The sequence below is a fragment of the Macaca nemestrina genome, chromosome 17 (assembly GCF_043159975.1).
Source record: "Macaca nemestrina isolate mMacNem1 chromosome 17, mMacNem.hap1, whole genome shotgun sequence".
NCBI classification, from domain to species: Eukaryota; Metazoa; Chordata; class Mammalia; order Primates; family Cercopithecidae; genus Macaca; species Macaca nemestrina.
Window position 1 is genome coordinate 67,340,301 of NC_092141.1, and position 51,666 is coordinate 67,391,966.

The 51,666-nt window shown below is 48.6% G+C and overlaps 2 protein-coding genes and 1 pseudogene across 2 annotated transcripts; 1 reads left to right on the forward strand and 2 right to left on the reverse strand.

Annotated features, from left to right (window-relative positions):
• The first annotated feature begins 8 nt into the window (after nucleotides 1–8).
• Nucleotides 9–442, forward strand: LOC105469502 (large ribosomal subunit protein eL42-like). The gene has a single exon (XM_011720576.3). It carries the CDS (start codon nucleotides 79–81, stop codon nucleotides 397–399), a length of 321 nt encoding a protein of 106 aa, XP_011718878.2. The 5' UTR covers nucleotides 9–78; the 3' UTR covers nucleotides 400–442.
• Nucleotides 443–2,090: 1,648 nt separating this feature from the next.
• LOC105469494 (histone-lysine N-methyltransferase NSD3-like) lies at nucleotides 2,091–4,377 on the reverse strand (annotated as a pseudogene).
• A 37,391-nt stretch (nucleotides 4,378–41,768) lies between these two features.
• Nucleotides 41,769–47,408, reverse strand: LOC105469492 (sclerostin). The gene is made up of 2 exons (XM_011720549.2): nucleotides 44,951–47,408; nucleotides 41,769–42,190 (listed from the first exon to the last, which is right to left on the reverse strand). The coding sequence occupies exons 1-2, from the start codon at nucleotides 45,303–45,305 to the stop codon at nucleotides 41,769–41,771; spliced, it is 777 nt and encodes a 258-aa protein (XP_011718851.1). The 5' UTR covers nucleotides 45,306–47,408.
• Nucleotides 47,409–51,666: the final 4,258 nt, after the last annotated feature.

The following is a 51,666-nucleotide window of genomic DNA, read 5'->3' on the forward strand; positions in this document are numbered from 1 at the left end:
GGTCTGGAACCTCCTATATACTTCCGTTTGCGGCGCGGCTTCTTTCTTTCTTCCCGTGCCGATATCGCTCTCGCAAGCATGGTTAACGTCCCTAAAACCCGCCGGACTTTCTGTAAGAAGTGTGGCAAGCACCAACCCCACAAAGTGACACAGTACAAGAGGGGCAAGGATTCTCTGTATGCCCAGGGAAAGCAGCGTTATGATAGGAAGCAGAGTGGCTATGGTGGGCAAACTAAGCCGATTTTCCGGAAAAAGGCTAAAACTACAAAGAAGATTGTGCTAAGGCTTGAGTGCGTTGAGCCCAACTGCAGATCTAAGAGAATGCTAGCTATTAAAAGATGTAAGCATTTTGAACTGGGAGGAGATAAGAAGAGAAAGGGCCAAGTGATCCAGTTCTAAGTGTCATCTTTTATTATGAAGACAATAAAATCTTGAGTTTATGTTCTAATAATAATAATAATAATAATAATAATAATGGAGTCTGGAAAACCACCCTGAGAAGGGCCAGTGGAGCTCTGCCCAGCCTGTGGTATCCTTCCTCAGGCAGGGGACTATACCCCCAGCTTACAAGCCTTTTCAAGGCACCTTCAGGGTTTGAGCCCAAAATGCACTGCACATTAAGTGTTATTGATGGGTTTGTGGAAATCTGCTCTGTCAGGATCTGATGAAACTTTTCTAACAGGAGACTGAACTCAGGACTGGGCATGGCTCCCTGCACATAGCAAGTCACAGCAAATGTGTGTGGGGTGAATACTGTCTTCTTTATCCTCCCTTTTTCTACTCCAGTCCAGGTAGACTGTGTATCTACCCACCCAATTTTGCTGTTTCTGGCACCCTTAGTGGGTCTTGCCTGCTCCTCCTGCTTGAAATCATTACCCAGAGGTCTGTGTGTCAGCTCCAGAGAGATGTGCCTGGTGCTCCTTTATCTCAATACAATTCCCCCACCCCCAGGCTCCAGGGGAAATCCCGAGCTAACTTTGGTCTTTCCTAAGCTCCACACTTCCCTTTGGGCACCTCTTTCCCCATCCTCTTTCCCCATTGCGGGGCTCTCTTTCAGAATTTGCTTTTTGTTGTTGTTTTTTGGCAGATGTGCACTAATCATGCTTTATTTAAAAACAAAAAAATTGGCCGGGGGAGGTGGCTCATGCCTGTAATCCCAGCCCTTTGGGAGGCCAAAGTGGGCCGATCACGAGGTCAGGAGTTCGAGACCAGCCTGACCAACACGGTGAAACCCAGTCTCTACTAAAAATACAAAAAATAAAATAAAATAAAATTAGCCAGGCGCGGCACGTGCCTGTAATTCCAGCTACTCAGGAGGCTGAGGCAGGAGAATCGCTTGAACCTGGGAGGCAGAGGTTGCAGTGAGCTGAGATTGCGCCACTGCACTCCAGCCTGGGTGACAGAGGGAGACTCCGTCTCAAAAAAAAAAAAATAAATAAAAATAAAAATAAATAAATAAATAAAAACAAAAAACAGTCCATGTTGGAATTGATGAGTGTAAGTTAAATGATGGTTTTTAGGCTGGACCCATGATTTTTTTTTTTTTTTTTTTTTTTTGATACGGAGTCTCGCTCTGTGGCCCAGGCTGGAGTGCAGTGGCCGGATCTCAGCTCACTGCAAGCTCCGCCTCCCCGGTTCACGCCATTCTCCTGCCTCAGCCTCCCGAGTAGCTGGGACTACAGGCGCCTGCCACCTTGCCCGACTAGTTTTTTGTATTTTTTAGTGGAGACGGGGTTTCACCGTGTTAGCCAGGATGGTCTTGATCTCCTGACCTCGTGATCCGCCCGTCTCGGCCTCCCAAAGTGCTGGGATTACAGGCTTGAGCCACCGCGCCCGGCCCTGGACCCATGATTTAAGCTGTACTCATCCAGCTTAAACTGAAAAAAAAAAAAAAAAAAAAAAATCATTTGAATGTTAAAGCAGTTGTTCAGTGTCTTGAATAAGAAACCAGGCAGGAAAATGCCAATAATGATGATTGGCAAAATCAAAATCAAAAACAAAGAAACTGTTTATCAAGCTGCCAACAGACAAAGAAATCTTGCAGGGAGACTACAAGTCTGGAGTTTCTGGGATGAAATTGTACAGGAATGTCAGTCTACAGTTTCCTCAACCTCTGTGAAGACAGAGCTGTCACTGAATCCGACAGAGCCCTGCACTCCCCAGTCTGCCCACCCTTCCTGTAACCTGGTCTTCACTGCAGCCCGAGGAACTGTTTCAACCTGCTCCTTTCTTATCTTCTTTGACACAACCTCAGTGGACTTCTCTGATTCAGAACGCGTTCTAATTGATCTTCTCTGTTGCTTCTTTTCTGCTGAGCCTGTAGAACCAGATGTTGCTTCAAGAGATGATATATTCTGCATTGGCTTTTCATTTCTCTGGTTTGGTCTAGAAATTATAAGCCTGTCTTGCCCCCTGACACTTCTTTCTGTTTTGTTACCAATTCCCTTTGTTGAATAAACAAGTTGATTAATTTCCCATCCTCTGTAGCATTCTGCAGAGCAAACACTTGTTCAATTTTCACAGCTGGAGACATGTTACACTTCTGCAAATCCAGGCTCCCTTTGTGCATTGTAATGGAAGCTGGTAGGATTTCCTTGCTGCCACAGTTTTCCAGGCTATTTTAACAGGAGGTGGCTCTTCCTCGTCTACACTTGTGTGCCACCTCTGGCTGTGTCTTCGAATGTCAGTACTTGAGAGTGAGGAGGCCATCTCCCCTGCATTGGTCTATTCTGGCTGAGTACAAAGCACAGATCTCGGTCATCAGGTTTTTTTTAACTTCGGCTTTGGAGACAACATTCTTTTTTTTTTTTTTTTTTTTTGAGAGGGAGTCTCACTCTGTTGCCCAAGCTGGAGTACAGTGGTGCGATCTCCGCTCACTGTAAGCTCTGCCTCCTGGGTTCATGCCATTCTCCTGCCTCAGCCTCCCGAGTAGCTGGGACTACAGGCGCACGCCACTAGGTCTGGCTAATTTTTTTGCATTTTTTTTTTTTTAGTAGAGACAGGGTTTCACTGTGTTAGTTACGATCTCCTGACGTCGTGATCCACCCTCCTTGGCCTCCCAAAGTGCTGGGATTACCGGTGTGAGCCACTGCACCCGGCCCCAACATTCTTTTTTGCTTGGGATAAACCCTCTTCAGGTTGTTTATCAATATAGATAAAAGTATGCTGTTCTATTCTTTCTTCTCAAGTCATTTTCAGTGCTTTCTCTGCATGGGCAATGCCAAAATCCCATTGAGCATGTTCTCTCTGAGGTCAGGGTTTCCGAATCTTTTGTTTCTCAGAGTGATTGCTGGCTCGTTTGGTTGCCTCAGCCAGTAATTCTTCATACTGCTTATGATCTTTATACTCCTGTACCCATTTTTCATGAACCCACGCCCTCTCTGGCTGTTTGCTAAAACACTGGACATGATATTCTCGGGCACCTCTTGTGTTAATTTTGAAATGAACCTCAAGGTGGGGATCACTTGAATCCATACAAGGTCACCACGGATAGGTTCCCACCTTGGACCACACAAGATCACCAACCTGAAATTTAACACCAGTAGACACTTCTGTTGTTGGAACAGAAGATAGTGTTGGCTGAACTGGGGCTTCCTCTTTTAGTACTGGATCTTCCCTTGGTTTTTCTGATATGGTGTCAACCCTCTCATTTGGTCTATTTTGTTCCTCTGGTTCTAATTTGGGGATTTTGTGTGACTTGCACTCTTCAGATCTTGATGAGTCATGCTTTTGGTTTTTTTTCTCTTTTCTGCTTTCATGCTTTGACTTCTCGTGTGCTCACTTGCCTATACTTCATTTAAAAGGTCTCCACAAAGGGAAGATTTGAACAATTCCCTGCCATTCTGGATAGTTCTGGTTATTTTTAGTTTAAATTCAGGTGAGCCAGTCTTCTTTGGAATCACAGTTTGTGGTACTGAAGGAGGGGAGTGATGGCTGTGGAGGGGAAGGTTTTTCTAGAATTTAATGTGGTCTTGTGTTTAGAATTTCTGAATGATAATAGTCAGTGGGGCTAAAAGTTTGTAACTGCACCAAAGCCATTGGCTGACCCATTAGGATATCGATTATACGACTGGTATTTGGTTTGAGTTTCATACATGCTGATTGATGGTAGCCATTTGTGAGTGAAGGAAGATGTGTTGTAGGTGAGTACTGAAAGCTTTGCTGCAAGGTAGTTTCATATGGTGTCTGGCCACCATTTTCAGCAATGTCACTGTTGTTATCAAAGGCATCCTCCTGATGGATGCTGGTGGAGTCAACGAGTTAAGGTGGTCGTTGAACTGTGTTTCCCATGATCCCTTGCATGAAAAAGAAAGAGAAATCCATTGTTCTGCTCCAGCATTCTTAACTTTCCCTTTCTCTCATCAGGCCTTCAGTTTGTCCCGTTCTAACGCCCCGGTCGGCCGTGTCAATGCAATCGCAGGAGGGACACGGAGATCGAGGACGGCCACAGCCGGGTCAGGCCAGGCGTGCTGCGGCAGGAGGAAGGCTCAGGAGGTGGGGTGGGAAGGGGAGGCCGAGAGACGGGGGTCGCCGCGCCCCCGCTGCCGCCAGAGAGGAGCCTACGTCTGGCAGCCCGGCCTGGGCAGCAGGGTCCTCGACGCTCGACTGGGAAATCGCACGCCTCTCCGCGGCGACCTGTGCACAGCCCCTGGGCCTCCGCCTCCGTGCTGGCAGCCGTCGCAGCGCACAAAGCCCCCTCGCCCGGACTCTCGGGGTGCCGCCGCCAAATCCTCAGCCCTTCATTAGCCGCGGCGCCTGCCGGGAAGCACAGTCCCGGGTTCGGGGCGATGGGGCCCAGGAGGAAGCGGCGAGTCAGCGGGGCGGAGGAAGCAGGGGCGCGAACCACGAACGCCGGCGGCCACGAGGGTCTGGAGGACAAAGGAGAGACTAGGCGAGAGGGCTTATTGTTTTTTATTTATTTATTTATTTATTTATTTATTTATTTATTTATTTATTTATTTTTAAGACGGAGTCTCGCACTGTCGCCCAGGCTGGAGTGCAATGGCGCGATCTCGGCTCACTGCAACCTCCGCCTCCCGGGTTCAAGCGATTCTCCTGCCTCAGCCTCCGAGTAGCTGGGATTACAGGCGCCCGCCACCACGCCCAGCTAATTTTTTGTATTTTTAGTAGAGATGGGGTTTCGCCATGTTGGCCAGGCTGGTATCGAACTCCTGACCTCTTGATCCACCCACCTTGGTGTTGCTCTTTTATAACTCTTTTTACCCTTGCACCAAACTAGCATTTAGGGGAAAAAAAGAAAAATCAACAAAAACAAAACAACAACAACAAAAAACCTGTATCAGTTATTTACACGTTAGTTGGAAATAATTTAGACCAGTGTGTCTGTTCTTTGCAGAACACATTCAGTCCTCTCTGATTATTAGAAGGAAGGTTCACCTTTTGATCTTGGTTAAAGAAATTTCAGGCTAAATTTCTGGGGAGGGGATGTATTTCAGGTTCCAGGATCCCAGAATTGCTCTGCACCAGTCACAGCCATCCTTCTTCCCTGCAGCCTCTGTTGGCTGCACTGTGTCTGCTGTTCCTTTAAGAGTGGTTTTGGCAGAGGCCAGGCTGAGCTCTTACTAGCTCCTTACAACAGAACAAGCGAATGTGAAAAGTCTTAAACATTCAGCCTTCTGGTCAGAGGAAATCCCAAAATCAGCATGGCTCAGGATTTTAAGTGCCCCATAGAGTGTCCAAGAGAAGAAACCTAGGAGTCTAGGGTCTTTCAAAACCCCAAAGTTGAAATCTTTCATTAACCCTTCCTGGCTTGGGATTTTAGGCAGCCTTTTGGAGGCCTCCCTTGCCTGGGGCACACTTGGCCATAAACCCATTCATTCAGCCCTACTGATTTAGTGCCCATTATGTACCAGGCAGAGGAAAAGTAGAAATGGTACAATCTATCTTCAAGGGGCTCAAAGTCTGCAGGAAACAGGATCTGTTAACAAATTAGAGCACAAGGGTGTGCTGAGTGTTATAATAGCAGTCTGGTTTGCTGTTGAGAAAATACAGAGGAGGGTACCACCAGGGAGCTTCTATGAGTGGAGCTGAGCCTTGAAGGTTGAAGAGGCATTCCTCACATAGAGAAGACAAAATAGTGCCCTGAATATATACTACGAATGAAAACACCAAGTACTTACCAAGCTCAGATTGGTACATACATGAATAGAGTAGGTGAGTAAAGTAGCAGGGATTGTTGGCAGTGGTGGGAAAGTGGAAGGCCCTCGTCCTGCCTACAGGGCTTCTGCTGGAAAGACAGCCTGGCCTAGATTCAGCCTCCATTTGCCCCTTCTGCTAGGTGCTTTTGTGCAGTGCACAACTCACACAACCTCACATGGCTGCCCTGCCCGGCCATCAGCTGCTTGTTGCCATACTGAAAAAGAAGGTTTGGTTTTGCCTCACTTTGCTTTTTCAATAGAAGCCAGAAACTTGAATTTTTATGTAAAAATTTCCAATTTGTCAAATGCCATTTAAGTGAAACAAAAATCCAGCCTCAGGCTGGATCCACCATAGAGTTTCAGTTTGCAGCGCTGATGGGAACCAGTCCCCTGGGCACATGCTGCTCTCTCTCCTCCATACCACACAACATAGTCCTTTGCTGAGATTTGATAAGGGAGACACAATCATAGATGAAACCCCCTACAGCTGCTGCAAAGCCCTTCAGAAAGATGAGACTGGCCTCTGAACCAGAGGAAAGCAACGTGGGGCTGTACAACAGCAGTCAGCCTGTGAGACTGATGGGTAAAGCTTTAATTTATCGGTGCACCTTGTTCGGAGAAAGCTTCCCTGCCCTCTTGGTTGCCCCCCGTCCAACCCCTCCTGTTTTGCTAATGATAAATGACAAGCAGTGGACATTTATTAATTAAACCACCCGCCGTAGCCAGTGGTAAAACCCAAGGCCACATGCAGGGGAAGCATTCAAAGCATTCCTGCTGCCCCTGCCCAGGGCGCAGGCCCCGGGGTTATCCTTTGCTGGCGAGAGCAGGCCACGGCGGCCACAGCCTCACACAACGGGCCTTCCTAGGATCTGTCTGGGTTCTGGCTGATAAATGGAAATCACCTCCATGGGCCACACAGTAATTAAACTCCTGGCATTCTTTTGACAAAAAAAAAAGTGTTCCTCATGGGACATTCCCACAAGCTGCTGAAGATCTGGGACCTGCAAGCGTCCAGCTGATTACCAAGGAGTTTTTGAAGTTGGCCTTGACTGAGGATCAAAGGAAGATGGGAGTTCAGGGAATGAGGGTGGGGGTGGGAAATGCCTTAGAATTAAGTTGATCATGGGCTGTTGCGGTGGCTTACGCCTCTAATCTCAGTGCTTTGGGAGGCTGAGGTGGGAAAATCACTTGAGCCCAGGAGTTTGAGACCAGCATGGGCAACATGGTGAGACCTTTTCTTAACAAAAAATTTAAAAATCAGCCTGGTGTGGTGGCACATGCCTGTGTCCCCATCTACACGGGAGGCTGAGGTGCAAGGATTGCTTGAGTCCAGGAGGTTGAGGATGCAGTGAGCTGTGTTTGCACCACTGCACTTCAGCCTGGACAACAGGAGACCCTGTCTCAAAAAAAAGGTGATCATTTGGTGTTTTAGCTTGAAGCACCCACATTTATTTTCCCAGGACTGAGATGGGCAGAGAGATAAAAGCAGGCCTTGAAGGCTCATTTATTTATATTTCTATTGTTTATTTGTTCACTGATGCACCCCAAATACCTAAAACAGAGCCTGGCACATAGTAGGTGCTCAGTAAATATTTGTTGACTGATTAGCTGGAGATGTGTTCATGTCAATTCTTAACAAAAGCAGTAATCAGGAGAAATTCCTAATTAAGTTCCTAGAACCAGTGGCTTCTAATTGTTTGTTGCCACAGGATTGTAAACACGTTGAAGATGAGGCCAGTGTCTTACTCAATTGACTGTCCCCAGAAGCAGGCACGATGCCCAGCCTAGGGCCTACACGCCGTGGTTTCTCAACAATATCAATTGTCTGAATGACTCAGGGGTAAACCATTTTTCAGTGCTGGGTCAGGTAGAGCCCCACTGGGACGTGACCTGCACACACTCTGGCAGTCCCCTGGGTTGCAGTGGTAGCAGCAGCAGAGTCATAAAGCCTGGGGATCAGAGCCACAGTGGATGTCACAGCTGGAAAGGCCTGAGATCTCAGCCAGTCCCTCGCTAAGCAGAAAGAAGAAATGAATTAGCTACAAATCTTGGGGTCTCTAAAAATGCAGCTTCATTTTTCTCTGTTTCTCCTAGAGACTCCCCATTCTGTCCAACTGCCAAAACCATTTATTTATAATCAATGTCAGCTGAAGTCAGTCATGTCAGACTTAAATTCAATCTATTCCAAATTGCCTCAACTTCCCTTGTCAGGGCATCTACTTAGTTCTGGTGGCTTCTGTGCCATAGGAGGGGAGCTAGAGGAGGGGGAGAGCTGAGCCATGGTCATCAGTATCTGTCTTCACTAGCCTCTTGGGCATGGTCACCCCATTTTGTTGGTGTCTGCTATATCCACATCTTTTTTTTTCTGTAGTAATTAGCCCACACACTCTGTGTGCTCCTGACTCTGCACCTGAGGCCCTCTCAGCCCAGCAGGCCCTACCCAGCACCTTCTATTGGAAGCATTGGAAAACTAGCTGGACCCTCATACTGTAGGGACTCAGGAAGGCTCTGATTGACCTTGAGTGCCATGATAGAACAGAGTTTCACCCACTCAGGGTTCCTGATGGACAGTGGACACAGTCTCCTTTGCACTCGTATTTTCCCAACCGGTTGGGAGGATTCTGTTGGTGCCCACCCCCAACCCCATTGTGATCTTTGTCTCCCTGGTGAGCTATGTATGTGCATGATGGGGAGGGTCTCCAGCAACAAGGAAAGAAGTTACATTTGTCCATTTTCACACTGCTATAAAGGAATACCCGAGACTGGGTAATTTATACAGAAAAGAGGTTTAATTGACTCATAGTTCCGCATGGCTGGGGAGGCCTCAGGAAACTTACAGTCATGGTGGAAGGGGAAAAGGCATGTCTTACATGGTGGCAGGTGAGAGAGAGTGTGTAGGAAGTGAAGGGGGAAGAGCCCCTTATAAAACCATCAGATCTCATGAGAACTCACTCCCTATCATCAGAACAGCATGGGGGAACCACCCTCATGATCCAGTCACCATCAGCAGCTCTCTCCCTCAACACCTGGAAATTACAATTCAAGATGAGACTTGGGTGGGGACACAAAGCCTGACCATATCAGAGGTTGATCTTGCAGCATTTTATTCTCTGAATGTCACATGGGGAAATGGAGGTCAAGAAGGTGGAAAAGACTTGCCTAAGGCCACACAGCATGAGTGAGTGGCAACATTGGGCCAAGAGCCTGGGACTTGGTAAACCTCTCCTGAGCCCTCCTCCTGAACCAGGACCTGTCTCGGGTTCTAGCACACGCAACTGCAACCAGCAGGGTATGTGTGATAGTCTTAAAACATGGCCACAAATTCTTTGATGGTCTTCCCATTGAGCTGTAGGGTCTGTCTCTCTCTTTTCTTTGAATATTGGTAGGTTTATTCTGCCAAGAGGCTGCTTCAATTAATTGAGTACCGAGAAGTGATGCTATATGACTTCCAAGCCTAAGTCATCTCAGGCCATCAGCTTCTGCCTTTGTTAATGGAACACTTGCCTTTGGAGTCCTGAGCCTCTGGGTAAAAAGTTCAACTATCCCAAGGCCACCATACTGTGAGGAAGCCCAAACTACATAGAGGGGCCATGTGAAGGCACTCTGGTTGACAGTCCCCACTGAGACGTCTCAGTCCAGGCACCAGGCATGTGAGGGAAGAAACCCCCAGGTGATTTCAGCCCTCAGCCTTTCCAGCCACCTCCAGCCATTTGAGTCTTCACAACCCAGGCCCTAGACATTGGAGAGCAGAGAGAGACCACCCTGTTGGGCCCTAGTCAAATTTTTAAACCTCTGAATCTGTGAGCCTAATAAAATGGTTGTTGTTTTATGCCACCAACTTTGGGGTGGCTTGCTACCCAGCCATCTTAACCTGCTGGATTGGTACCCCTTAAGTCTCTGATATCCATGCTTCTGCCCGGCCACTAATGAAGCCACATCTGTTCCCACCAGAAGACCACTGAGAAGGCCAGTGAATGTGTGGTGGGTACCCTTGTTTGAAGGAAGTTGGGTGAAGGAAGTTGCTGACATGCATGACTGGTAACAAAAGAATGTACATCTGCGGAGGTTGTTCTGGAAGTATTTTAGGGAAGTAAAGGAAGGGAATTAAGACTCATTGACAACAGACTCCATTCCTCGCCCGGCCCATCCTTATTCATTTATTCAACAAGGGGTCTATGAGCAACTACGAGGTGCCAGACCCTGTGTTAAGATTCTGGGACATAGACGCAGGCCTGGCCCTGGTGGTTCTCTTAGTCCAGCTAGAGACAAACATTAAACAGTGATTAATGTACATACTTTGAATGAAAAACTTAGGGCGTTCTGAGAATGGGTAGAGACCTATTTAATCCTCATAATATCCTTCTGAGGTGGGCACCATCCTTTCTATTTTGCAGGGTAATACTAAGGCTCAGAGGGGTTAAGTGACCTTCCCAAGGTCACCCAGCAGGGGAGACACCAGATTGCAAAGAAGCAGTCCCTAGCTACCCAGTGCAGCCAGAAAAGCAGAGGCATAAATGGCCAGCTGAGCAGGAGACTCCTCAGGCCAACAGGGGCACGGTGGGGTCAGCACCCTCAGACTGGCAACCTCTGAGGGAACAGCATTAACCCCTGGCTTCCCAGGGGTTTGTTAACCCAGCAAGGCTTGTTAACAAGCTTGTTAATCCAGCAAACCTGCACTTCTCAAGAAAAAATGGCCCTCTACTGGGAGGGGATGATTGAGCTCCAATCACCTAGCAGTCCCTGGGCAGCCACACTCACCATCTATAAAATGAGGGCAGACATAGAGGGTGGGAGGTATGGTAACCATGAAGAGGCAGTGGCTGGGACTCCTAACCCATTCCTTGATTCTGAGTCCCCAAGGGCCAGTGGAGGGGCATCAGGAGGTGAGACAGGACGTGCAGACAACCCCCCTCCAAGAGATGTCACAGAGAAGTGGGTTTCAGACCTTGGGGTGTGGAAGCACCTGGAGAATAGGTGAAAATGCTGATGCTTGGTCCCACCCTGAGGGATTTGGGTTCATCTGGTCTGGAGTGAAGCCCAGGCATCTATGGGATTTTTTTTTTTTTGAGACAGAGTCTTGCTCTATTGCCCAGGCTGGAGTGCAGTGGCGCGATCTCAGCTCACTGCAAACTCTGCCTCCTGGGTTCAAGCGATTCTCCTGCCTCAGCCTCCTAAGTAGCTAGGATTACAGGCACCTGCTACCACAGCTGACTAATTTTTGTATTTTGAGTAGAGACGGGGTTTCACCATGTTGGCCAGGCTGGTCTGGAACTCCGAGACTTAAGTGATCCGCCCCCATCGGCCTCCCAAAGTGCTGGTACAGGCCTGAGCCACCGTACTCGGCCAAAAATGTATATGTTTAGATGAGCTTTTAATAGAGTTCTTCAAATACCCAAAAGAGTAGGGAAAACTAGGATGCGGAAGATGAAATAAGTGACTAGGCAAATAAATCATTAGGGAAATTGGCTTCAGGCTCATGGTATTGTTCCCCACAGTGCTGGGCAAGTTACTTGTCCATTCCCAGTTTCAGTTTCCCCCACTTGAAAAATTGAGCTAATAAAATTGATTTTGCCTGGCATGGTGGCTCATGCCTGTAATCCTAGCCTTTGGGAGGCTGAAGTGGGTGGATCACATGAGGTCAGGAGTTTGAGACCAGCCTGGCCAATGTGGTGAAACCTCATTTCTACTTAAAAAAATACAAAAAATTAGCTGGGCGTGGTGGCGCATGCCTGTAGTCCCAGCTACTGCGGAGGCTGAGGCAGGAGAATTGCTTGAACTTGGGAGGCGGAGGTTGCAGTGAGCCAAGATCGCACCACTGCACTGAGCCTGAGTGAGTGCAGAGTGAGTGAGACTGCCTTAAAAAAAAAAAAAAAGTTTTCACAGTTTAGTCGTGAGGACATTGTAAGAGGGTGTGAGCTATGTGCCAGGTGGGTGGTAAACGTTCAATAGATGCTACTTTCCTTCCTTCCTGAGCATTTGGACCACACGGAGACCTCCCTGCTCTTGGCTTTGGCTTTAAGGAGCTTGTGGTCACTGAAAGGATTTCGCACTGGAAGTACATGCATTCGAAATGGATACCTAAGTGTATATTTTCTGGTGTAAACTATATGTCGACTCTAACTTTAGCCCGGGGGAGCTTTATTATTTGTCTCCCTTTCATGAAAGCTATAATAGAGGAAGAGAAAACCCTGCCTCTCACATTCCGATTCCTAAATACATAATTTATAATTTTCTGGGATATTATTTAAGTTTATTTTAGTTCTGGATACATACCATCCCCGTGGGGTGCTTATTTAAGTTTCGGGTGGGCTCTGGAAAGGCCTGGAATGCCTCAAAAGGAGGGAAGAAGATTCTTTCCATTCATTAAACAGCAGGGCCTGAGGTCTTTGCAGGTTCTAGGGCTTAGAAGTTTCCTCAACACCAACTGAGGAGTCCCAGGGCAGGGGCTGAACTCACACCAAGCTCTACTTCACATGTCCTGAAGGTTTGACAGTTGGGCCTCCTTCTGGCTTTTGCATCCTCTGCTCATACTAAGGCCAACAGAGGGACAGTTTGGACCACGGTCTGTCCGGGGGCTCCAGCTTCCTCTTTTCCTCTCAGTAGGCATCAGGCCAGCTGCCCATACCTGGTGCCCGGGTATGAGAAGAGACCTTTGGCTTTCACCAGGTTCTTGAGCAGGTCAGGGACCTCCAAAAGGATAAATGCCATTGGTCAGATAGTCACTGTCTACCTCCCTTCCATCCATTTCCTGCCTTCAACCCCTGTTCTTGGGACAAGTCCTTCGATAGCATTCAATGGCAGATCCCCGAGGAAGGCCCCAGGCTTGCTGAACATCCTTCAAGGAAGACTTCAGCTCCTGGCCCTGCAGTGAGTGTTGTTAGCAGCGGAGGGGCTGAGCGAGGCAGTGCAGTGAGTGTGTTGTTAGCAGCGGAGGGGCTGAGCAAGGCAGTGAGTGCAGTGAGTGTGTTGTTAGCAGCAGAGGGGCTGAGCGAGGCAGTGCAGTGAGTGTGTTGTTAGCAGCGGAGGGGCTGAGCGAGGCAGTGCAGTGAGTGTGTTGTTAGCAGCAGAGGAGCTGAGCAAGGCAGTGAGTGCAGTGAGTGTGTTGTTAGCAGCAGAGGAGCTGAGCGAGGCAGTGAGTGCAGTGAGTGTGTTGTTAGCAGCAGAGGGGCTGAGCGAGGCAGTGAGTGCAGTGAGTGTTGTTAGCAGCAGAGGGGCTGAGCGAGGCAGTACAGTGAGTGTTGTTAGCAGCAGAGGGGCTGAGCGAGGCAGTGCAGTGAGTGTTGTTAGCAGCAGAGGGGCTGAGCGAGGCAGTACAGTGAGCATGTTGTTAGCAGCGGAGGAGCTGAGCGAGGCAGTGAGTGCAGTGAGTGTGTTGTTAGCAGCGGAGGAGCTGAGCGAGGCAGTGAGTGCAGTGAGTGTGTTGTTAGCAGCGGAGGAGCTGAGTGAGGCAGTGAGTGCAGTGAGTGTTGTTAGCAGCAGAGGGGCTGAGCGAGGCAGTGCAGTGAGTGTTGTTAGCAGCAGAGGGGCTGAGCGAGGCAGTACAGTGAGCATGTTGTTAGCAGCGGAGGAGCTGAGCGAGGCAGTGAGTGCAGTGAGTGTGTTGTTAGCAGCGGAGGAGCTGAGCGAGGCAGTGAGTGCAGTGAGTGTTGTTAGCAGCAGAGGGGCTGAGCGAGGCAGTACAGTGAGTGTTGTTAGCAGCAGAGGGGCTGAGCGAGGCAGTGCAGTGAGTGTTGTTAGCAGCGGAGGAGCTGAGCGAGGCAGTGCAGTGAGTGTTGTTAGCAGCGGAGGGGCTGAGCGAGGCAGTGCAGTGAGTGTGTTGTTAGCAGCGGAGGGGCTGAGCGAGGCAGTGCAGTGAGTGTGTTGTTAGCAGCGGAGGGGCTGAGCGAGGCAGTGCAGTGAGTGTGTTGTTAGCAGCGGAGGGGCTGAGCGAGGCAGTGAGTGCAGTGAGTGTGTTGTTAGCAGCGGAGGGGCTGAGCGAGGCAGTGAGTGCAGTGAGTGTGTTGTTAGCAGCGGAGGAGCTGAGCGAGGCAGTGAGTGCAGTGAGTGTTGTTAGCAGCAGAGGGGCTGAGCGAGGCAGTGAGTGCAGTGAGTGTGTTGTTAGCAGCGGAGGAGCTGAGCGAGGCAGTGAGTGCAGTGAGTGTTGTTAGCAGCAGAGGGGCTGAGCGAGGCAGTACAGTGAGCGTGTTGTTAGCAGCGGAGGAGCTGAGCGAGGCAGTGAGTGCAGTGAGTGTGTTGTTAGCAGCGGAGGAGCTGAGCGAGGCAGTGAGTGCAGTGAGTGTTGTTAGCAGCAGAGGGGCTGAGCGAGGCAGTACAGTGAGTGTTGTTAGCAGCAGAGGGGCTGAGCGAGGCAGTGCAGTGAGTGTGTTGTTAGCAGCAGAGGGGCTGAGCGAGACAGTGCAGTGAGTGTGTTGTTAGCAGCGGAGGGGCTGAGCGAGGCAGTGCAGTGAGTGTGTTGTTAGCAGCAGAGGGGCTGAGCGAGGCAGTGAGTGCAGTGAGTGTGTTGTTAGCAGCAGAGGAGCTGAGCGAGGCAGTGAGTGCAGTGAGTGTGTTGTTAGCAGCGGAGGGGCTGAGCGAGGCAATGCAGTGAGTGTGTTGTTAGCAGGGGAGGGGCTGAGCGAGGCAGTGCAGTGAGTGTGTTGTTAGCAGCGGAGGGGCTGAGCAAGGCAGTGAGTGCAGTGAGTGTGTTGTTAGCAGCAGAGGAGCTGAGCGAGGCAGTGAGTGCAGTGAGTGTGTTGTTAGCAGCGGAGGGGCTGAGCGAGGCAGTGAGTGCAGTGAGTGTTGTTAGCAGCAGAGGGGCTGAGCGAGGCAGTGAGTGCAGTGAGTGTTGTTAGCAGCAGAGGGGCTGAGCGAGGCAGTGAGTGCAGTGAGTGTTGTTAGCAGCAGAGGGGCTGAGCGAGGCAGTGAGTGCAGTGAGTGTTGTTAGCAGCGGAGGGGCTGAGCGAGGCAGTGGGATGGGGCTCTTCTTTTTTGTTCTGGTTGCAAATTATAAACTCCCAAATACTGGAGCTCCAGACTGAGGTTCACAAACTTTAGTGTGAAGAACAGTCAAGTGTGCTTTGAAAAGCACCCCAGGAGATGCTGATGCAGGTGGACACTTAAAGAAATACTGGTTAAAGTTTCTTTCTTTCTTTCTTTCTTTTTTTTTTTTTCTGAGACGGGGTCTCGCTCTGTGGCCCAGACTGGAGTGCAGTGGTGCCATCTCACTTAACCGCAACCTCCACCTCTGGGGTTCAAGCAATTCTCCTGCCTCAGCCTCCTGAGCTGCTGGGATTATAGGTGTGCGCCACCATGACCAGCTAATTTTTGTATTTTTAGTAGAGATGGGGTTTCGCCATGTTGGTCGGGCTGGTCTCAAACTCCTGACCTCAGGTGATCCGCCCATCTCAGCCTCCCAAAATGCTGGGATTACAGGCGTGAACTACCACACCCGGCAGTGGTTGATAGTTTCTAGAAAGCTGTTCCAAGTTACTGGCTGTTTTTGAACTGTTCGAGCTTAAAAAAAAGTAGGCACCCTTTAGGAAGGCCAATTGTGAAGCAAAAGTCCCATTCCCAAGGAGGGCAGGCCTGTGAGCATGTTAATGGCAGCAGTGGCAGCTAGCAACCACTTTTGTAGCCCTACTGTGCACCAGACACTGTTCTAAGCACTCATAAACATTAATCTAAACCTCCCAACAGCCCCACATGCCAGGATACCCATACCTCTATTTCAGGAAAGGCCATCTGGACCCTGCAGGAGGGCAACAGGGAGAGAACAAACAGAGCCCCGTAGGTGAAAAGGAGGAATGAGAGGCTGGAGAGGAATGGGGAGCATTAGAGATCATAAAATGTGGTAGACAGAATAATGGTCCGCAGGTGTTCACATCCACATCCCTGAAACCTGTGAATGTTACCTTATCTTACCTTATGTGGCAAAAGGGACTTTGCAGGTGTGATTACATTAAGAATCCTGAGATGTGAAGATCATTCTGGATTATCCAGAATAATCCAGGTGGATTAGGGGAACCCAATGTCATCACATTTAAGGGTCCTTAGATGTGGAAGAGAGGGGTAGAAGGGTGAGTCAAGGGGGTGCCATGAGAGAAGATGGAAGGGGTCACGAGCCAAGGAATGCAGGCCACTTCTAGGATCCGCAAAAGGCGAGGATACGTGGTCTCTCCAGATAGGAGCACAGCCCTGCTGGAACCTGGATTTTAGCCCCGTGAGACCCATTTTACACTTGTGACCTTTAGAGTTGTAAGGTCATTAATTTGTGTTGCTTTAAGCCTCTAAGTTTGTGGTAATTTGTTGCAGCAGCCATAGAAAACTAGTGGAAGGAAGAAAAAGAGCATTAAGAGAGATTTCTCACTTTGCTTTGAAAAGTGGCTGGAAATAGATGGGGCAACAGGGAGAAGATGGCCTAGAGCAGAACGGGGGAGAAAGTCTTCTACTGTGACTAAGGAAGAATGAGGCTTCTAAATGGCCCTCAGGAAAAAGTTTGTGCCATGATGCTTTTCAAGAGAGAGTAGAGATCAATCAATCTCTGTGCTGTGTTCTTACATGAAATATTTGGGAGGGAAGGGTTGTGGTGAGTCACTTGTAATTTTTTTTTTTTTAAATACCTGCCACTCCCAGTTTTCCAGATAGCTGAGGAAAGGCTGGGGTTCAAATCCTATAAAAGCCAACATTATTCAATTGGTATATTCTCTAAAATGTACATAAAACATCTAGGAGGACTTCATAACGACTAAGAGCAATCAACTGCTAATGCACTGAGTGCTTATTTTTTCCAGGCACTGTATCAGGCATGCTGCTTCATTTAAATTTTGCAGGGACTTTTGAAGTAGGTCCTACCTTGATTTCCATTTTGCAGGTGAAAATCATCACATTGAGATGTGGCCCTTCAGCCTTCTCCCTTTGATATGGTTTGGCTCTGTGTCTCCACCCAAATCTCTTCTTGAATTGTACTCCCATAATCCCCATGTGTTGTGAGAGGGACCTGGTGGGAGATAATTGAATCATGGGGGCAGTTTCCCCCACACTGTCGTGATTGTGAATAAGTCTCACGAGATCTTATGGTTTTATCAGGGGTTTCCACTTTTGCGTCTTCCTCATTCTCACTTTGCCTGCTGCCATCCATGTGAGACAGGACTTTCTCCTCCTTGCCTTCTGCCATGATTATGAGGCTTCCCCAGCCACGTGGAACTGTAAGTCCAATTAAATCTCTTTCTTTTGTAAATTGCCCAATGTCAGGTATGTCTTTATCAGCAACGTGAAAATGGACTAATACACCCTTCTTCCTCTTTGCTAAAATACCCTTTTGATGGTGATCACGAATTGGCCTTTGTGTGCAGGGAGTTTTGACTGGTCTGCCAATGCCTTTCCTTTCCTTTCCAGCTATGAATGGTTTTAAAAAATATCAATGCCAAGGCCCCACCTCATAACCGTTAAATACAAAGCTCTGGTAGGGGCCCAGGTGTTTCTTTTCTTTCTTTCTTTTTTTTTTTTTTTTTGAGATGGAGTCTCTCTCTGTTGCCAAGCTGGAGTGCAGTGGTGCAATCTCAGCTCACTGCAATCTCCGCCTCCCAGATTCAAGAGATTCTCCTGCCTCAGCTTCCTGAGTAGCTGGGACTACAGGCACGTGCCACCATGCCTGGTTAATTTTTTGTATTGTTAGTAGAGACAGGGTTTCGCCTTGTTAGCCAGGATGGTCTTGATCTCCTGAACTCATAATCTGCCCGCCTCGGCCTCCCAAAGTGCTGGGATTACAGGTGTGAGCCACCACTCCCGGCTGGACCCAGGTGTTTCTTAAAAGCTTTCAGGTGATTCTAATGTTACAGTCAGGGATGAGACCATTTCTAAGGCAATCTTGATGACTCCTTTCCTCTTAGCTAGGGGTTTGCCTGTAAACTATTCTGACCAAGGAGGCATGAAGTTTTCTGTTTCTGGATGTTGTCATCTGCAAATGACAGGAAGGAACCTAGGATCTGAGCATGCTGCTGAGCTGCCTGAGTAGCTCACCTGAATCCACCCTATTTCTAGACTTCTTGTTATATGATGAATAAATGTCCTCCTGGTTTAAGACAGGGGTTGGCAAACTATGACCCAAGAGCCAAATCTGGCCCACTGCTTGATTTTGTAAATAAAGTTTTATTGGAATACAGCCCTGCCCATTTGTTTATGTATTGTCTACATATTGTTTAGTGCTACAGTGGCAGGGATGAGTAGTCATGACAGAGACCTTATGGCCTGCAAAGCCTCAAATATTTACTCTCTGGCCCTTGGCCCTTTACAGAAAAAGTTTGCCAACTTCTGGTCTAAGGGTCTTTTTGTGAGCCTTTCTATTACTTGCAGTCAAGGGTATCTGTTAGTTTGGGAGTTTAGCTTCCCCAAGGTGGCATTGTTAGTGATGGCAAGTTTTGACCTTTTTAAGCCATTTTTTATGAGAGAATAATTACAGAATGATCTTTCAGGGATTCCAATAATATCAGCCAATCCTACTGCCCACAGGGATATGGGATCACACAGGCTGGGGCTTCAGATAGGCCTGGATTTATGTCCTGGTTTTATCATATAGAACCAATTGTCTTTGAAAAGTGACTTAATCTTCTAGTCCTCAACTTTCTCATCTAATATGAGGACAGTTATATCTACACAAAGGATGGGTACCCTCATGGAAGCAATTCCAGACAAAGGAATCCGTGCAAGCAAAGGAAGCAAGGTGAGAAGTCTCCAGGTACACATGGAGAGCAGGAAGCTGCTCTGCCTGACCTAAGCCAAGAGCATAGAAAAGGGGTCATGGGGCACACTGTGGTGAAGATAGGCTGGCATTTGTTGCATAATAATTTCTCCAGTTGTCTTGGGTTTCTGAGAGGGAGCTTCTAAACCCTTGGAATTTCCCAAGTGATAGGAATGTCTTTGTTATTCATAGTGAGCCACTGGGACCATGCCTGAGTTTATACTAACAAGGTGACTCATGGTGGGCCCCTAGATAGTTTCAAGATGGGGACTAGTCATTAGGAACCAACCAAATGATTAGAGGGTTGGAGTTTTGAGCCAGATGATACCAGCCTGACCTCCAGGGAGGGAAGGAGGTTAGAGATTGAGTTCAATCACATGACCAATTATTTGATCAATCATGCCTCGTGATGAAACACCAATAAAAACTCTGGACAACAAAGCTCAGTTGAGCCTCCTGGTGGATGAACACCAATGTGCTAGGAGGGTAATGCATCCTGACTCCATGGGGAAAAGATATGGAAGCTCTGTGTTTGGGATCCTCCCAGACCTCACCCTATGGGTCTCTTCATTTGGCTGGTCCTGATTTGTACCCTTTATAATAAAACTGTAATGGTAAGTATAGCACTTTGCTGAGTTATGTGAGTCATTGTAGCAAATTATCAAATATGAGAGGGTTGTGGGAACCCCCAAATTTGTAGCCAGTTGATCAGAAGTGCAGATGGCCTGAGAAACCCCGTATTATGTAGGGTCTCTGAAGTGAGGGCAGTCTTGTTGAAGACTATGTCCTTAATCTGTGGAGTCTGTACTAACTCCAGGTAGTTGACACTGCAAAAGTATATACTGCTGTATTGCAGAGCTGGATTCATGAATGCCTGTTTCCAGACTTGGATTTAATTTGGTTGGTGATGGGGAGACATAGAAGGTTTATGAGCAGATGAATGACAGGATTGGTAACTGAGATTCTGGAAGAATAATTGGGCAGCAATAAAGGCTATGTAGAGCTCTCCCTGAGTCACAGGATCCCTTGGTTATGCACTCTCAACTTTGACACGTGATACTGGTCACCAAAGATGCTTCCTTTCAAAAATAAACAGCAGCTATAAAGGAACTCACATATATTGGTAGGGCTGGAGCCATCCCAGGGCAGGCCAGGCCCAGGAGCTACAGGAAATCCTCACTTCTGGAAGCAGAAGGTCAGTTGCTTCTTCCTGGACCACACCCTCTGCAGACATGGGCTCATGGAGGAGTCCTGGAGGCATACACAGCCCAAGCCTTTGCTTTCCACCATAAGGGGATGGCAGCAGAATCTGGGTACGGCTTCCTCTTGGAGGTTTGGGGAACCTGGTGACATTCAGGAGCCCCCCTTTTTAAACCTTGTGTTCCCTCCAGCTTGCGTCTTTCCAGCAACAGCTAGCCACTGGGGCGTTGTATTTCAGTCTTTCTGGGGCATCCCCTACAAGATACGCACTGGCACTGCTTGCTCTCTCTCCCTGGATCTGATTTAGCCTTCACTGAAACCCTGCCGAAGGTGATGACTTAATCTCTGGGCTGAGTGAATGCAGCCAGTATGTTCAGATGGATTCTGCAAGACAAAAGCTCAAATCTGTTTTGTGGCTGCAGATACACATTCGGACTTAACCACATCCATGGTCATTCCAGTCACAAACACAAAGGGTGCTATGAATTCTTTCCATGAAAAATAATTTCCATTGTATTGTTTCTGTCATCATTCATTTCATGATAAGTCAGTTAAAACAGCCAGTCTGAGTCTGTCATTGATCCCAAGAGCCCCATAGTCGTGTCCTTAACTTACTGATGGTTTTAGGTCTTAATTGTTAGCAGCAAAGTTTCTTTTCAGGAATTCTGTTTTCTCATTGACGTTGATGAGAAAGAAAATTTAGAGAGATGCTAGTGAAAAAATTTCATTGCCCTCAAAGAAGTAGCAGTCTTTTTTCTTTAATATACATTGTGCATCAAGCAAAATCATTTTCTGAGAACTAGTTCCAGATTGCATCCAATGTCACGGGTTGTGTGTTTTATTTATTTATTTTCATATTGAGATATAATTCACATACTGTAAAATTCACCATTTTAAAGTATACAATTCAGTGGTTTTAGTATATTCAAAAGACTGTACAACCATCACCACTAATTCCATAACATTTTCATGACACAAAAAAGAAAATTCGTCCTCATTAGCAGTCACTCTCCACTTCTGCTGTCTTACATTCCCTGATAACAACTAATCTCTCTTCCATCTCTATGTACTTGCCTGTTCTGGACATTTCATGTAAGTGGAGTCATATAATATGTGGCCTTTTGGTCTGGCTTCTTTTACTTAGCATGTTTTCAAGGTTCATCCATGTCGTGAGATAGATCAGTGCTTCATTTCACTTCAGAGTTACATAATACTCTATTGTATGTGATGCAGGGTGGGTGAGCCCTAAATTGGGACTTAGCCCATGAGGGTTTTTGGCTTTGCCCAGGAAAGAATTCAAGGGCAAGCCAGAGGTAGAAAACAGCTTTATTGAAGTAGCAGTGTTAGAGCTCTGTGACTACTCCTGCAGAACAGGGCTACCCCACAGGCAGAGAGTAGCAGCTCAGGGCATTTTGCAGTCATATTTATACCTACTTTTAATTATATATAGATTAAGGGGTAGTTTATGCAGAAATTTCTAGGGAAGGGGTGGTCACTTTTGGGTCAGCGGGTAATTGCCATGGAAAGAAGTGATAACTCCTGGGTGTTGTCATGGCAATGGTAAACTGACATGGCACACTGGTAGGCATATCTTATGGAAAGCTGGTTCTGCCCCTTCCTTGTTTTAGCTAGTCCTCAGTTTGGTGTCTGACCTTCATCTCTGGAGTTGAGTCTCACTTCCTACCTCATATGGATATACCATAATGTGTATATCCATTCATCAATTGATGGATATTGTATTGTTTCCAATTTTTGTCTATTATGAATAGTGCTGCTATGAACATTCATGTGCAAGTTTCTGTACTGACATATATTTTCACATCTCTTGGCTATATACGTAGGAGTGGAATTGACGTGTCATATAGTAAACTCTATGTTTAACCTACTGAATTAGAGTATCTGGGACTAGGGCCCAGCAATCTGTTTTAACAGCTCTCCAGGTGATTCTATGATCACCACAATTTGAGAGGCACTGCCCTAGAGTAAGGGGCAGTAAACAGCTAGGTAGTAAATATTGGGGTTTGCAGGCCAAGAGTCAAAACTGAGGATGTTAGGTAGGCACTTATTTGATAAGAGTGTAAACAAATTTCCAAAAATTTTTATTGACAAATTGAAAAATATGATCATAATAATTGGTAACAGGGTTGTTTCTGTTTGTTGGTTTTTGGTTTTTTGAGACAGGGTCTCGCTCTTTCTCCCAGGCTTGAATGCATAGCTCACTGCCACCTTGACCTCCTGGGCTCAAGTGATCCTCCTAAGTAACTTGGAGCTACAGGCATGCACCAGCACACTGGCTACTTTTAAAATTTTTTTGTAGAGATGAGGTCTCCCTATGTTGCCCAGGCTGGTCTCAAACTCCTGGGCTCATGTGATCCTCCCACTTCAGCTTCCCAAAGTGCTGGGATTATAGGCTTGAGTCACTGCGCCCTGCCAGGAAGTTTTTTTGTAATGCAGATTTACTAATGAGAATAATGTGTTTGGTTTTTTGTTTTGCTTTGTTTTGTTTTTTGCAGGGTTGGGAGGGCAACATTTTACTTAATTGGGATTCATAGTTGGTGTTCCCTGTCGTCAAATCAATTGCAGATATTCATCTGTAAAAACCATTCTTCTTGCCGGCACGGTGGCTCATGCCTGTAATCCCAGCACTTTGGGAGGCCAAGGCGGGCGGATCACCTAAGGCAGAGAGTTCGAGACCAGCCTGACCAACAAGGAGAAACCTTGTTTCTACTAAAATACAAAATTAGCTGGGCATTGTGGTGCATGCCTGTAATCCCAGCTACTCGGGAGCTGAGGCAGGAGAATCGTTTGAACCTGGGAGGCAGAGGTTGCAGTGAGCTGAGATTGCGACATTGCACTCCAGCCTGGGCAACAAGAACAAAACTCCGTCCCAAAACAACAACAACAACAACAAAAACCATTCTTCCCTCATGGGCTGTAAAGTAATAAGCCGTGGGCCAGATTTGGCCTGTGACTCTATGGTGTCAACTAGTTCTGGTGCATAGCAGCCCCCAAAGTTTTAGCAGCATGGTTAGTGGAGAGCTGTGGCTTTTGCCTCCATCTCAATTTTTCTTTGAGCAAATTACCTCTCCTGACAGTCTGGTTGGGGGTGTTAGTTGTGGGGTTCTGGCACCTCCCATCCCGGCCCCAGCTAGAGCAGACGGGCCCACAGGAATTTGAATCTGGAGGGAGTTATCAGTGGTGGAGAGTAGAGGCTGCAGGAATCTTCATATAAGTGGAGTCATATAATATGTGGTCTTTTGGTCTGGCTTCTTTTACTTAGCATGTTTTCAAGGTTCATCCATGTCATGGGATATATTAGTGCTTCATTTCACTTCTGATGGCAGGGCCCTGAATTAAGTCCTGCCCTGAGGATTACACTGTTACTTCTAAGCCTTGTGGGATTCCTGAGAATTGCATCCCATCTGCCCCTGCTCTAAAATCTACACAGCCTTTGCCATATCCATTTATCGATCTGGCTCAGCAACATCGACTAATGATGCTTAAATCCTGGGCAGGTATACTTGAAGTGGCCCCAGAGGTTAAAGATCTGGATGTTCTCCCTCCAGCAACAGCTCCACTGCCCCACAGCCTGGGGATTTTCTGTTCTGTTTGTTATTAATCACTTACTTATCGCATACTTATATGTGCCCAAAATGGGATCCTCTCTTGCCCTATTTGGCTCATGAAATTGTAAAGTGGTACCCATCTTCTAGAAAGCAATCCAGCAATATATGAGAAGAGCCACAGAAATGTCCCCCCTTGGGGAAAAGAAATAATCCTAAGTAGAGAAAAATGTATTTGAGCAAAGTTGTTCATGGCTGCATTCTGCCCTTCCATGTCCAGAAATGGATAAAAGCTGAATCTACTGCCAGCAAGTACCACCACCTCCACCCATTCAGGATGCAGAGGGTCCCCACCATTGGGTTGCCTCACCATTGGGTTGCCTTCCAGAAAACAGCTTCCATGATGCCCAGTAATCTCTGTTTCCCTTAATCTCTCTCTTCGCCTTCCTTGTCTAAGTTTCTTCTCTTAGAAAAGGAGCTTCATCCCTTTTGGTTAGCAGCCAGCAAATCTGAATTGCTCCCCATGGCCCTTGTGCACAAGGTAGATAGAACCACCTGCTCCACATCCTCCCATCCTCTGAGTGGAGGGGCCTTGAGATAATCCATTTCTCTCACAGTGGATTCTTTTTTTTTTTTTTTTTTTTTTTTGAGACAGAGTCTCGCTCTGTCGCCCAGGCTGAAGTGCAGTGGCCGGATCTCAGCTCACTGCAAGCTCCGCCTCCCGGGTTCACGCCATTCTCCTGCCTCAGCCTCCCGAGTAGCTGGGACTACAGGCGCCCGCCACCTCGCCCGGCTAGTTTTTTTTTGTATTTTTAGTAGAGACGGGGTTTCACTGTGTTAGCCAGGATGGTCTCGATCTCCTGACCTCGTGATCCACCCGTCTCGGCCTCCCAAAGTGCTGGGATTACAGGCTTGAGCCACCGCGCCCGGCCTACAGTGGATTCTTGATGTATCACTCTAATGATTTATGAGGTTAAAAGGCTCCCTTCTCAGTAGGGGTGAGGTTAAAAGATTCCCTCCTCAGTAGGGATGAGCATAGAGAAGGAAAATGGGCTGATAGGGCCAGAGAATCCCATCCACCACATTTACGATAGTGAAAATATTAGAAGCCATCAGATGCTCCAAACACCTCTTGTACCAGCCAAGGGGGCTGACCCAAGGCAGGATCCCAGGAGCTAGGGTTGAGTGGGTGGGGGAGGCACTCCAGGCAACAAAGCATCAGATCTGAGTATGGGTGCCAGACTCAGCCTGAGAAGGTAGGCCAAAGCCCAGTTCTAGAGAAGCAGCCTGGATAAGCTGTTTTATTTTGTTTTTAATTGGTTGTAGACACAAGGGGAATATGGAAAGCCATTGGCTCAGGTCTCAATGGGTCTCAAATTTAGACTTCTGCTATTTTTTTCTTCAAGTGCAATTGCATATTTAGTCCCAGAGAGTGACTCTGACAAGACCCAAAGAGAACATTTGTCTTTTGGCCTTGACCTTGTCTCCACCTCTGGAGAGTTGGTATCACCTGTGGTACCTTATTTGTACATTTCTCGTGAGTTTCATAACAATGTTATACCACATTACTGGTGAAAGGAATATTAATTTGTTCAGTGTAAACATTGAAATAGCTGACAAGCTTTTATTTTTAATTTTAATCTATTTATTTGTTTTGAGACTGGGTTATGAGACCGGCTAATATTTGTATTTTGGGTAGAGATGGGATTTTACCATGTTGTCAAGGTTGGTCCTGATCTCTTGGGCTCAAGAAATTGGACGAGCATGGTGGCTCACATCTGTAATCCCAGCACTTTGGGAGGCCGAGGTGGGCAAATCACGAGGTCAGGAGATCGAGACCATCCTGGCTAACACGGTGAAACCCCATCTCTACTAAAAATACAAAAAATTAGCCAGGCAAAGTGGCGGGTGCCTGTAGTCCCAGTTACTCGGGAGGCTGAGGCAGGAGAATGGCGTGAACCCGGGAGGCAGAGCTTGCAGTGAGACAAGATCGCGCCACTGCACTCCAGCCTGGACAACAGAGCGAGACTCTGTCTCAAAAAAAAAAAAATAAAATAAAAAAAAAAAGAAATCTACTCCCCTTGGCCTCCCAAAGTTCTGGGATTACAGGTGTGAGCCACCACACCCAGCCTAAAATAGCTGACAATCTTTATAACCCTCTTTAGGCATATTTACATTTTATAGTATACTAGGAACCTCAAAAATTGATGGCAATTCAGGTTTTTCCAGTATTCGAGAAGGCATTATCTAAGTTGTCAGATCTAGGGTGGTGGTGAGTGTGATATATAAATTGGGAGGTAAATGGAAAAGTCTGGAGCAGGCAGAAGAATGTAGGAAGAGGTCAGGGAGTGAGGGACTGGATTGAGAGGGCCAAGATTTGGGGTCTGAAGAGGGCTGACTTTAGGGAGCAGGAGTCTGGCCCCAAGTAAAACTTAGTGTTATTGTGTGGGTCAGAGGACAACAGAGGATCCTTAAGGAAACTATGGCCCATCATCTCAGTAGACCAGGCAGCCTTTGGGAATGATGGTCACAAAGACTCTGTAGCAACATAGAAAATGCTAATGGTGTCATACAGAATACAGAACTTTATGGACCTATGGTACAAACACACACATGCATGTACCTGCACACACACACATACACACACACACAGAGGAAACAAGACTGGAAGGGGTTACACCTAAATATAAGCAGTGCTTGTGTTCAGGGGTGGAGCGATGTTGTGGGTTTATTTCCTCTGTATTTTTAAATAAAACAATGGCTCAACTCAGAAGACAACTGAGTCAGCATCTCATCCAGCAGCCCCCGGGGCCCCTGGGAGAAGCCACCTCCCACCACCTGGCCAAGAAGATCTAGAGAGGCTGAGAGGCTCCCTCTCCCTCTTCTGGGGTCCCAAGCCACAAATCTAAAGCCACATTCCCTGGGTGACCAGGCAGGGACTGGGGGCAGATGTCAAAATTGGCAAGGACCCGCTTTGTGGTACCGAGCCTGCTGTGGCTCCTGTCCTAGTGCCAGCTCCTCTGCTGTCATCCCGTTCCCACCCCACTCATCCCCACCTCTCCAGCCAATTGGGCCCAAGGTGCCCTCACTGATATGTTGGGGGAATAATCTGCTTCTCTCCATCTCCTCAGGAGACCTGCGTGGGAGGTCCCGCGTCACGGGCTACTGTGGCACATGCTCTGAGTCCCCTCCCGTGGGCCTGAGCCCACCCACTGTGGCTTAGCTCTTCCCACCCAGGACCTCCTCAGGGCTTCTCAGCATTCCAGAAAGACAAGGAGATTTTCTTGGGGACAAGGCGTTGCTGGGTCTCTCTGTCCTGGCCAGGCCCTCGGCAGTCTCCATGCCTCAACTCTACTGCCTTCTCTCTGGTCCTCTCTGTCACCCTTCAGAGACGTTTAAATCCCATAGTCCGGGCTTCAGGGCCTCCAATAAAAGCAGAATATGACCTATAGAGACTTAATAGAGCTTTTATCTATAAAAAAAGACAGACCGTCTAATCTAACTAGAAACTAAGGTAAAAAAAATGAAAAGAGTTAGACTTAAACTCTTAAAAAAAATAAAAAAGATTCAGTACTGTCAGAGTCAGCCTGATGTGGTAGACAAATTGCTCATGAATTACTCATGGTGTTTGCTAAAAAATGCAGGTTCCTGGGAGTCTCTGAGCCTACTCTGGCTGGAGAGGCTGCCCAATTTAAAAAAAAAAAAAAAAAAAGCAAGTTCCTGAGCTTAGTTCCGGAACTACCAAATCAAAATCTTGGGGAGGTGAGGACTGGGAATCTGAATGTGTAACATGTTCCCTAGGTGATTCTGAAGCACACTGCACCGGTGGTTTAGTGGTTTCCATGCCAGGAGAGCATTGCGCCGTCCCTGGGAACCCTGCCTCCCTAGCACTAGCTGCTGGGAGGCCGGCCAGCACAGACACAGTCCTCCTCCCCAAGAGATTACTAGACCTGGTGAGGAGGAAGACTCAATGGGTAACAGGAGTTGCAATATGGATTTGTACCCAGTTCTCGGGGAGCACGGAGGAGAGGGGAGTTCTCAGAGAGGGAAGATGTCTCAGGGAATGAGTCTCTGGGGCTAGATCCTGAGGGCTCACTGTAGCATTGACTAGCTAAAGAAGAGAGCAAAGGTATCCCAAATTGAGGGCATAGCATGGGCAGAGGCACAAGGGGGAGCTGTAAAGAGTTTAGGGCCTGGGCACAGGTAGGGAGTAGAGGGGAGGAGTCCAGAGAGATGAGTGGGGCTGGTCCTCCTGCTGTTTTGTGTTTTGTCCATTTGGCTAATCTGGGAATAATACCTCCCAGAATCCCCTTCTCCAGAAGGGTCTAGGGTAGAGTTGGTCAAAAGAGGAGCTTGCATGAGATTTGGAAAATAAAAGTGAAGCAGCATCCTGACTCTCAGAGGGTTGTCATGGTCATGTGCTGTGATGACACCGAGGCAGAGATGCCTGGCCAATCCACCTCTCGGGCTGCTGGCTCCCTGTCTGGCCTGTGTTCTGGCCAGCTGGTCTTGCTGAGCCACAGCTGCCCACAGACCTGTCCACTGGCTCCCTTCATGGCCTCACTCAGGCAGCCAATGTGCTTGGTTTCTTGGGCTTCCCTGCAAACTCTGACTTGTCACCTGTATTAGGCCATTCTTGCATTGCTATAAAGAAACATCTGAGGCCAGGTGTGGTGGCTCATGCCTGTGATCCCAGCAGTTTGGGAACCCAAATCAGGAGGATCACTTAAGCCTAGGAGGAGGAAGTTGCAGTGAGCCAAGATTGCACTACTACACTCCAGCCTGGGAAACAGAGCAAAACTCTGTCTCAAAATTAAACAATTTTAAAAAGGAAGGAAGGAAGGAAGGAAGGAAGGAAGGAAGGAAGGAAGGAAGGAAGGAAGGAAGGAAGGAAGGAAGGAAGGAAGGCTGACTGACTTGAGTCTGGGTAATTTATAAAGAAAAGAGGTTAAATTGGCTTGTGATCCTGCAGGCAGTAGAGGAAGCATGGTGCTGGGCATCTGCTGGGTTTCTGGGGAGGCCTCAGGAAGCTTCCAATCATGTCAAAAGGCGAAGGGGGAAGCCAGCACCTCACATGGAGAGGGGAGCAAGGGAGAGAATGGGGGAGAGGAGGGAGGTGCTGCACACTTTTTTTTCTTAGACAGGGTCTTACTCTGTCACCCAGCCTGGGGTACAGTGGTGCAACCACAGCTCACTGCAGCCTTGACCTCCCAGGCTCAGGTGATCCTCCCACCTCAGCCTCCCTAGTAGCTGGCACTACAGGTGCACACCACCATTCCTGGCTAATTTTTTTTTGTGTTTTTTGCCACGTTGCTTGGGCTGGTCTTGAACTCCTGGGCTAAAGTGATTCACCTGACTCAGCCTCCTAAAGTATTGGAATTACAGGCATGAGCCACCATGCCCAGACAGGAGTCCCCCCTTTTTTTTTTCTTTTAGACAGAGTTTCACTCTTGTTGCCCCGGCTGGAGGGCAGTGGCACAATCTCGGCTCACCACAACCTCCGCCTCCTGGGTTCAAGCAATTCTCCTGCCTCAGCCTCTCGAGTAGCTGGGATTACAGGCATGTGCCACCATGCCCGGCTAATTTTTGTACTTTTATTAGAGACAGGGTTTCTCCATGTTGGTCAGGCTGGTCTCGAATTCCTGACCTCAGGTGATCCACCTGTCTTGGCCTCCTAAAGTGCTGGGATTACAGGCATGAGCCACCGCACCCAGCAGGAGTCCCTTTTTAAGAGCAGGAAAAATATTTTCCATAAGCAACTCCTCCAACACACACACACACACACACACACACACACACACACACACACACACACACACATGCTCACAGTCCCTCCATGGCTCATCAGGGGTAGACCTTTTAATGTCCAGGGCTGGAGAAGGACAATCCCTTCAAACTTGAATGCTATGAGGGCCGTGCCCTTGTCCAGGGCACCTGCCAGGAGGAGTAGGCAGTGGGTCCAGTCTTTCAGTGGAGGGCTTCTGCAGCTTCACATCCTCTCTAGGAGTCTGGAGGTCTATTTTATGGCTTGTATTTCTGGAACCCAGTCATGCCTGCTTGAAGATAAGAGGATCAAACAACTGGATGCTGTGGCTTCTCCTGTCCCAGGGGCCTCAAGGGCAAATCAGTTCCCTTCCTGGGGGACCAGATCCTCCTGGCTGGGATCTTCAGGCCAAGTTGATTCAATTTATATCCTTCATGTCTGGCTTCTCCTGCATGTTCAAGTCACAGGAACTTTAAGTCAGGATCTTCTCTGCATCCCTGAGTATGACAGCCAGCCCCTGCCCTCATGAAACTCCCAGTCTAAGGGAAGAAATAATAAATTGATGGCTGGGCATGGCAGCTCACGCCTATAATCCCAGCACTTTGGGAGGCCGAGGTGGGCAGAACACTTGAAGTCAGGAGTTCGAGACCAGCCTGGACAACATGGTGAAACCCTATCACTACTAACAATACAAAAATTAGCCAGGTGTGGTGGCATGTGCCTGTAGTCCCAGCTACTCAGGAGGTTGAGGCAGGAGAATCGCTGGAACCTGGGAGGCAGAGGTTGCAGTGAGCCGAGATCGCGCCACTGCCCTCCAGCCTGGGCGACAGAGCAAGACCGAGATTATTATCATCTCAAAATAATAATAATAATAAATTGGCAATTAGAGGGCACTTTGCCAAGGCAATATGAGGGAAATTACAGTCTGTCAGGAAAACACAGGGGAAGGCCCTAACTGGCCTGGAGGCTCAGCGGGATATCCAGGAGGAGGTATGAGAGCCGAGGCAGGAGTAGCAGGTGGCACAGGAAAAGCACTTGGCTGAAAGACCCACTGCCCAAAGGCCAGAGGTGGGAGAGAGTGCGGGACTTGCAGGAACTAAGGAGGAGCCCAGAGAGGCATCTGCGAAGAGAAGGGCCTGGAGAGCTGGGAGCATCAGATCGGTTTTAGCCTGGGGGCCTGGCTGAGGTGAGTGCTCTCCATCCTGAGACCACAGGAAGCAGAGGAGGGACAGGATCAGATTCTGTGCCCAGAGGAAGACTGGCTTAGAGGAGGTGAGTCCAGAGGCCAGGAGAGCATCAGAGGCTGGGACAAGGGAGACAGCGGCCAAACCAGGGAAGTGGCACTGGAGAGAAATGGATGGATTCAAGAGACATTAGGCAGATGAACAGAAAACAGAAACTGTGCACGTGGTGGTTGGTGAGTTGAATGCATGCAGGAGATAGGGGAGCAAGGGAGAACCATGGGGGTTGATTCCAGGGGCCTGGTGGAGCCCCTGAGGGGTTGGAGACACCGAGCTGGTCAGCCACGCAGAAGCTAGGCAGTGTGAATGGGTCCTGTACCGACTTCAAAGTGTGCACCTCTGATTCCCCAGATAGCAACGGAAGGACCAGGGAAAATTCAAAAGGGAGTCTATGAATGATAATGTAATATAAAATCTCTAATGAAGATGTGACTATTAGAAAAAAGGGAAATAAAGTGATTGAGGAAAGGAAAACATCTTGCGCATAAAGAAGCAAAGAGCAAGCAACCGAAAAGCTCAAAACATTTTTCCAGGCCTGGGGGATGAAGTGGAGAGAGTCTGTTACTCCCACTCCAGGAGGACTGCCTGGGACTAAAACTGGTGTTTGTGATCCGATATTTAAATGACATTCTTAGTGGTGGTGGTAGTGGTAGCAGAGCAAGTGTGCCAGGGCCCACCGGCCCCTTGCTGGTTCACTCACTTGCTAACATATACAAAGCACCTGCTGCAGGCCAGGCTCTGTGGTCTCCGATCTCAAGAACAAGCCAGCTCTGTCCCTGCCTAATAGAGCTTACAACTGGGCAGCGGAGGCAGACCTGCCATGAGACAAATATAAAATGACAACTTGTGACAAGGGTTAGGAAAAAAAATAGTGGGATCCTGTTTTAGATGGGATGGTCAGGGAAGGCCTCTGAGGAGGTGACATTTGAGCCGACATCGGATGGATGGCAGAGAATGCAAGAAGAGTGTCCCTGGCGGAGGGAACAGTGTCGTCACAATCAGGAGCCGGTGCTTTCGAGGAACTAACAGATAGGCAGGGTGGGTGGAGGGTGGGAGCCAGGGCCAGGCTGGGGGTGTGAGGACACTGACAAAAGACCAGCTGGAGAGGGGGGCAGGGGCTGACCACGCAGGAATTGGAATCTTTCAGTAAAGGCCAGACCAAATGACTCTTCAGGGTCCCTGTTCCCCCAGGTTTCAATGGCACCTGAAAGGTGCTGTCATAAAAGGCTGGGGAGTCTGTTTCTACCCCCCATCTCATTTAAGAAGGGGGGCATCCAGGCCATCATGGAACAGATGACCTGGAAGATGTTCCTTGGTCCAGTTTCTGCAAACTGCCCCGCAGCATTTTTAGAAAATGTTCCCTTTTAGATTCGATTTGTCTTAGCCAAATTGACCAGGGAAAATAAGTGCCTACAAATAGCGATCACTGGCAAACATGGAGAGTTATTATCTTAAATTGAGGCTGGTTTCTAAGAAAAAAAACAACAACAACACTAAATGCCACTGGGTCACCCCCCACAAGCCCCAATCCCCAGTGCATACGTGAGGACGATGGCTCCACCACCCTCCCTGTAAGGACCAGGCTCAATGCTGGGCTCTGTGCAAAGGGAAGGAAACAGACAGGAAGGAAGGCAAGAGATTAGAGAAGCTGACAGATGTCAATAACCTCAGAGGGGCCACACTGTCCCGGCATTTCTCCCCCGGGAGCCTTTTGTACCAAGGAATCTGGTTGCCTGAGTGAAAAATGATATCATTTATTTCTTTAGTCAGAGCTGAGCTGTTTTCTTCAGCCATAGAAATAACTTAACATCACAACACCAAATTGTTGGCCAAATGACAGAGATATCTGTAATGTGGGCACTTAATAATGTCCAGGGTAAACAACCATGGACTTGGTTTCTTGGGAAGGGCCCTGTTCCCCGCTATGGTTGCAAAGCTACAGAGGGACTTGAATGAAAGAAATGCTTTGGAAAAGTTGTCCAAAGCTCTTGCCTGCTGCTGAGCTAGGAGGAAGCTGGGCTTTTCATTCCTGCTGCTCAAATCATGCTCCAGCAGCCAAACATCCATTAATTCAACAAATATTTATGGAGCCCAGATTCTGGCCAAGCCCTGTGCAAAAGCACTGAGGCTACAAATGTGCAAAGCCGGGGTCCTGTCCTCAGTAGCCTCATAGTCCAGAGGGAGACAGCCAAGTTCAGCCTGTGTGGCAATCTTGTAACACAGCGTGGATGTGGTGTGGTCAGCTCTGTGGAGGAGGCAGTCTCCTCAAAAGGAGACTTGAAGGGGAATTTCCAGGCCAGAGGAGTTGGAGGATGGGATCCTAGGCAGACTAAGGAGAATGTGCAAAAGCAGAGGCTTAAAACCTCCTGGGCGATTTAGAAATTAAGAGAAATACAATATTGCAGGGAACAAAGTGCTAAGGAAGTCAGCAGTCAAATGTGTGGCTGGACAGGTAGGCAGATACCAGATCATGTACTCGTAAGCTAAGGAGTTTAGAGTTGACCTTTTAGGTAATAAATTCCATGGAGGAATTTGAGCAGGGAAATGGCATGATTAGATTTTTGTATTAGAACACTCACTCCTCTCTGTCCTGAGGAAACTCTAGCATATGTCACATCAGGAGACAAATTCAGGCATCTTCCTTAGTGCATTGGTTTTGATAGTGAAAACACTGGAAACAAACTAAATCAGTAGAAAAATAGATAAGCAGGCCAGGCGCGGTGGCTCATGCCTGTAATCTCAGCACTTTGGGAGGCTGAGGCAGGCAGATCACTTGAGGCCAGGAGTTCGAGACCAGCCTGGCCAACATGGTGAAACCCCGTTTCTACTAAAAATACAAAAAATTAACTGGGCATGGTGGCGCACGCCTGTAGTTCCAGCTACTCGGGAGGCTGAGGCAGAAGAATTGCTTGAACTTAGGAGACAGAAGTTGCAGTGAGCTGACATCGCGCCATTGCATTCCAGCCTGGGTGACAGAGCGAGACTGTCTCAAAAAAAAAAAAAAAAGAAAAAGAAAAGAAAAATAGATAAGCAAATAGTGGTATAGTCATAAAATATAATACCATTCAAGATTTTAAAATAATCCAACATGGCTAGATCTTAAAAGCATAATTTTGAGTAAAAAAAAAAAAGGTGAGTTTCAGAATATGTATGATATGATAAAATGCATGTGAAATTTAAAAACACACATTTGTATATTGATTATAAATAATATATGTAGGACTGTATGGAAACATGGATTGTTGCCTTTGGAGCTCAGGAGTTCAAGACCAGCCTAGGAAACATAGTGAGCCCTCGCCTCTAATAAAAATAAAAAAACATTAGCTAGGTGTAGTGGTGCACACCTGTAGTCTCAGCTTCTTGGGAGGCTGAGGTGGGAGGATCACTTGAGCCCAGGAGATAGAGACTGCAGTGAGCTATGATTGTGCCACTGCGCTGCAGTCTGGGCAACAGAGTGAAACCCTGTGTAAAATATAAAGAAATACTGTAGATGGAGCTAAAATGCTAACATATTTAATTTTCTATGTTTAAAATATTTTTTGAACTTTGCTTTTTTAAAAAACAGAAAGCAAAGTCCATCTGGCAGTGGCATAGCAGATGGAAGGGAGGGGATTGGGGAATGGGACCCCAAGCCAGTCTCTGTCTCCACACAGCTCCTCCTGGGTGGAGGACAGCTGGAGGCCAATCTTGGGGGACCTGGGAGTAATGCATACAGAGAACACCTCATCTTCTTGGGCTGCTTTTGGCCTCTGGGCAGAGTGGAGGTGTGGTCCTGGCATCTTGTCTGGTGTCCCTGGAAGATATGGGGCTCTGTCTTGATCAGAACTGGCCACCATTCTGACCTGGGATGTCAGCACCATTTTTGGACACCTGCCAACCAAGGGGCAGAAACTGGAGGATTTTAGAATACCTAGGAAAGCTTGACATTGTATATTCAGAGTAAAGATGGTGTGAATGTGTGTGTGTGCACATGCAAGCGAATGTGCAAATCCAGAAGCACGGTGAAAGCAAGTCTTCCCCAAGGGGGTTTGCAGTAGATGCTGTGACAAATACATTCACCGATGAGGATGCTCTTACAGTTCAGACAAGTAAGAATGAATCATGAATCTTTCCAGAAGGAATTCACTTCTAGACTCCTTCTTACCCTTCAGATCTCCATCACCTGACCTAGAGTCTCAGCTGAGTAGCATAAACCTGTATCCATCCACATATATTTATACATCTGGCTTAGAGCCACAGCAGGGAAGAATTCACAGCAGGAAAGTGCTTGCACTTTCCCAGGCCAAGATAATCCTTTGCTTCCAGCCCAGCCTGGATCTTATAGGCATCCATTAATGAAAACTTCAGGCATTTCTGCAACTAAATATGAATTGTATCACATCTGCATGTGCTAGAAGGAGTTCAAGGGCATCAATATTCCTATTGTAATACATCTGCCCAGTGCTAGCAGCATTACTTAAGCAAACCTATCAAGAGCCTAAAGAATAAAGATGTGGCCGGGCGCGGTGGCTCACACCTGTGATCCCAGCACTTTGGGAGGCCAAGGCGGGGGAATCACGAGATTAGGAGACTGAGACAATCCTGGCTGACACAGTGAAACCCTGTCTCTACTAAAAATACAAAAGCAAATCAGCCGGGCGTGGTGGCACACGCCTATAATCCCAGCTACTCAAGAGGCTGAGGCAGGAGAGTCACTTGAAGCCAGGAGACGGAGGTTGCAGTGAGCCAAGATTGTGCCACGGCACTCCAGCCTGGGCGACAGAGTGAGACTCTGTCTCAAAAAAAAAAAAAAAAAAAAAAAAAAGAATATAGATGTGCACCAGCTTGGGCAACAAAAAATACAAAACTTAGCCAGATGTGGTGGCAACTGCCTATAGCCCAGCTACTCAGGAGGGTGAGAGAGGAGGATGGCTTGAGCCTGGGAGGCAGAGGCTGCAGTGAGCCATGATCGCTGCCACTGTACTCCAGTCTGGGTGACAAAGCAAGACTTTGTCTCAAAAGAAAAATGTGTATAGCTACATAATTAATAATATGCAAATATTCTTCTTTAGGGTCACTGGTCTTCAACATATGGAGCCAAGAGAATGTACAGAGACTCATTCTCTCTCTCTTTCAATCACACACACACACGCGCACACACACACACACACACCCCTCTCCACTATAATTATAATTACTATGTTGGTTTCCAGATCAGGGGTTAGAGCCTTGGCATGGAGACGCCTGAAAGGCACCCAAGGCAATTAGTGGTGTCCCTTCTCCACCCCCTACATACCTTCAGGCCCTTTGCACTTGCTGCTCCCCCTCCCAGTGCACACCCCCCCAGATCCTTGTGTGGCTCCCTCTCCCATCACGTTTTGGTCTTAGTTCAAATGCCACCTCCTCAGAAATGCCTGGCTTGGCCGCCTTCAGGACTGTCTATATGCTCACCAACTTTATTTTTCTTTGGAAAACTTTCCATTCCCGGGCATTGTGCTAAACATTTATTTGTTATCCGTCCATTATCCGTCTCCTTACAGCACTCACTGTGAGCTCCATGAGGCTCCAAGATCACAACCACAAGCCCAGAGCTAGGGTGGTGCCTGGCTCACAGCTGGCATCCAGTCAAGTAGCAATGGAATGAATGAATGATCACCCTCTCTTCTTCTCCATCCCCACCCTCTCCTTTTTCACTTCCTCTCCCGCCGCATCTCCCCTGCCTCCACCTTAAATCTGCTGGCAGGACCAGCCCTCAGGAAGTTGTCAGGCAGGGAAGGTGTGTGCTCTGCACCCCTCTCCTTCCATCTCTCTTTCCCGCCTCCCTCATGGGTACCTATCTCTCCTACCTGCAGCTGCTCACTGCCAGCTCTGGCTCTCTTGGCGGGCAGAAGCTTAGGCACCTCAGACAATTGTAGGGAAATTGGGCATTGGAGGGTGGCGATAAGAAAGGATTCAGTACATGCCGAGGAATGATGAATTGAGTGTCTCACCCATGAACAGGCATGCACTTGCAGGGCTCGGGTTTAGTCTCTAAAGCAGAAGGTCATTCAGGGCACCCTTCAGTACCCATGACCCAGTGTCTCGCCTTTCCTGCAGGAGTTGGTGCTGCCACTATGGGGACTCAGCCCCTCTCTTCTCCTGATTCGTTCCTGGGTTCTTCCTGCAGTGATTGACAGTATTTTTTTTTTTTTTTTTGAGATGAAGTCTTGCTCTGTTGCCAGGGCTGGAGGGCAGTGGCATGATCTTGTCTCACTCCAACCTCTGCCTCCTGGGTTCAAGCCATTCTCCTGTCTCAGCCTCCCAAGTACCTGGGATTACAGGTGCATGCTACCATGCCCTGCTAATTTTTGTGTTTTTAGTAAAGATGGGGTTTTGCCATGCTGGCCAGGCTGGTCTCTAACTCCTGACCTCAGGTGATCCACCCACCTTGGCCTCCCAAAGTACTAGGATTACAGGTGTGAGCCACCGCGCCCAGCAAGTTGCAGCTCTTAATAGCATGGGCACCATATAATTTACTGCCCGAATCAGGTCATTTTTTAGAGTAAAAGTGGGAGCTGTTAATAATTACACTCGGCCTACAGGTGTAAACGAGACCACCCTGGGCAAACCAGGCATGTGGTTGCATGGATTAAGAGGAATATTCCCCTGCCTCCTGCATCTCCAGCCACAAAAGGAACCTCAGCTGTTGGTCAAAGCTGCCCAATAACCGAGCCCTTGCCTGCCCTTGGACAAGGGAGAAGACAGAGGGCACGTTCCAAGAATGGGGTGGGGGTGTGGCAGGAAGGACAATGCAGGCCCCAGAGCTAAAATCAATGATCTTGGAACCAGGTTGTGGAGCACAGAGCTGTGTCAAGGAGCAGGTGGGAGGTGGGAGGTGGGTGGGTGTGGGACATGGCACCAGCATCTGGTGTCTGTGACTCTGAACTTGGCTTACTCACAGGTGGCTTCTGCAGGCTCTCCACCCTCCCAGCTGCGTAAGTCCTGCCTGACTCAAGGAAAACGGAATTTTGGGGTCCTGTGGCTTCTTCAAGTTTCTTTTCCTTTACCTCCTTGTGTAAACGTGGCCTGATTTGTACTTGGAGCCTAAGTAGACCCCTACAGAGCCTGTGTGTGTGTGTGTGTGTGTGTGTGTGTGTGTGTGTGTGTGTGTGAGAGAGAGAGAGAGAGAGAGTGACGTATTTCCTTCTATCCCTCTGTCTGTCTTACTCTCAGGCTATTAATACAAGCCCTGAGTCTGGCTGTACCCCCAGAACATGTGCCCCGCCCCCTACAACAAAATGCTGCCCCTCCCAGCTAGGTCTGTTGTTTGTTTCTTTTCTGATTGGCGCCAGGCTCATAGACCCCATGTAGGTAGAATATAACTTTCCATAAATAACCTCTAACCCGACCTACAATTTAGGCTTCAGGTTTTTTTCTTTCCCCCTCGTGGTAATGGGATTGCAGCCTGGGCTGATCCATCCTGTATCTTCAGGTCCCAGAAAGCAGACCCTAGGTTTGGGCATTGCTTGGAATTCCTGGTATCCCCATGTTGCCTTGCACATGGCAAGGACTCGGTACCTGTTGAGGAATGGTGGATTCTCTTCTACCCATGAGCAGCCACGTACTCGCAGTCTTTGCTTAGGCTATGCCTTCTGCCTAGAAGCCCCCTTCTCCACCCGGAATATCTCTAAGCAGCACCCACTCTGTGAAGCCTTCCCTAACCCCTATCCCTCATCCCCTCCACAGAGCAAATTACTCCTATCTTGGGTTCCCATAACACTTGGTACAGAACAGTGTGACCTGATTATTGCCCATATGCCCACCAGGCTCTGAGCAGCTCAAGTGAGGGGTAGGGCCAGGAACTGAGCTCAGTATGGCTGTGGGCAAAACATTTAACCCCTTGGTGCTTCAGTCTCCTCAGATTCGAACACCAACCTGGGGCTGGGCGCGGTGGCTCACGCCTGTAATCCCAGCACTTTGGAAGGCCAAGGCGGGCAGATCACTTGAGGTCAGGAGTTCAAGACTAGTCTGGCCAACATGGTGAAACCCTGTCTCTACTAAAAAATACAAAAATTAGCCAGGCGTGGTGGTGTGCGCCTGTAATCCCAGCTACTCTGGAGGCTGAGGCAGGAGAATCACTTGAACCCGGGAAGGCAGAAGTTGCAGTGAGCCAAGATCGTGACACTGCACTCCAGCCTGGGCAACAGAGCGAGATTATGTCTCAAAACAAACAAACAAACAAACCAAAAACACAAACCTGGCCCAGAGCCCATATCCCCACCCACTGGACCACACTGCCTCTCAGGGATGGAGGACATCTCTGTTTCCTACCTGCTCGCATATTCCGGGCCCTGAGACACTCATGAAGCATGGCTTTTCTGCGGGGGCTCACTGAGGCCTCCTCAGGGGCTGGAGCCACAGGAAGGGACCAGCCACTGATACCCACTCACACTTATCAAAGACTTGATGATAATGATTAATTCAAGTGAGTTATTGGTAGTTAAACTGACAAGTCATCAGGAGGGACCTCAGCTTTCTTTGTGGGGTTGGGTTCCCGCAAGGTAGGCTGGACTTAATTTAAAGCTTTCCAGTTGACCATCACACCTTAGGGCCACTGAAGAGTAACTTTAGGGTTACTCTTCATCTGAAGATGCTAACTCTGCTAGCATCCAGCACTATTAGACATCCCGGGGAGGTGAGACTTTGAGAAAAGTGCAGGAGGCTGGCCCGCTTTTGAAGATCCTACATTTCTACCTGGGAGACATAAAATCCCCACTTCGAAGAAGACGAAGTTTCCTGTGAACTGGTCCTGACTTGTACTTGGCTTTGTGTTGTCTATGACAGTACTAAGCAGAGCTTGGCCAGGCTGGTCCTCCATGAATGACTGTCAAATGGAAAACAGAATTAGGAACCAAAGTAGAGGTGTGGACTAAAGGGGCTGGAACCTCAGAGGAGAGAGGGATTATGGGAGACTGGAACATCTCTGGAAGGTTGGGGGAAGAGGTGACAAGTAACGTGAATCCTAAAGAAAGAAGATAAGTTATTGGATGGGCTAAGTGTGGATGGCAAACTAAGGAAGCAGGGATCTGCGTGACCATTTGGAGTCAGTAGGAAGCTTGGTGGAGTGGGAGGTGGGAGTCAAGCAGAGAAGCCCTCCCATGTCAGATTGGGAAACCTGTACTTGATCCTGGGCAAGGGGGAGCTATGGAAGGCTCTTGAGCAGGTGAGTGATACAATGAGAACAGCGTTTTTGGAAGCCAGCATGGAGAGGAGGCTGCTAAAAGGATACAGGGTTGAGGTTATTACTATGCCCTGGGTGAAGAAATGTGGTCTGGGTTTGGAAAGGAAGGGACAGACATGACTTTTCAAAGGAAGACATAATTGCTGCAAGGGCCACCAGAGAGCACTCAAAGGTGTGTCCAAGGTTTGAACTCTAGTGACCAAGAGAAGGGTGTCAACTTTGACAGAAATGACATCGTGTGTGGTTGACAAAATGAGACCACATCCTTTCGGTCATGATTCATTGTCTTTATTAACAATGTCTCTGGACTCCGGAAGAACAGACTGTTAATTCATAAAGCAATATTAACATTGTCATTCTCTACAAGAAAAACTTTTGCATAAATAACTTAAGTGGGAAAATAAATATGTAACTTAACTCTTTAAAAACCAGTACTTTCATTCTTGTGGACAAGTCCCACGTGGAAGGATTGCAAAAAAACGACCAGTCCTGCAGGCTTTCATATGGCATGTGCTTTTGTTTAAAACATTTTTTTTTAACAATTAAAAACTACACACAAAGTAAGAGGTTGTCTGGAAAAGATTTTCAAAAAGATTTTTGGATGGCAGCTATTATGCTCTGCAGCTTCTCAGCATATGTACAGCACTTGTCGTTTTCCCCCCAATAATATTCTTTTAGTGTAAGATATGCCATCACATGTAAGAGCAGTAAGAAGCTATTTTCTAGGCAGAAATGTGTCTGTGAGTGGTGGGCAGAAGGCGGTGTCTCAAAAGGGATGTGCTGGTCTGTGAGTTCGTGATGGCTGCTCCCTTAAGCCTGGTGTCCTGGGACTTTGCACTTCTCTTCGGAAGGTGACTTTAACATATGGCTATGGGTTGGGGTAGGGATGCTGCTCTTTGGGAAGTTGGGGTGTATGTAATTTCTATCCCTCCCACCACCCTTGGACCCTCTCCTTTTCTGCCCCAATGGGTGATGTTATTTCTTTGAGATGGAGGGGTGGAGGTAGCCAAACATCTGGGGAAGCCAGGCTGGAAAGCAGCATAGCTTCTCCCAGGAGTTTGTCAGCTATAAACATGTCAGCCATAAATAGACTCTTTACTTTTTTTTTTTTTTTCCTGTTTGTTTTTCATCTTTGGCTGTCAGATGAGAGCATCACAACTCTGAATTCTGGAAGGGACCTTGGCACTGAGTCAATGCAACCTCATTCATTCTCTCTCTCTCTCTCTCTCTCTCTCTCTCTCTCTCTCTCTCTCTCTGTCTCTGTCTCTTTCTCTCTCACACACACTTCTGCCCATTCAAAAGGCACTGGAGTCCTTGGAATCATATGCCAGTAGTCTCCTCGAGATCCTATTCCCACATCCACCCTCATTTTACAAAGTGGAAATTGAGATCCCAAAAGAGAATTGTGCAGTTCAAGGTTACACAGCAAGTTAGTGGCAGAACCAGGCCTAGAAACCACATCTACAGATGCCCCCAGTCTTGTGCTCTGGGCACGCCGCAGGCTTTCTGATGGGCAGTGAGGTGCAAGGGGGAATCTTATCCAGCTTTCTTAACCAGTCCCTGGACTTTTCACACTCCCATACCGCTCCCTTAAAACCCCAGGGCGGTGAAAATGCTTCCATTTCTGCCTCCTCTGAAGTGGGACCAGCAAAGGTCGGCGGCCCCAGAGGTGGGGCTGCGTGGCTCAGTGTGTGTGACTCTCAACTCCCTCCCCCGCCCCGCGGGACCCCTCAGCTGGCGGACTGAGGGGGGCCTTCCCGGCGCCCGGGATTCCTCAGGGCCTGGAAGATCTCAGCCCCCTGCCCTGGGTTGCAGGCATTTACAATGAAATATAAACAATCAAACCACGCGCAGAGGACAGAAACGTGGGGCGCGGGGCCGGGGCCAGGGCCGGGTCGCCCGCCGGTGGGGAGGGGCGCGGGCGGGCTCTAGTAGGCGTTCTCCAGCTCAGCCTGATTGGCTTTGGCCCCCCGGGCGCGGGGCCGCGGCTTCCGGCCCTTCTGCGGCCGAGCGGCCTCGGGACCGAAGTCCTTGAGCTCCGACTGGTTGTGGAAGCGGGTGAGGCGCTTGCACTTGCACGAGGCCACCAGGCGCACCTTGCGCGCGCGCGGCGCGGCACCACCGGGACACAGCAGCTGCACACGCTGCGCGCGGTAGCGGTCGGGGATGCAGCGAAAGTCGGGCCCACTCGGGCGCCACCACTTGCCGCGGCCGATGGCGTTGGGCAGCAGGCGTGCCGGGCCGCACTGGCCGGAGCACACCAACTCGGTGACTGGCTTGGCGCTGCGGCACTGCCCGTCGGTCACGTAGCGGGTGAAGTGCAGCTCTCGGCAGCTGTACTCGGACACGTCTGAGGAGAGAGGCGCGCGTGAGGGTGGCCGCCCGCCTGGCCACCCCTGCCCTGGCCCGGCCCGACTCCCTCCACCCCAGCCCTGCTTTTGCCAAGCCTGTCTCCAGAGGCTTTTTCCCCTGAACACCTATTGCAGGAAGGTCCCAGATGCTCTAGAGCTCGTGGAAAGCTCTCCTGCGCACCCTGTCCCCTCGGAGCCAAATGACTGTTGGGGTTCAAACACCAGGGCTCCATCGCTCACTGCTGGTGTCATCTTGGGCAAGTTCCTTAATCTCTCTCTTCTTCCAGTCTGTAAAATGGGCCGCCCCAAGCACTGTGAGTTAATCCATTCCACACGCAATGCAGAGAATACCATTTGGCAGATATAGCTGAAAGCGTCAGCTGTTATATATTACTATTATCATTTCTCTCCTGGGGTCCTCTTATGATTTAAGCCACACTTGTGCCGCAGGGTCCCTGGCCTGGGCAGGGTAAGTGCTCGGCACACCTTCTGCCTGGCTCTGGCTTCTCCCAAATTCCTTTTCCAGCCACTTGGGAGGGGTGAACAGGAGATGGAGAAAGGAGTAGAGGTTAATTGAAGGTAATAAATCAGGGCTGCTGCTGTGGTGGCGAGGGACTGAAGGGGAGGTGATCAGGACAGGAATTCATTAGACTTGAAAGGAATCAAAGGCAGTGTGTCCAACCCCCTCATTATCAATGAGAATACTGAGGCCCGGCCAGAGAAAAGAACTTGCCCAAAAGACTGGGCTGCATCTCCAGACTCCACTTCCCTGGGGTCCCAGCACCTTTTGGCTCCCACAAGAGTGGAGGCTCTGTGTTCGAGCACCCATGGGAGGCTGGGCTGGGGGAGGGAGCCGAGGGCTGTTTTTCACTCTAGTTACTTTCCTACCATAGGGGGACTGAGCTCTGACCCAAAAATCTACAGGTTCAGCTGCCACAAACATTTACCTGGCTCTCTGCTGGGCACATTTCTTGTTCTGTGTTATCTGAATGGGCACCTCGTGGTGATACTCCCTGGGCAGGCAGAGATGGGGCTCCCAGGCCTGGCCTGATCCCCTGCACACACCTTGACCATGTCTCCTATGGTGGACTTAGATGGGTGGGAGCTTTTTAAATAGCTGGTCATGTGAGTACCAGTCCACCCCGCAAAGGTTTCATGGGGATAGTTCCAATGTGACACGAAAGAATGAAAAATAGTCTTAAGACCAAACCAGAGAGGGGACAGTGAAGGCCGCTCCCCACCCCCACTCTGGAGAGCAAGCACAGCAGGAGAGATGTGGCCACTGCCATTGTCTGGGGCTGCTTTCTGGTTTGCAGTCTGGTTTGCATCCTCACCTCTGCAGGGCTGGGGTGTGTGTGTGGTCGGGGGGACATTTGCCCAGGGAAGGGGGCATTTTGGGGCTTTCCAAGAATAGTGCCCCAAGTCAGGCACTTCCTCTGCAGACTGTGACTTTGTTTTGAGCACGTGGCTTCCTCGGGGGCTGTGGCCTCTCATGGGAGTCCAGCAGGGTGGACATTTTGTGTTTGGGTTCCTTACAGCCCTTCAGAAGGTCACGGGAGCCCAGCTGACCTTGCCTAGAAGGGGAGCTGTGGGAGGAGGCACCCTTGTCCTCCATTTGGAAGACACAGGGTCCTGGCTGGCCTCCCATACAGTTGCCCTTTTTAGCACCCCATAGCCCCAACAGGTTATGAGGCAGGGAGGGCTGGGGTCCAGGAGCCTGGGCAGTGGACTTCTCTGCCACCTGGATAATGGCCAGAGGGCAGGGAAGCCCTTAGTCTGAAGTGTCATTCCAGCCCCCACCCACGGCCTCGTGATTCCTGCCAACCATACAGCCAGATGCACACTGTCACCTGGGCTTCTCTGTGCAGGCCTGACCAGGAACCCAGGGTCCCTCTTCCTTCTCCCTCCCCTGGAATGAGGCAAGGCTGGGAATGGGGTGGCCACTGAGGACAGATGTGCCTACTCCTGCGCAGAGGATGCTGTCTTCCCCTCCAGGGCCTGAACTCAGCTGCACCCATGTCAGGGGCTAAAACTGCAGAAAACTCTCATTCCTTCAAGTGCCAGCTCCCTGGGCAGGCCATGGGCAATGCACACTGCAGGGGTGCCTCTCTGGCCTTCCTCTCCCACTACTTTGTGGAGATCTATCCCCAACACCCCCCACACACACCAGGGCTATCTTGCAGTTGATCAAACCAGATTCAAACCTCAGCTCTTCTCCTCACTACCAAGTTACTGAGTGCGTGGAGCCTGTTTCTTCCCCTTCGAGCTGGGGGTTCACCTCCTGGGGCTTCCATGACGTGGGTCTGTGTCATGGAGACAGCCACCGCCAGCATAGAGTGTCTGGCACCCTGCAGGTGCTGTTCTGTGGATGGGAGGCTCCCTTACCTTGTTCCCTCCCCAATGGTACCAGCAGCTGGACGTGGCTCCTATGTTCCCAGCAGGAGATTCTTTGAAACCTTTTCTTTTCTGAGCCCCGGAGCCTGTTCTGATAACCTGATGCCATACCCTCACCACCCCAGCCTCCTCCCTGCCCTGGGCTCTCACCAGTGTCTGTTGCCTCATGCCCCTGCACCTGAATTAGAAGGCTGCACCAGTGAGCCATCCTTCCCCCATCTCCAGGCAAGACTGTTCCTTGACCAGTGCTGGCAGAGGCCAACAATCTTCACTGGGTCTACCCAGTCTTCCCAAAGCCTCCCAAAGAGAAGTTTCTAAAACCTCCCCAGGACCTTTTACTGAGAATTCTCTCCACCACCCCATACCTTTGGTCTCAAAGGGGTGGTGGGGAGGCCGCCCTCCGTTCTCCGCCCGGTTCATGGTCTTGTTGTTCTCCAGCTCCGGTGGAGGCTCGGGGTACTCTCCGAGCTCGGGGATGATTTCCGTGGCATCATTCTTGAAGGCCTGCCACCCCTGGCCCTCCACTACACGGAAGGCTGCGTGTACCAGCAGGCAGACAAGACACAGGGCTAGTGGGAGCTGCATGGTGCCAGCCAGAGGAGGGCACGCAGCCTTCCAGTAGCACAGGCTCTGGTCTCCAGCGGACACGGTCGCCTTTTTAAAGCCCCCCTCTGCCTCATGCCAGCCAATGAGGACAGGCTGGGGCAGGGCTGGTCCCATGTTTCCCTCAGCCCCCCCGGGGGGGAGGGAAAGGGGTGTGCTCAGAGCAAACCCTCGCCAAAGACTTCTCCTCTAGCTCAGCAAACTTCCAAATTGCTGCTGGCACTCCCAGGTGACCCAGAGAGAGGGGGCGTGTGAGGCAGGGCCCAAGCCTGCTCTCCGGCACCTCCCACGTGCTGGCGGCTGTGGTTTTCAGATATCAAAATGAGCTCCGGCTTTTAATTGTCTGTCTCCCTGGGCCCTCAGGCATTCTCAAAACAAACTGTGGACCCGCTCAACAAAGAGAATGTGCAGTTCCGAGTGCTTCGTGGGGCTGAGCCCAGCCTACTCCATTTCTCAGGCCAAGTTCATTTGTCACCCCACCAACAAATGGCCCAAGGGGTGTCTGACCTCCATAGACCCAGCTAGAGGCAAAATGATGCTTTTAAAGAAATCCCATCCGTCCTAACTTCACAAGTCTCAGCATTGATTGACCTAAGAAAGCCTCTCTTGGCATTCTCCGGAAGGCAAGAGAGAGAACTAGAGGGCCAGAGCAAGGGTGCCCACTTGGGAGATGGGGCAGGATTCTGGTTACAAACCGAGGATGCGCTGGTCACTCAGGCTCCTGTGATGGAGAGCACAGAGGAAATCCCAGCTCATGCTCCTCGGGGATCCTGTGCACCGTGACAGGCACTTCCGAGCCAGGGCACTCACTGTGGCTCGCAGGGTGATATACTGAAGACAGTCATTTCCCCAACCAGGCTGTGCGTGCAAGCAGACAACACCAAATTCCTTTCCTTAGCAAAAGCCACAGCCAGCGTTTTTAGTGCTGACATTTTATTTTCTTGTCTTCCAGCTGGTTACATTTTTCAAAAACATTTTTGAGTCCTGTATGGAGAGCTTCATTGGTGCACACCACAGGATGTGTTCCATGAAGCCATCCCAGGACCGACTGGTCACAAAGAAGCTAGAAGAAATTGCCTTATTGGCCCTGCATATAATAAGCGGCACAGGGCCGGGGCGGCAGGGAGGGGAGGGCCGGTAGAGGCATGGGGGAGAAAGGTTCACACCTGAGGTGCCAGAAGAGAAAGGAGGGCCAGAGGAAGCTTTCATTGAAGACAGATGGTTTGAGGACAAGCAGCTCCTGCGAACAGGCTGCCCATATCTTCCTGGTATTTTAACTGGGTAATGAATCAGTATGCCCCACCTGCAGAGCCTCTGCAAGCCCTTTGCCACCTGCCTCAACTTGCAAGTCGCTGTGTCCATCTGCAGCCCACTGTCCTCCTTTCCATCATCCATCATCCGACACATGAATGCAGCTGCTCTGACAGTTTTACAAGCCAGACAGAAGCCCCCTCAGGAAGGGCCCTCTCTGATACCTGCTTCCTAAGTCAGTTTCCTTCAGGGCAGATGAAAACAGCTGTGGCCATTGTTGGGGGTGATCTATCTCTCCCAGCAGAGCCGGTAGTGTTGTGAGAAGCTGGCCCTCCGCGCCCCCTCCCCTTGTCTATGACCCTCCAGCCTCCTTTTCCCTCGATCTGGAATGTAGACTGTTAACCCTCTCATGGCCAGACGACTGCCTTCTCACAATGGACTTGGGAGAGAGCAGTTCTGATGCCTGGGTTCCTTGAGCAGGTAGGATGGATGCTTATAGCCCCGCCTGCTGTTGGGAGCAGCTGGACCATCTGCATTGAAGAGGCAGCAGGGTTCATCCCTGGAACACGTCTGCCACCTGCGGGTGACTGCAGGAAGGCAAGGCTCAGGACCGGACGTGATTTCCTGTCCTTTCCTTATTTGGAAGTGAAGTAATATTAAATGGAAAAAGAAGAATCCAGTGGACTTGAACCTCTAAATGATCTCCACCCCTCCCAATGGCTCAGTGAGAACCTGCTGTGACATCTGCCATTTCATTTAATGTTAAGTCATTGACAGCTCTTTATTTTTACTCAGTCCACAAACTTGTCATTGTTCACAGTATTCCCTGGAATTAAACCCCCAGGGTTTTAGCTGACTCCTATTGTGAGTAGTTTAGGTTATTTCCAGTTTTTTTCCTATTTTCAGCGAGGCTGCTATGAACATCCTTGTACGACTGAATTTTTTTTTTTTTTTTTTTTTTTTTTTTTTTTTTTTTCAGAGTCTCTCTGTGGCCCAGGCTAGAGTGCAGTGGCACAATCTTGGCTCAATACAATCTCCACCTCCCAGGTTCAAGTAATTCTCCTGCCTCAGCCTCCCGAGTAGCTGGGATTACAGGCGTGCACCACCACACCCGGCTAATTTTGTATTTTTAGTAGAGACGGGTTTCTCCATGTTAGTCAGGCTGGTCTCAAACTTCTGACCTCAGGTGATCTGCCCAACTCAGCCTCCCAAGGTGCTGGGATTAGAGGCTTGAGCCACCACACCTGGCCTCGGAGTAATTTTTTAAATTAAAATTTTTAAATTAGGATATAATTATAAATTTAAATATACTTATAAGAAATAAATAAAAGCCTGGGCAACATGATGAGACCTAGTCTCTACAAAAAATTTAAAAGTTAGCTGGGCATATGGTGTCGCACGCCTGTGGTCTCAGCTACTCGGGAGGCTAAGGTGGGAGGATCACTTGAGGTTGAGGTTGAGGCTGCAGTGAGCCATACTTGTGCCACTGCACTCCAGCCTGGATGACGGAGTGAGACCCTGTCTCAAAAAATTTAAAAAAAAAAAAAATACAGACTCCATGTATCCTTTATCCAGTTTCCCCCAACAATAATACCTTGAGAAACTATAAGACAATAGCACAACTAGGATATTGATATTGGCACAATTTACCAATCTTACCCACATCTCCCGTGGTTTAACCTGTACTCTCTGTGGGCACACACATTCACGTGTGTGTATACTTAGTTCTGTGCAATCTTGTCACGTGTAAATTTGGGGATCCACCACAGTCAAGATAAAGCACAGCTCTGTGATCACAAGTCTTTCTCCTGTTGCCCACCTCCTTCCCTCCTTTGCCCTCCCTCCCACAACTAACCCCTGGCAACTACTCATCTAATCTCCATTTCTGTCTTTCTTTTTTTTTTCACTTCAAAATTGTCACATAAATGCAGCCAGGTGCAGTGACTCACTCATGTAATCCCAGCACTTTGGGAGGCCGAGGCAGGCAGATCACTTGAGGTTAGGAGTTCGAGACCAGCCTGACCAACATGGCAAAACCCTGTCTCTACTAAAAATACAAAAATTAGCTGGGCATGGTGGCACACACCTGTAATCCCAGCTACTTGGGAAGCTAAGGCAAGAGAATCACTTGAACCCAGGAGGTGGAAGTTGCAATGAGCCGAGATCGCACCACTGTGCTCCAGCCTGGGTGACAGAGTGAGACTGTCTCAAAAAAAAAAAAAAAAAAAAAAGTTATATAAATGGAATCAATTAGTTTTTAGCCTTTGGGGATTTTTCTTTTTTCACTCAGCATTATTTCCATTATCAAAGTTGTACGTATCAGTAACGTGTTCCTTTTTTTCTTTTTTTTTTTTTTGGCTGAGTAGTATTCTACAAAGTTAAAAAAAAAAAAAAAACTTCAGAGTTATTTCTGGAAGTGAATGCTGTGTCTGAGGGAGTGTGAAGAGTTTGGTGGGTCTGATGAGGATATTACACGGCTGTTTTCCAGAAAACCCGGCCTGGTCCCTGCCCTCACCCACAAAATAGAGGCTCTCATAGACGGCACTTTGCTGAGGCTGCCGTAACTGAGTACCACAAACTGGGTGGCATAAACAACAGAAGTCGTCTCACAGCGCTGGAGGTTAGGAGTGCAAGTTCAAGACGCTGGCAAAGTTGGTTCCTTCGAGGACAGTGACAAAGGCCTTTTACCTGCCTTCTGCTGACTGCTGACAAGCTTTGGCATTCACTGGCTTGCAGAAGCGTCACCCCCAATCCCTGCCTTTATCTTCACATGATGTTCTCTCTGTGTTCGAGTTTTCCCCTTTTCCTGAGGATGTCAGGCATATTAGATTAGGCCCTGCCTAATGATCTCATCTTAACGAATTGCATCTGTAATAGCCCTATTTCCAAATAAGGTCACATTCTCAGGTACTGCAACTTAGGACTTCAATATACGCATTTGGGAGAAATGCAGTTCAACCCATAAACAAGATCGTCGACACTGGGTTTGGGCTGTTGATTTTTTCTTATTTTTAGACAGAGTCTTGCTCTGTTGCCCAGGTGGGAGTGCAGTGGCGCGATCTCAGCTCATGTAACCTCCATCTCCTGGGTTCAAGCAATTCTCCTGCCTCAGCCTCCCAAGTAGCTGGGACTACAGGCTCCAGCCACCACACCCAGCTAATTTTTTGTTTTTTTTTTTTGTTTTTTTTTTGTTTTTTTTTTTGTTTTTTTGGTAGAGATGGGGTTTCGCCATGTTGGCCAGGCCGGTCTTGAACTCCTGACCTCAGGTGTTCCCACAATCCCACTAAGTGCTGGGATTGCAGGCGGGAGCCACCAGTGGCACCCAGCCAATTTTTTAAAAAATTGACTTTAATAGTTGAACCTTAATTTCTAGAAAAACTGTTTTTCCATGTGATGATTTACTAGCTTTTGTTTCTGTCGAGTTGCTTCTTCCAATGTTCACTTGCCAAACATTTAATAAAGCAAGGAGGACATGCACTCCCTCTCCAGGAGCTTGCATACCATGGAAGAAATAATTTCTGCATCCAGACAACTCCACCACCAGATGGAAGGTGGTCAGTGCCACTGAAAAAAAGTTTGGGTGCTTTTTTCTAAAAAAAAGACTTTATTTTTTTTTCTGGAGCAGTTTTAGGTTCACAGCAAAACTGAGTGGATGGCACAGAGATTTATCACGTGCCTCCTGTGCCCACACATGTACAGCTGCCCCCGTTATCAACATCCCGCCACCAGAGTAGTGCATTTGCTATGATTGATGAGCCTACATGACACATCATTATTACCTGAAGTCTATGGTTTACATCACAGCATTAGTGTTGTACATCCTGCGGCTTTGGACAAATGTATAATGACATACATCTACCATTATAATATCACATAGATTAGCAGTATTTTCATCGTCCAAAAAAACTATGTGCTCTGCCTATTCATCCCTCCCCAACTTTCCCCAACCCCTGGCAATGACTGATCTTTTTACTGTACCTTTATTTTTGCCTTTTCCAGGATGTCCTGTAGAGTTGGAATATACCCATACATAGTCTTTTCAGATTGGCTTCTTTCACTTATTTCACAAATATTCATTTGGGGTTCCTCCATGTTTTGTTTTGTTTTGTTTTGTTTTGTTTTTGCCCAGGCTAGAGTGCAATGACACGATCTCAGCTCACCACAACCTCCACCTCCCAGGTTCAAGCAATTCTCCTGCCTCAGCCTCCCGGTAGCTGGGATTACAGGCATGCATCACCATGCCTGGCTAATTTTTTTTTTTTTTTTTTTTTTTTAGTGGAGACGGGGTTTCTTCATGTTGGTCAGGCTGGGCACAAACTCCTGACCTCAGGTGATCCGCCCGCCTCGGCCTCCCAAAGTGCTGGGATTACAGGCATGAGCCACCGCACCCGGCCCTCCATGTCTTTCCATGGCATAAACAGCTTATTTCTTTTTAGCACTGAGTAATACTCCATCGTCTTGATTTACCACGGTTTATCTAGTCACCTATTGTCACCTACTGAAGGACATCTTGGTTGCTTTCAAGTTCTGGCAATTATTAATAAAGGTGGTATTAATATTTTGTACAGTTTTTTTGTTTTAAGACGGAGTCTCACTCTGTCTCCCAGGCTGGAGGACAGTGCCGTGATCTCAGCTCACTGCAATCTCCGCCTCCTGAGTTCAAGTGATTCTCCTGCCTCAGCCTCCCGAGTAGGTGGGATTACAGGTGAGCACCACCGCACCTGGCTAATTTTTGTATTTTTAGTAGAGAAGGGGTTTCCCCACGTTGGCCTGAGTGTTCTCAAACTCCTAACCTCAAGTAATCTGCCACCTCAGCCTCCCAAAGTGCTGGGATTACAGGCATGAGCCACCACATGCAGCTGTGTGCAGGTTTTTATATGAACATAAGTTTTCAAATCATTTGAATAAATACCAAGGAGCATGACTGCTGGATTGTGCAATAAAAGTATGTGTAGTTTTGCAGGAAACTAAACTGCAAACCGTCCTCCAAAGTGGCTGTACCATTTTGCATTCCCCATTGAAACAAAGAGTTCCTGTTGCTTCACATCCTCACCAGATGCATTTTTTTAAAAGGACAATTTTCTTATGGGCCTTCAAAGGAGAGAACAATCTCTTTCCCCTGGGGAGGGTCTGGGATACTTATGGTAAGATGTGACATTTGGGCCGGGCGTGGTGGCTCAAGCCTGTAATCCCAGCACTTTGGGAGGCCGAGACGGGCGGATCACGA

What these genes read in the sequence shown, in the direction of transcription:
- LOC105469502 (XM_011720576.3), top strand. Translation starts at nt 79, where the DNA reads ATGGTTAACGTCCCTAAAACCCGCCGGACTTTCTGTAAGAAGTGTGGC.
- LOC105469492 (XM_011720549.2), bottom strand. Translation starts at nt 45,305, where the DNA reads ATGGGACCAGCCCTGCCCCAGCCTGTCCTCATTGGCTGGCATGAGGCA. An exon ending in CCACCCCTTTGAGACCAAAG is followed by an intron (nt 42,191 to 44,950) that starts GTATGGGGTGGT and finishes CTCTCTCCTCAG; the next exon opens with ACGTGTCCGAGTACAGCTGC.